General features: G+C 41.9%; 3 protein-coding genes, 1 long non-coding RNA gene and 1 pseudogene across 6 annotated transcripts in view; all 5 read right to left on the reverse strand.

Annotated features, from left to right (window-relative positions):
- Positions 1 to 4,727: 4,727 nt before the first annotated feature.
- On the reverse strand, positions 4,728 to 32,522 carry LOC117539110 (annotated as a pseudogene).
- On the reverse strand, positions 15,498 to 20,174 carry LOC117539112. Of its 3 annotated transcripts, none has more exons than XR_004567942.1 (3): positions 20,117 to 20,174; positions 16,635 to 16,754; positions 15,498 to 15,595 (listed from the first exon to the last, which is right to left on the reverse strand). It is a non-coding gene; the product is annotated as an uncharacterized LOC117539112 (long non-coding RNA). The 3 variants fall into 3 exon arrangements; XR_004567941.1 differs by lacking the exon at positions 20,117 to 20,174 and adding an exon at positions 15,960 to 16,123 and having other exon boundaries at positions 16,635 to 17,109; XR_004567943.1 differs by lacking the exons at positions 15,498 to 15,595; positions 20,117 to 20,174 and adding exons at positions 15,790 to 15,868; positions 15,960 to 16,123 and having other exon boundaries at positions 16,635 to 17,109.
- Positions 32,523 to 33,293: 771 nt separating the features above from the next.
- Positions 33,294 to 44,835, reverse strand: LOC117539108 (general transcription factor IIH subunit 4-like). The gene is made up of 14 exons (XM_034205139.1): positions 44,722 to 44,835; positions 44,320 to 44,438; positions 44,128 to 44,232; positions 43,130 to 43,261; positions 42,840 to 43,025; positions 42,226 to 42,334; positions 41,353 to 41,421; positions 41,184 to 41,267; positions 40,303 to 40,450; positions 36,172 to 36,302; positions 36,016 to 36,063; positions 35,583 to 35,661; positions 34,822 to 34,883; positions 33,294 to 33,538 (listed from the first exon to the last, which is right to left on the reverse strand). Exons 2-14 carry the CDS (start codon positions 44,433 to 44,435, stop codon positions 33,428 to 33,430), a joined length of 1,380 nt encoding a protein of 459 aa, XP_034061030.1. The 5' UTR covers positions 44,436 to 44,438; positions 44,722 to 44,835; the 3' UTR covers positions 33,294 to 33,427.
- A 6,456-nt stretch (positions 44,836 to 51,291) lies between these two features.
- Positions 51,292 to 55,443, reverse strand: polr1h (RNA polymerase I subunit H). Its single transcript, XM_034205130.1, has 5 exons — positions 55,150 to 55,443; positions 54,665 to 54,800; positions 52,070 to 52,173; positions 51,831 to 51,940; positions 51,292 to 51,747 (listed from the first exon to the last, which is right to left on the reverse strand). Exons 1-5 carry the CDS (start codon positions 55,312 to 55,314, stop codon positions 51,723 to 51,725), a joined length of 540 nt encoding a protein of 179 aa, XP_034061021.1. The 5' UTR covers positions 55,315 to 55,443; the 3' UTR covers positions 51,292 to 51,722.
- Positions 55,444 to 58,354: 2,911 nt separating this feature from the next.
- Positions 58,355 to 72,089, reverse strand: part of mgat1b (alpha-1,3-mannosyl-glycoprotein 2-beta-N-acetylglucosaminyltransferase b) — a 23,008-nt gene continuing 9,273 nt past the window's right edge. Inside the window, exon 3 of the mRNA XM_034205143.1 lies at positions 58,355 to 60,992. Within this exon, the coding sequence (XP_034061034.1) occupies positions 60,291 to 60,992 (702 nt within the window). The 3' untranslated portion in view covers positions 58,355 to 60,290. The remainder of the gene's footprint in view (positions 60,993 to 72,089) is intronic.

Here is a 72,089-nt window from a genome sequence, read left to right on the forward strand (position 1 = left end):
CTGAAGCTTGGGGATGTTTTACGAACAACGCGACCAACAACCAATCACATGAATGTCCCGCCCCGGACATACAAAGCAAAGCATTCATGCTACATCCATGCTGGCTAAATATACTGTCTATGCTTGCTAGCTGTCCATTCAAACGAAGTACACTGGATATAAACTCCCCAAACAGGCGAACACCTACCAGTTTCACCCCTGTCTCTGCCACCTCCCCCCATGCCTGGCTCCTCCGGTTTGTATCCCTGTATGTAAAGAGGGACTGGTCATATAGTACCGCCACGATCATTTTCTCCTCAATTTTTTTGACATATGGGAAATAACTGCGGTCTGGCTCTCCCAACATACACGCGGTTTGATTGGCTAGCGCTTGTAATGTCAGATTTGCATACGCGGGATTTGATTGGCTGACGCCTCCGTCGAGGCGGCAAAAGTAGAACATTGCTCTACTTTTGCAGCGAGCACCACGAGAGAAGCTACGCTTTGCTCCCACAATGCAGTTCGGCGAATCGTGACGTCACCCCATTCAAAGTGAATGGGCAGAAGCGTTGAAGCGGCAACGCACGCCGCCGTGTGTAGGGGCCGTTAGTGCTAGCATTATCCACGTCTTTAGGCGGCTCTTCTGATGATGAAATACTAGTAGCAGCTTCACTTGTAGCTTCGGTGCTGCTAGCCTCTTTCTTCTTGTGAATTATATTCTTTTTAGAAAAGAAGTCAAGCAAAAAATGTTTGCCTGCCATTATAGAGCTTTTTTGTTAGCGTTCTTGAAGGAAGAGCAGCTGCCCGTAAAATCGGCGAGCTGGGTCCGTGGGTGTGTCACTGACACACCCCCCAATGCTCGCCACGGGGTCACGAGCGTGATGACGAATCATAATTTTTTAAGGAATTTTTATTTTTTTTAATTATAATTAGGCCTACTGTGAAATGTATTATGTTTTTGTTTGTTTTTGTACGGCGTACCCCCACGTCCAACGCCCACTACACCACGTATGTATGTATGTATGTATGTATGTATGTATGTATGTATGTATGTATGTATGCCTTTGTTACCCTCGAGTCGAGACTGGATTACTGGCAATGCGCTGTATGTGGGTACGGACCAGGCCCTCAATTAGACGCCTCCAGCTAGTTCAGGATGCAGCTGCACGTCTTCTCACTGGGCCATAAAAAGCGGTGACCATATCACCCCCCAATTCTGGCTTCAGTTGCACTGGCTTCCAGTTCGATTCAGAATAGACTACTTTTATTTGTTTTGTATTTGTAAAGCCCTAAATGGGCTGGCTCCTGCCTATATAGCCGAACTCCTCCATCGCTACACCCCAGGCAGAGCCTTAAGGTCGGCTGATCAGCTGCTGTTGATAGTGCCTAAGACCAGGCTTAAAACCCGAGGGAATCGAGCTTTCGCAGCGGCTGGCCCTAGGCTCTGGAATACTTTGCCCCTCCATGTGAGGTCGGCCCAGACCCTGGGTTTTTTAAATCAACACTTAAAACTCACTTTTTCTCTCTGGCTTTTGTTTAATTATTTATTCATTTATTTAGTTCTTTATTTTAATAACATAACATAGGATTTCATAAAGTATTTTTAAAATAGTTTTACATTATTCGAATATAGGAATAGTAGATAGGATTACTTAAAATATAGTACCTTATATTTCATCTTTTTTCCCTTTAGACCCTTGCGGTTTATTCTTAAAACCCTTACCCACCCCCCATTTTCCCTCTGCTGTCTATGGCCTTGTAGAGGGTAACGGGGTACAGAGTCGCTTAGATAAGCGGGGGAGTGCATCTGACGAAGAGATAGGTTGTTGTGCTCCCTATCTCTGTTTCTTATCCTATATCTAATGAGAACTGCTCGGGTCTTGATAGATTGAGTGGGGAAGTTCATGAGATCTTTCTAGAGGGTTATCAAGAATAACTTTTATCCAATGACCTTTTCCCTCTCTGTCTGTGTCTGTGTATATCTCTTGTTCCGATTACAACACAGCCAAATCTTTTTTCTTGTTTTGTATCTATATCTAACGCCGGGATCCGGAGTCGAGGCTGATCCTCTTGCTGTAGTCCTGTGTCTTGGATCCTCTATCCTGAGTTTCTGGATTAAGGCGTGACTTCGGGTCGTGGCTAAACCTGTCTCTCTGCGGTCCTGCCTTGGGTCTCGGTCATGCGCTGCTTCCCTGATGGCTTTCCACAGGATTGTAGCTGACAGTCCTCGTGGATTCATCTTCTTATTACAGACACATGCATTTCCTAACATTCGGTCTATATGCTGTAAAATGTATTATCTTCTTCGATTTACACACGGCATCTATTGCACGTCTGTCCGTCCTGGGAGAGGGATCCCTCCTCTGTTGCTCTCCCTGAGGTTTCTCCCATGTTTTCCCTTTAAACTGTGGGTTTTCCTCTGGAAGTTTTTCGTTGTACGATGTGAGGGTCTAAGGATAGAGGTGTCGTTTTCTCATACTGATATTCTGAACAATCTGTGCTGTTGTATTTGCTGTAAAGTGTCTCTACTGTAGGCTATTTTTATTATATGTACAGCACTTTGGCTTGACCAAAAATCGTTTATAAATGTGCTATATAAATAAAACTTGATTTGATATCTATGTATGATACCCCATAATAGGCTTAGATGACTTGAGATCTGCATCGTTATCAAACATGTCTAATATGTATTTAACCAATATACAAGCAAAAAAACAACCTTTGGTTTTAGGGGGAGTCACGTGAGGAAGTACAGAAATATCACATTTCCTGAAAAAACATGTGACTAACCTGAAGACAATGAATACACAATAATCATGCCGTTACAGCCTGAATTTACATACAACTTTTAATAAAAATAATTACAGACCACTACAGTTGAATTCATCTGTTAACTAGTTTCACTAAACGAATAACTCGTCATCAATCCAACTCTAGGATTCATTATTAGCTAAATCATGTTTGGCATGTTTGAACCATATAAGGACTCATAGGCACTTTCAATCAAATAAATCACCAACTTATCATTTGCTATTAGACACAACCTATGGCTATCTGTGCAACACCTAGTCTCTTAGATACCTAGAATACATAGAATACTTTGAGAGGTAAGGCCTCCAGTTCCATGGCAGTAAACTGGAAGAAATTGATGTTAGAAAGTTGTATCACTCTTATAATGAAGTGATAGAATTGGAATCTCAAAAAGGAAATAGCTATTTCAAAGTTCCAGAGTGAAGAATTGAAGATGACAGAAACAGTATTTTATAATTCTAACTATGTTTCCATTAGTGCATAATCCCCTGTCACTAAGAATGGTTGTGTGTTCATTATCTACATAGTTTTGTATTCAGATTGACACACACTTCCAATGCAATGTGTAACAGTACATTGATTTATAGATGTTTCATGCAAATATCTTACAACATGCTTCATAAATGGAAAGCGTGTCAGTTACATCGTAAAGTAAAATATTTAAGCAGTTTGCTCGGACCAAACCAGATCAATATGACCAACAAAAAAAACTATATTTTAAGGCCAAATTAAAACCAGTCAGTATGAATTAATCTGTTAAAATAATCACTTATAATTAATATCTGTGAAGCCCGACAATACCTCCCAACATACTGCACTGTGTTTATGACCTCATCAGTAAATATCTAGTCAATATATACAGCGGAGGCTGCTCAATACGGGCAATGCAAATGTCGTATTTGGGCCATATTATTTTAAATACAAATACTTATCTATTAATAGAAGATAAGGCTTTATGTTTGTATTCCATTTGTAGGGTTATCCAGATGATGCTTTATAGTAACTTATTGTATTCCTTCTGTTTTTGATATAGTTGTGATCAACATTACTCCCGAATTTGATTGCCGAGACAGATTAAGAAACACGAGCAGACAGTAGGGAAACAAAGCCCCCCCCCCCCCCCAACATCTTTGGAAGAGAATACAGGTGAAAGTAGCATGCAGACCTGCAAACTGAAGGTGAATTAGGTGACAGTTGGGAATCAAAACCCATTTAGGAACCCACCCACCCCCCCCTGCTCACACCACACTGCAGAGGTATGTGTCAGACGCACTATAAGAACAAATGGTCAAGGTAGCTGGGATATGCTAAGCCAATGAGTGTATAGGTATATGGTATTGAAGGTGCATGTTGAAATGTCACTTTGATAAAAGCCTCAACTAGATGACATGACATGTATTGTATTGTATGTAATCTACAAAAATATATGGAGAGTTGCCAGTCGCCATTAGTTATTTCAGGTGATATCAACCCTTTGATCCCAGTTAGGGGGTTTAGGTAACCTTCATTACATCCCATCTGATTGTTCGTGTTTTCAATGTTCCCAGGTGTCATTACAGTTTTTTAAAACTGATAGAAATGATGACCAAAAGCTACAACAAACATCTAGTTATGACACACTGGATTTACCGTTCAAACAAGAGGCACATTTATCCATCCCTAAAGTAAAAACCAGCTGAAACATAGAGCAGCCTTTTTAAATGCACTGTAGGGACCAAACGCATGTATTAAGCATGTCAGTGTTTCTACAACGATTAGGTAGTTGTCCTCAGCCTGCTGTTTGTTTCATGCACTTTTGTTTCACATTTCTGTATGAGGAGCAACAGACTGGATCAGTGTGAGGGTGGGGGGGTGGGTAGAGATGTATGGGTGCTGTCTCCACCCTCTAATGTCCTCTCTGATCCTCACTATGAGCTCGTCATGATGCCCCTCTCTCATCATACACTGATGCTCCTGCTGTGCTGCTTGATGAGGCTGTCCTGCTTCACTTGCCCACGGCCTCCTTCTCCGACTGCTGTGGCCCCCCTGTCTCTGCCCCCCCTGTCTCTGCCACCCCGCTGAACCGTGTTCCTCATTACGCGTCCTGTCTCGCTACCCCCCACTCCCCCCCCGGCACGCTCACCCGGGCGTCACTCATGTACCCCCGGTGCTCCACAGAGTCACATCTTCTCACAGGGTCCGAGGCGATGGTCTGGCAAGGGCTGATGACGGACATGCATCTGAGGGTGGCCTGCCCCCCCCCTTGCCGCTCCTCTGGCCCCAGCCACTTCTCTCTGTGCCTCTCCACCCCACAGAACGGGTTTTCTCCCCGTCGGGTGCCACCAAGCGTGCTCTCCATTCCCCCCCCACCAGACCATGACCTCGGCCTCGGCCCCCACAGGAGAGGCTGCGGTCCCCCGCACCCCGCCAGCCGGCCCCTCTGAGCGTGGATCTGCTCGCTGGATCTGCTCCAGGTTCCGCAGGGCCACAGAGTAACGGGACTTCACTTTCGCCACGCGCTGCTCCAGCTCTACTACTCTGGCCTTGTGTTCCTGAAAAAAAGGTGAACAGCAAGTTAGCAAGACACAGTCACACTTCTCTATTCTCAATTTTACTTTTATTTAAAGTCTGACTCCAGGCACGCTCTCAAGTATGGAAAAATACTCTGCTGTGTGTTATATGTTCTTTAACATGGGTTTTTTTGTTGCACTTTATGTCATTACACAGTACAGGTACTATGTAAGCAAATGGTTTCTCTGCATTTGACCCATCCTAGTCCTTAGGAGCAGTGGGCTGCCATCGTGTGTTCCAAGTTAGCAGCACTTTGATTTGTTTCTGTCTCTGTCTCAGTTAGTACGATACGATACGATACGATATTACTTTATTGTCAGATCAAGTCCTGAAATTTGACTTGCGTCACAGCAGCTCCATGTCCAACATCAACAGACAAATATGCATACACAAATACATGAAACACAAACATTTAACATAACAGCACAATCAGTGAGAGAAAAACATGCTCAAAGAGCCTTCAGCGTGCATTTGGTCTGGGATTTAGCTCTGTATTTACTGTGAGGACAGACTGATGCACAAAGGAGTGCTTCAGTCTGACTTTAGTGTTTGTCTCATTCTTGTTTTTGTTGGCTTTAACTACCTCTTGTGCATACTGACATTTTAATAATTTTTATTTAGCTTTTTAGACCTGTATTTTAAAATTGGTCTGCTGCGCTTTTATAAAACGTTTTAAAAGCTTTTAAAAGTGTTGTGGGCTGTTGGGTCATTTTGTGCCGGTGCCTCGCTGCGACTGGATTGTTTTGCTCTCTGCCTGAGCTGCCGCTCTTTTGGACTCTGGATTGCTGTCTGTCCTGGCCGTGCTGTCGGGGGCTGATCGACCTGAGCTGCTGATCGACCTGAGCTGCTGATCGACCTGAGCTGCTGAGCGACCTGAGCTGCTGATCGACCTGAGCTGCTGATCGACCTGAGCTGCTGATCGACCTGAGCTGCTGATCGACCTGAGCTGCGGATCCTGAATTGGGTGTGTTGCCAGCAACAATGTTGCCTAAAGCTACCCTTGTATTCGCTTGTTTACTCTATAACAACATTAAAATGTAATGAAATATACTTACATTTAAATAATAATGGTTTGATTATTAAATAATAACTTACAGTTCTTATTTGTGTTGCTTTGTGGATAAAACCCAAAGACATTTTAGGATATAAATACTGGTCAGATATCCACCAGATATTTTTAGGGGATTTTTGTCTCTCTTGGAGAAATTAAATTGCAACATCAATACAAAAGTTAATCTGAAACAAACTCAATACCATAATGAAATTAATCCACAAGTTATGATTGTTATTATAACTTAATGTTATACCTGGAAACACAAATACACAACCGAAAATAATACATTTAATATGCTCGTCTCTTGTCCTGGGTGGCAGATTACGTCACTTCCGTCGCCTAACCCAGGAGGGGATCTAGCCGCTGCTGCACTAGCTAACGCTACATTAGCAAAACAAATGCTATTATATATATATATATAATATAATACATTTTATTTTTTTTGCAAAAGGGTGCAGCGGGGCTTCAAACCCCTCCACTGGTTTCAACCAAGCACTAAATTCAATGTTTTCCAACCAAATTTAACTTACACTTCCCCATATTTGTTTGTAAATAGATTCGAAGATATCTTAAGTTTCTGACTGCTGCTAGCTTGGTTGCTAGGTTACTAGCTGGGTGTTCTCCGATAAGGGGCCGGGGGAAACAAAGTTAGTGATTACTGGTTCCATGTTGATTTATTTCAATACAAAATTGTTGGGGGGAACTGAAGGCTATTACGTATTGGTTACTTTGCATCCCGGACATTTCCCCCCAAAACACATTTAGACGTGATCGCAACACAGAAGTACCTTTCAAATCCGATCATTTTTAAGACCTTCTAAATCATATTTAAGACCTTTCTTATTTTTTGGGTCATATTTAAGACCTTTTTAAGGCCTTAAATTCATATTATCAAATGTAAGACTTTTTAAGACCCCGCGGGAACCCTGAACAACACAATATAAGAAACACTTCAAAGGGACTGGAAACATTTCCACTCTTTCTCTCTTATTGAGAAATGTTGGGTTGGTGATAGGAAACAACAGCTTACAAATAACCGCTGTGTCAAGCAATTGAACAGCTGAGGATGCCACAAGCCTTAACAGCTAGTAAGATAGAACTATATATGAAAAACAAATAAACATCAGCAGGAAACCCTCAAAGCTCTCCACAATCTGCTAGCCCATATTTTGGTTCCAATCTCTCAACTTGAACCTCACAAAGTTTTATTGGAAAATGGAAGCAACTGGAAGTATCTGCAAAGCTGCGGGCAAAATGTTTAGATTTTCAGAATTCAAATGAAAGTCAGTGAAGGTTGAATGCTTTCACCAGCAGTTTCTAATGCCTCAGATCCACAAATGTGTGCATGTTAAGATAATGATATCCCCTGTGACACATTTTGCAGACTCTGCAGCTAGAACTAGCCACAGGTAAAGTACATCAGCAAAAAAAGCTGCTGAGTCATGTGCAGTCCCAACTGATTCATGGTCAGAAAGGAACATGATCAGCTGCTGGCTTACCATATGAACACATGGTGTGTGTGTGTGTGGGTGTGTGGTGTGTGTGTGGTGTGTGTGTGTGTGTGTGTGTGTGTGTGTGTGTGTGTGTGTGTGTGTGTGGTGTGTGTGGTGTGTGTGTGTGTGTGTGTGTGATGTTGTAACACATGATAAATGCTCATGGCTGCTACATACCTCCAAAATGTGGTTGAACTGAGCCTTGAGTTCAAAGTAAGGCTTGGATTTGACGATGACCTTCTTCAGGGCTTTCTGCAGAGTCTGGACCCGGGCCCTCGGCATCCTGGCAGAGCTGCGTGACGCGCTGGTGCTCCCGCTCGCTGCGGAGCCGCTCCTCCTCCGCCTCGTTCACCTGAGGAACAGAAGATATGATATTTATGTAAATGTCCCCTTGTGTGGGGCGATTAAAGATTATTCTAATGACTGAGAGCAGGAACACGGCGGGATGACACAAACCCCCACATTACCTTGTGTAGCCCTGCCCCTTTACCCACTTCCGGTTCAAACACAGTGTTGGTCCTTCCGGTTTAGCGCTAGCAGCATTGTAAACAATTCATTTTATTCAAGATCATTTACAGCTACACTGCGGTGATCGGATGGTTTCACAGCATCAATCCTGTTAGTGGCTGTGAGGGTGACATATCAAAATGGCCCAAAATCTCATATGAGGGCATTTTTCATAATCTGTCGTGTCTTGTGGGTGTCGAAGACCCCTGCTATGAGGAGCTACGAAGAGTATCAAATCACATCAGCCGGTCAGACTGCAGACTAAAGCTCATGTGGACAGTATATAAGTTAACCTAGAGATAGTCTTGTAGTCAAGACCACCTTATCTGAGAGCAAGACATGACCAAGACCGGAGTGAAACAAGACCAAGACAAGACTTTAAGAGGTCGAGACCAAGTCAAGACCAAGACTTTAAGAGGTCGAGACCAAGTCAAGACCAAGACTTTAAGAGATCGAGACCAAGTCAAGACCAAGACTTTAAGAGGTCAAGACCAAGTCAAGACCAAGACTTTAAGAGGTCGAGACCAAGTCAAGACCAAGACTTTAAGAGATAGAGACCTAGTTAAGACCAAGACTTTAAGAGGTCGAGCCAAGTCAAGACCAAGACTTTAAGAGGTCGAGACCAAGTCAAGACCAAGACTTTAAGAGGTCGAGAACCAAGTCAAGACCTTAAGAGGTTGAGTCCAAGTCAAGACCAAGACCAAGGCAGGGCAAGACCGAGTCAAGACTGGAAACCAGACTACTGTGAATCCAACCCTACATGATACACTTACAATACCATGTGTAAGATAGGCATAGTCAATTTGAATCTGCAAGATCCACATCATCATCATCATCATCATCATCATCATAAAAAGACACACATACGTAAGATATAAATTCAACTTCATCATATTTTTTCAAAGAGTTATCCTTTTCATATAAAAACAATAAAATAGTAAAAACATAATATAGAAACATCCTATATACATTTTACACACACACATGCTTGTCTTTATTGCATTATGGGGGTACCTGACCAGACCATCCCTTTGGGATCTGTTCGGGAATAATTAGCTTAGGTATTCAACCTTCGACACAGTTCATAATTTTCTCCTCTCACTGTCCTCTTTTCCCGTGGCATATGTCTACGGCCTTGGGTATTGCTGCCATCTCTCTTAAGGAGGAGCAGCTTGGGCGCATTGTTTGTTGCCAGTCTATGACAGAGCACAAGCCGCCAATGAAGTCATTTACTGTTCAGGGACGAAGGTTCCCTGGCGCGCATTCTTTTCTATGGACGAGAGCTCTAGTTAGATTCAGGGTCCATATTTGTTTAGTCTCACTGATAAAGAATGTTGAGTTATTACACTCCGAACTAGATAAAACCTTGAGCTACAGAATAGTTCTTCAGAATTGGTTTGGCAACCGCTGTGTTAACATCGTGACACACCACCTGTCTTGTCAACTCTCTGCCGTAACTATCCCAATAAACCATCTGTGTTTGCCATCAAAGCTCCAACTCTCCTCGTGTCTCTCTGAGTCCTGACTCTCCATTGCTTCAGAAGTTTCCCGTACAGGATCCACCTTTCTGAAGGTTGTACAGCACTGTAAAAAAAATCAGGCAGAATCCTGAAGTGGACTCAAACAAAGATTTAACTTTAAATGATCAATCAGAGAAAGTAGAGGTCACTGACCGCGGACTATAAACCGTTTCATGGGGTCTTGTCAGGTATGAGTTACAGGAGGGGTCCATATATACACGCTGTCTGGCTTTTAGTCATGAGTGGGCTCCAAAAATATACTGTCTGGTTTAAAACTCAGTGGGGTCACTTTGCACACTGTATTACTTGACTTACTTAAGGTAACAATTTAACACATTTGACTGTCAAAGTGAGGGCTATCAGGATGCAGAATGATTTTCACCTTTAGTGTCAACATGTAGCTTCTGTTAAGTGACACAATTATATTAAATTCCAATGTACTGATAGCATTTTAATTCATATTTAAACTATTATAGTAATGTTTTTATTAGTCTATTCACCCACTGTGACACTGGCACGTATACAGTGTCAGTGTCCCCACATTGCCCCAGATATATCCCCATCTTTAGTGAAACTTTTCCACTATCCCTCGTTCAGACATTGGGTTCCTTCGTCAGGGATGTCTGGACTCGTGAATGAGACTCACAGTACATTTACTGAAATTGTATCAGTTTCCTTCTTTTTAAATAAAGAGGGGTTTGTGTTCTAAGTGTTAATTATTGAAGCCATATAAGTGATGCTTATAAGGCTATTCTACTTAAATAGTAATTGTAATTTCCATTTAAAGCAATACAATGTTATTATAGAGCTTTCCAGTAATACATGGAGATTGTCGTTATTAGACTTTTAATTTTCAAAAGAAGAACTGTATTCAGTGTACACAAAAAGGTATCACCATTTAAGAACGGCATTATTATATGACAGAGGTCCCAAAAAGGACTTAACAAACAACTTGTGGCTGATTTAAATGAGGGTCTAAGGTCACTGGAAGAATTTAACCTTCAAAACTTTTATGTTAGACATGAAGGGAGATTACTTTAAAGAGCCTGTGACACGGGTTTCCCCCATCATCCAAACCCATCAATTTGAGTAAATATTGTCCCCTTGAAAACCGTTACTGAACTGATTTGGGATATTTGTACTTTGATAACCATTAATCTGCCCTTCAATGTTGACCATTTTCTGGATCTTCTCGGGGATTCTTCAAGTCCCGCCAAATGATGTGTGACGTCATTGCGGGCACAGCGCTCCAGCTGCACCGTTCAGGATCCCAGCATCTGCATGTAAACACGATGGCGCACACAGCAGCAAGCGATGACAGCGATGACAGTTTAATTTTGAACGTGTCTGAGAGCTCATATGAGGCTGAAGGATCGCTTTATGTTGTATCTGTTAGAAGTTTAGGAATTAGGTGCGTCAATATGGGCGATCATACGGTCATGTAGCCAGTGGTGGACTGGGACTAAAAATCATCCCGGGACTCTCGACCGGCCCACTTCGGTACCCGCTAGTAAATTATCAACGGGGGGGAGTGGGGGGATGTGCTAGTGACTTATCCGACCGGCCCACTTCGGTACCGGCCCATCGGGATTCGTCCCGATGGCCAGTCCGACACTGCGCCCAGCCCAGCCCACGTAAACTGTCAACGGGGGGAGCCTCGCTGCGGGGAAACGGTGGACCTAGTGTCCCGATCGGAGTGGGAATAATAATAATAATCATAATCCGTGCATTTATCCATTCATTTCCCCAACATTGTGGTAAAAAAAAACACACGTTTAATCCATGTTGGTGTACTACACACTACAAAAAGCATCGTTTGGTTTTCTCATCAGGAAATGCAGACCGGCTCAAAACAAACGATTTGTAATCCTCATCCTCACGATCATTTAATGTATCATATGTTCGCCGAATTGACATGAAAGCACTAATAAATGTAGTTTATATCCACTTGAGTTTACAACTACAAAAATAATCGATTTGTTTTTACATCACATCCGACGGGAAGGAAATTCAGCAGCTCTCACTACCGATTTGTAATCCTAATGTATCATCATCTTCACCACGATCATTTATGTTTTATGTTCGCCGAATTGACATGAAAGCACTGACAAATATGAATATACTGTAGTCAACTTCATTAAAACGTTATTAACGTGCCTAAACTCAGTAATTCACCATTTATACCCATGACAACACACTTTGTCCGTGTTTGGCTCTCGTCGCCGCACAGTGAAGCGTCCCGCATTGACGTCACTTCCGGCTTCCTCCCCCAAAACTTCAAATGAGTCGAAGGAATTTCCCCGCAATGTTCGAAATTATTGATATTTAACGGAACGGTATCGCACCTTCTTTTTAAACTGACGGTTCTCGAGATGACTAGTAGCCCAATATTTTCATTGCACAACAGTTGTTGGGAGGCTGTCACAGGCTCTTTAAGTAATGATATGGGATCCAAGGTAATGACACAATAAATGGTAGATAAAGACGAGGACACCAGATGTGGTATTTTGAGACATTGAAAGAAATAAGGAAATTGAAAGTGTGAAAAGGGACAAGATTAAATAAATTGTGTCAGGAGAAAAACAAGATAATATGAGAAACTAGAAGAGATTATAAGGTAGTTGAGATAAAAGGAAGATTACAAAAAAGAGATGAGATTTAAAAAGCATAGAGGCAAGAGAAGATAAGTTGAAGAGATAAGGCAGGAGGAAATTGTGAATAATTCAGATAAAAGAAAAGGAGATGAGGTGAGGTATTAAGAAGAGGACATCAATGAGGGGTGAAATAAGAAATAAAGTACGATCTATATATTTGTATAGTGGCTTGCAACAAACATTTAACTTTTGCAAGCACTACACTTGACAACAACTAATGGTGTCAACAGACAGTAATGATCACTTTACATTTTGCTCTTGAGAGCTGTGATCCGATTATTTATGTAAAACTTTATGGCCAACCAATGTCTTTGTTTGAGTGCTTCTCCTTCCATTTCAAGACACTTATCGCAGTCGCTTTTCCGCAGAAAGCGACATGTGTTAATGAAGGTCATCATGTGCTTCTCAACAGCTTGGATCTCCATCTTTTCCCACAGCTTTTCTTGAAAGGCTGCCGACCTGTATAAAAATGAAACAAATTAATTATTTTTGTGTTTTTCTGGAACTGCTATGGAAAAGTTATTTGAGATAAAAAGTTGATAAATAATAACACAAGTTCAATGGCATTAAAAATGATATAAAACGTGGCTGAAGGTTAGTCCATAGGTTAATCCAATGTGTCTGTGTCACAAAAAATTACTGATAATCCATAATTCATAGTTTTCATATTAGCTGCTAATGACAGCTTCCTGTTTTTGGGGTATTCTGGCTACGCGTCACTCTTACTCCTTATTTTGTAACATGTGTGTGTATGTGGAACTTCCCCTCGATTCTATTGGCTCTAAACGGTTAGAAAGAGATGTCAATCATCAAAATCGATCAAAGGGGGCCAGAGATAGGTCAAATCCACCCAAATGACCCCAGAAGTGGTTTTTTTTTGCTAAATCTCTCTAAAAAGGTCAAATGTCACTTGTTTTTGCATCAATCTTGATACAGGGTACTTATTATATGTCATAGTTTGGATTCCTAAAGCTTTTAGTCTACCATCCCATCATTCAAGGGTGGTTTTCACTATACAGTAAGTAATGTTTTTTTTTACTATGTTCAATCTGAATTTACTTTCAAATTAAAAAAATCTATATTGATTCTGACTCTTCTACATCCAACTCACAGGTTTATCATTGCTTTGAGAAAAAAGATTATTAATTTTCCCCTTTTAGAAGTGAAGATATGGTCATTTGTTCTGGGAATGTCATTTTCGATCCTGAGACCTGGAAAACAGGCTCGGGCCTTAACAGGTTAACTGTCAATGCTGCAAAGTCATACCTCCACTGTATGATTCTATCCCACATTGAATACTGTTTGACAAACTGGTCGTTTGCTTGAGCCACAAACCTGAAACCCAATAGAACAGCTGTACAAGAGAGCTATCAAGGTGTTGGACAGAAAGCCACATTCATACCACCACTGTACCATCCTTGATAAAACACAGTTTTGACCATTTTAAGTCTTTTAAAAGTATGTGTGTTTTTTTATTAAATGTTTACATGGACAGGCCCCCCCCCCCCCCCCCCCCCCCCCCCCCCCCCCCCCCCCCCCCCTTAGGGGAATTCATCCACAGAAAACACACTGGAACGCTGCACTAGGTCATAAACCCAGAGGGAGACTGTGAAGTCCACCGCAGACGGACCACTTTTGGACGCCATGTCCTCTAATTAAAGGCAGCTCTTTGTGGAACAGCCTCCCAACTGAGATACGGGATTGTCCCACTCTCAATAGCTTTAAAGGTCAACTCAAAGAATAGATGAGAAACAAACAGACGTGCAATCACCGCTAAATGCACTTTAAACACAGGGGTATCTCCTCCTGCACTTTAGGTAGCTCTTTTGTCTTCTCTTGCACTTTATATGTTGTAGCTGCTATATTGTACCTCCATGTTGTAAATACTTGTGTGCTGCTCTTGGCTCTTTTGCACTTTTGCATATCATGTATTTTGTTTTGCTATGTTTGGTCAAATGTAATTTCTTAAATGTTTTATGTGAGGGATCTGCGGGTGGAAATGAGCACAAAGCTACATCTTGCACTGTTACGCTTGACACATTTTTAATGTTTTAAGTGTTCATGTGCATTGTCCCTGCCAAATAAACCATGAAATTGAAATGAAATGTCACATCAGTAATTTAAGTCTTACAATTTAGTATTTATGATGCAATTATATTATTATTTCTATGAAGTAGCTCATGATACAAATCTAATTGAAATGATGGTAATTACGACAATCTGACTTGCCATAAGCTGATACAAAATGGTACAGTACAAAAGATCAGCATCATATCCCACAAACTTGAATGGGATATCATTTTTTTTTTTAAACATTTTAAATGTCTTGATGATTTAAAACGTATGAAAACGTTTCAATTATTCATTAGGATTTAAAACAAGAATTAAAAATGAATAGGAAATTATCTTTCTTTTAAATGTGTACTTTATCATCCAGTTACCATGGACCCCAAAAACAACAGCATCTCTGACATGTGTGTGTGAGACTACTCTGCTTAACGCCCCCTGACTGGACCCCATTTAATGAAGTCTGGCAGCATGAATTGACCTCTCACCAACAGTTGGTATGACTGGTACAAAGCAAACTGAGCTAACGTTAGAGCACACATGTCAAACATGATGTTTCCTTCAGTTTATGGTCAGAAAAACAGAAAGAAGTGCAGTTTAATGTGGCTCAAGTAACGTGGACCCCACAACAACAGCACCACTGACATGTGTGGTGTGAGAGTATTCTGCTAAAGGCCCCTGAATGGACCCCCATTTAATCAGAAAAATCTGACTGCGTTTGACACACATTCAGAGATACACTGATCTACAGAAAAGCCAATTGAACCATCAAATGCCAATACCAAATATCAATAAAGCAGGAAATGGATATATACTGAACTATTAGGGAAATGAAGTCAAGGGACAAATCCATTGAAGACGTACCTGTGTGTTGGAGATTGAAGATCTCTGAGGAGCTGGCTCACTCGTACTGGGGATCTCAGCCTCAGAAGACTCGGTGGCAGTAGCTTGCTCTCCAACCTGAAGAATAATTCAACATTATTAATGAGAAGACGGTGCATTTACCTGATTCAAAAGTTATCAGAGGTAGAAACAACTGTGTTAGTCTAAATGTGAGGAAAGAGAATAACTCCTAATCTAATATTTACTAACACACCCATAAGCAAATAAATCGTTGTCAAATCTATTAAAAATGTGTTCTCTGCCACGACCTTCTTCATTTTGCTGTGTTGATGTTTGTGGTCATCATTGACTAATCTTCCTAGACTGGAATCTTCTTGTGCTGCATCAACACTTAATAAATAAAAATAAACCACGTTTTACGTTCATAAAACAACAACTTACAACTCAATTTCAAATATGTATAATTGTATTTAGGACTTACCACCATGTTCATTCTTGCCAGTAGAAGTCAAACATAAAGACAGCACAGCTGACATGATATATATCCTCCTCCTCCTTTGTGATTCTTCAGAATGTATTCATTCCCTCTGTACTCCACCACAAAGTCTCCTTTTTGTAAATGAGCAGTGGCAAAGACCCCTTGACCTAACCACATTACAGGTTATTATTTAAATGATTAAATGTACAGTGATTCATCTTCTTGCCATGTTTTTTTGTATTAAAATTCACCAAAACTATATGATAATAATAGTTATTGGTTTCTGGTTTGGTTTATTACATTATCCTGGCACACTAGACCAGGCAAACAAATCAGTTTCCCATCAGGCCCTTCAATACAAAATGTATCTTTGAGCATGTTTTCTCTCACTGATTGTGCTGTTATGTTGAATGTTTGTTGTTTGTGTTTCATGTATTTGTGTCTGGATATGTGTCTATGTTGGTGTTGGACATGGAGCTGCTGTGACGCAAGTCACATTTCAGACTTGATATGACAAATAAAGTAATATCGTATCGTATATCGTATCAATAGTATGAGGATACAATTGATGCAACATTACTTTAATCAATGAACTCTAAGTACTAGTAAGGGTGTACTGTGGATCTGATCAACTTTGAACATAAAAACACAAATTGTACTGATGACAAAAATACATACCTTTAAAAGAGTTGATGTACATCACTTCCAATTTTGCAGTATTGTCAACTGTCTCGATCGCATGTTCGATCGCATCCGTGAGGGGGGGTTTCCTGCGTCTCAGTCCTGCCATTTTTCATCCTATAATAAAAAACAATGAAGCGTTAATGTGACCAGACACCACCATAATTCATGTATTAGACAACTACATCTAGGACACTGTGGGCAGGGTGATGCTGCTGGTTTCACTTTAGTACACTTGAGCCTTAATAGGTTCTAGCTCAGTTTTAAGCCTTAGTAAAATGAAATAGAAACCCATCCATGTCACTGAAACTAAACAGGGAAAAGAGGACAGCGTGGCTGAACACTGCCCCGGAAAAAACTTAACAGTAACATATTGTAAATACATTTAGCAACACGCTCTACCTTACTTAAGGTTCCAGTGTGATAACAAATGTAAACACTACTTAGATGTCAATAAGATAGATGGATAGAAAGATTTATCCAAACAGGGAAATCACAGTGTTGCAGTAGGAGTAGTTTTTTTTTAATATAAGTTCAAACATTTAAAGGAAAAACCATTATTATTTGATTGATTAACTCACTATTGACTAGTAATTGAAAGTCCCTGTGTCATTAAAGGTGGGGTATGTAATTTATTTCAGAAACACTTTTTGTTATATTCCATGGAATGCTCTTAACATCCCGATAGCAATGAATATATTAATGCTTTGACAAAAAATCCATAAAAAGTGGAAGCCGTAGTTCTGTAAAAAGCACGACCAATCATCTGAGCCGGCCCGGCTAAAGTAACTGGATGGCCTACCTGCCTGTCAGCCTTCCATCTGTGCACAAACTTATCTCGTGCTCTCATTGGTCATGTGCGCGTTCGTGTGTGTTGGAGGAGGGGCTCTGTAAGGAAGTGGCAGATTTTCTCCGGTTGTGTATTTTCAAATTCTAGCGCACTCCAGCTGGTTTCTCCAAAATCACCTACCCCACCTTTAAATGCTCTCTGGTCTAAAAATAACTTTCACTTCTAACTTCATGCACAATCTTTCCTACATGCTATTTTTGGATACATGATACATTTTAAACAAAGTTTAGAGAAAAAAAAGAAATCTTCCAGTCACATTTGTCACACAGCTGATAGATTGAAGCAGACTAAGCAGGTGTTTCAACGCTAGGTGCTGCTGATGATGTTAGCAAATTAGCTACGTTAGCTAACTAGCATAGACTTATAGCTAGTGTAGCACACTAGCTATAGATACAGATACTTGTAGATACCAGTGGCGGTGCTAGGGGGTGGCTACTTGGGCTCAAGCCCCGGATGTTTTCTGAAAAGCCCCGGATGTTTCACTTAAAACATTTTTTTTGTTGAAAACGTCTCGTGAGTAATGTACAGTACCGGAGTCCATCAGAGAGGCAGCCGCTGCGGGAGCCTGTGTACTGCGTAGCCTTCACTGCCCTGAAGAAGTGATCCTTCCTAGTGCCTGACGAGTTTTAAGCTAATAGCCTATAAAGTTATGGATATTAGAAAGGTCCTTTCATCGAAGCAGAAGCCACAAGCTGCAGCAGCAGCAGTATCAGCAGCTGACAACAATGTCATCACCAGCAGTGAAGAAATGGATGATGTTTCAGGTTTGTGAATCTAATGGTGATATCTGCACTCTGGCTGACTGAGTAAGAAGTGAAAAAGAGTGATGTAACGTTAATGTTATAGCTAGTAAACATGGAGTAACCACACTAAGTATACCCTTATATGTTAGTATGTATACAGAACATGACTAAAAATGATCCTAAAATGTAACGTTAACCCTTCATACCTCAGTCTACTTTTAAGACACTAAAAGAAGAAAACAGGATTAGAAGAAGGGAGTGAAGAACAGAGCTGTAAAAGACAGCAGAGGTGCCAGCCAGGATCACATGCAAGAGAATAAGATACATTTCATGTTTCTTATTTACATCTGAAGTTTATGAGGTGCCAGTCAGGATCACATGTACTGTAAGAGAATAGGATGCATTTTATTTTATTGTATTACATATTAATTATATGGTTAATCTTAATTTTGTTTTATATGTTCTTCTTTCAATGGATGTTCCTTGGATCAGTGATCTGAAGTGACTTCAACCAGCTGCTGACTCTATTTGAGTGAGTTAAGGCATTAGTTTGCTTCATTAAAGGGTGTTAATGAATAAGTTTTCTCCAGTGCCTTTTGTCCGCTTTAAGGTATTATTAAGGTAGGTTTAATTTTGCTCTCAAAGTGCACCAGATTGATGCTTTTAACTTCAATATTTTAAAAAAAAAATCTTCCCGGGGGAGCATGCCCCCGGACCCCCCTAAAGGATGATTGGTCTGCCTCCCACTTGTAAATGATTACCCCTGCTGCACCAACCCCCCCCCCCTTTTACTGAGTTACTTCATGTTGATTGCTACATTTTAAAGCATGTAAACACAGTTTCATAGTCTGAATGTAAGCTACCTGGTTAATGTTCAGTAAATATGTGCATTTAAAAGTAAAAAATATGTATAGTCATAACTTACCTTTTCATTAGCTGCCAGTGAAGTGCAAAATTAGATCAACATGGTTCTCTCCATTCTCTCCTCATATGGAGCGCCTGTTTTAAATAGTCAGCATATCCTGTAAAGGTGGTCATGCTATCACAATGAGAATTCCTCTCTCCGCCCACCAGGAATGTCCCAATATCTAAATCAAGGTGACCCAATCTGACCATGTCATTAAGACAAGGCTATTTATTAAGAATATTTAGATTTGTATTATTTTATATATATATATATAAAGGGATGCAAACTCATCAGGTATGAAAAAGGTGACAAGTACAATATCTGAGTACTTTTACTCAAGCACAAGATCTGAGTACTCTTAGAACATAATATTTTAGCATTTTGCTAACTGTTAGGTTGTCTATGGCGTTTTCAATGTTAAGTTAGCATTTATGCTAACGGTTAGCTTGTCTAAGCCCTTTTCAATGTAAAGTTAGCATATATGCTAACGTTTAGCTTATATTCGAAATATTCAAAAGTGCTCAATGCCCAATCTGCAGTGCGCATGTGCGAGATGGTCCGCCATATTGGACAACGCCGGACGGCAACCCAAGTAGAACAACATTGACACAGTGGCTTTTGGCAAAGCTCAAAAGGAAAACTCGAGAGAGACGTGACTTCACTATTATTTAACAACTCTTTTTATTGGGTTCTTTTATTTGGGGTTAAGTACATTGTCAGAATAAGTGAGAAATGAATGTAACTTCTGTTAGACAGCTATATGCCATACATTTTTGCATACATTCACAGTAAATATGTATTTAGCACACACACATACGGGTTTTGGGCCGAGGGCGACACCGTACTTCCGGTATCAACCATTTCACACGAGGTGCATACAGAATATCATAGTCGATTGCCTTAATCAATATAGTCAACTCTAAAATACCACATATATGCGTTGGCATGATAATATTATTGTGACAAGTGGGGTATTCACCTGGTGTTTCCAGAAGATAGACGTAGATGCAGCCAAAATCGACCGAAGGCCACTTTTGAGGGTCGTAATTCCATACATTGTACATCCAACAACCCACACAGCTCTAGTTTACGCTGGTAACGACCTAGAGCACACCCCTCAAGTCCAGAGATGTCATCCGAAGACATGCAGCGATTTCTTCGGTCGTTAATTCAGAAAAAATACCTAGTGCGCTCTGCCTGGCTACATAAGCTAGCTGTTTATATTAGCATTCCCAGGATTTTTGCACCTCCAGAAAAATGGCGTCTTTATAAAAAAATATATGGCGCGCGTTGCATTGTGGGTAGCTGTGACGTCACTGTGTGTGAAAGAATAGCTGCTCGATATATGCTATATTGATCCAATAAACTAACACAAACTAACTGTATCACTATAACATGATGATGATGATGATGATGATGATGATGATGGTGATAAATAATGCATCTAACGTTCCGCTGTTCATTATAATAAAAAAACAGCATTAAACAAACCATCATGCTCTTACTTTAAATCATGCGGAAATGTCGTCATCAGCGGGCCATCACGTGGTTTCCGAAAATAACCGAGTGACACGAGTAGATTTTAGAAGAGACCGGCAAGAAAATATGTCTCAGAATTCCGTGTGTGTAAAAAGACGATCCACAAGCAGAAATGTGAGATCCACGAGCAGAGATTTGAGATCCGCAAGCGCATTTTTGGTCGGCAAATACAAAATGGATTCACAAATGCCTGATCGAAAGTTGTCAATGTTAAAGAGATATTCACAGATCTTTTTTTTATTTGTGAAAATATTTAGCGTATTTGCAGATCCGTTTTACACTTGCACATTTATTTGTGAGATTGCAAATCTTTTAAATGCATTTGTGGATGGTGTTTTACATTTACAAATCACATATTTACACACAAATTATTTTTATGTTCACACAAATAATTATGAGACATATCTATGCCCATAGAGCTCCGCCGATTTCTCCTCCCTAACCCCCAGGTTGCGTTCCGATAATCCAAAAATCAGCTCCTACATTCTAACCCTATCGTCTATTCCTTGACCTCTGAGTGAAAGGTCACGGGGTTAAGGGATAGTGGATAGGAGAATTCAAAAGGACTTAGGAGAAGAGACTGCGGTACTTTAGAGAATCCGAATGCACTTTCACTATCCGACGTGTTTATGATGCGCCAGCGGACGTCATGAATGTGCGTCTGCTGCTGTGGGGTAACTATGGAAACTACAGTTTTCTATACAGCGGACTACAACATGGATGTTCAATAAGAACGAGGGACTACTGTAAACTCATCTAGAGACTCTGCACCGTGCTCTGATGCTGTTGCTTTATGCTTTATGAACGTGGACAACAGAGAAAAATATTCTTCATGACCAAAGTTGGAATTGAAATAAAAAAGGAAAGTGAAACTTATGCTCGTCACCCTCTCCCTCCGGTCCACATTAATACAAATGATCCAATACGTATGATTGATGAAAAGATCTTAAAATCAATACAGATGTATTTATTATAAACGTTAGTCCTTAACATCTATCACTGTGTATATCACCATTCAAACATCTTTTAAAAGTTGAACAAACCCCACACAGCTCAGTAAAGACTGTGAAATGTTGACTTTATTTGATCATTTCAGTAAAAACTAACGTTCATATTTCTCTCTTTGATTATAATACTGATGAACGTTCAGAACAAAGCACTTTGGCAACTTACCACATACGTTTTAAAATGCTTAATTAGCACTGTAACTTTCATGATATAATTTCTCCATCATAATCGTTTGTTGACTGTTGAGTGACGGCAAATGCTGCGGCTGCAAGGCATTGTGGGGCAGCATTTTCTCCTCTCCTTTCGGTAAGGGAGGTCCAGTGGTTCCTAAGCTAAAGGAGGTTATAAAGGAAGTTTGAAACCTCCTTTCCTATCATCTAGAGAATTGGAACGGCACTTAACATGGCTGCCACTGAGGGACTTCCGGGTCATTTCACTTGGTTAGGAAGGATAAGCTAAATGGACTATTGGAACGCAACCCCAGTTTCCACCGGGTCCGTCTGCGCCGCGCCGCGTTACGGCTGCGCAGCGGCGGTCGTAAGGATCGCGGCCACTCTAGTCAATGGGTGCTATTCCACCACACGCGCCGTGTTACGGCTCAGAAGCGGCTCGGCGCAGCGCTTCTCTAAAATTAGGATGAATCCTATTTTTGCCGTGGCGCAGCCGTAACTTAAGGTCGGGCAGGCAGCCCCCCCTCGCAGGAAGTGGAAAGGTGAGCATCCGGGCCAGGCCCATCCCCCACATTTACTAATTTAGCAGACCCACCTCCTTCATCACAACACCTCCACTACGATACGCACAATGGACGATGAGGTTTTCATCATGGAAGTGGAAAAACACACTATTTGATATGATGTAACCAATGCTTACTACAAGGACAACATCAGAAAGGACAAGGCCTGGTTTTTAGTCGCTGCAGTTTGTGGAGTGGAAGGTAACAACTACATACTAATGTTTTAAAGTTAATTAATACTTGTAGGTACAGTACAGAGCCATTCAATAAACACAATTTAAAAAGACACAAAAATAAAACATTTAACTACGTAGCCTACTTACTTTCTTGTAGAAGTACAAATGTCCAGGATGCCCGAATCAATAACAAAACTGCGAGCCTGCACGCACGACGCTACGCTTCTGAAACGCTTCTGGGACTCTTCTGGGACGCGTCCGGTGGGTTATGGCGCTAGAGGAGGTCGGACCAAAACCGCGGCGCAGCCGTGACGCGGCGCAGCGCGGCGCAGACGGACCCAGTGGAAACTGGGGGTGAGACGGCGGGACGCGGCAAGGCTGTGAGTCGGTGTGTGAGCACACACACAAACTCCCAGACAGGATGCGGGTGTGTTTGGGCTGGGTTTCGCTGTGTCTCGCTGTCTCGCAGACGGCCACTGGGCTCACAGGGAGGGGTGGGGGGGGGGGGGGCAGGAGCTCTAACAAGCCGTGTAGGACAGAGAGTGAACACACAGACTATACAGAGATGCTGTGAGAAACCAAAGTGAGTTTGGAACATTGAACAATGTACATCTATTCTAGTAGACCTCAACAATGGAATCATCAGCAGAAATGGCCGTGACATGGGAGCTTTAAGTACATTTACTTTCACTATTTTAAATGACTACTTATTATATTTAATTTCTTGTTATTATATTTAATTACTTGTATTTCATTTATTTAAATTACTACTTTTTTACATATCATATTTATGAATTATGTATTTTATTGTTATTACGTGTGCTTGCCTTTTTATTGTATAGCCTACTCTTTTTCAATGTGTCTGCTCTGGATCTTTGCAGTAAATGTACTTGCTGGTTTCTGATTCTCTTTTAAAGTACATCTGTAGATCTTTCTCACAGCCCTCTTTTTATTGTTCTCATAGAACACATGAACACTCCAGAGTGTGGGAGAGGTGGGGGGGGGTGTACCTTAGCGGTGGCGTGGTTTAGCATCTCCTGCCAGGTGGGGTCCAGCGTGTTCCTGTCCGCCTGCAGACCCTGCTCCGCCACATACACCATCTCTCTGGCTGCAGTGTGCATGGACACGGCCCGCTCATACCTCAGAGCGGCTTTCTGCGTCTCCTGCTGAGCCTGGGGGGGGGGGGGGGGGGGGGGGCACAGCAGCAGATAAACACCAGGCTGGGGGGTCACAGATTACATGGAACTGGATCTCCTCATAAGGGTACAAAAAAGGTTACTGTGTTCCCTTACAGTTACATAAAAAAACCAGATAACTGTAACATTTCTATAAATTGGGGATTACCATCAGCATTACAGTGTCAGTAAAACCTAAAAAGAGCATCTAGTGTTTGTTGTAAAGGATCAGATGTTCTCTCTTCTCTGTGAGCTGTACTGTTCTGTAGGATAATACTTTAAAGGAGACCTATCATGCTATATTTGAATAATATAGTGTAGGGCCAAACGTATATATTTAATTTTATACGTTTTTTTTCAAAATACCAAACAGATCATGCATTTTAGCCATGCCTCATTTCGCTCTATTTTGCTCTCCTCCACCCTGTCTTTGCATGCGCTGCAGCTGACCACGCCCCCCTGCAAAGGAGGGGGCGAGTTACGAGCGTCATGTTACCATGCTGTTACCATGCTGTTACCATGCTGTTACCATGCTGTTACCATGCCATGGCAACCTCTCATTCCCCTGATAGGTGGAGAGTTGGCCATATAGGCGGAGCTCCTCGTTTCTGACGTCAGACTATTTTCAAATCTGGATCAGTCTGGATCAGATCCGTTGCAGCCCCGTTTTTAGAGATTTGGGTATGGAGGAAAAGAGAGAGGGTTGTGTTTTCTGACACTTGGTGAGTTCCCTGACACACCGGGGACACATATTCATTTATAAAAGACGTACAAAAGTGCATTTTGCATGATAGGTCCCCTTTCAGTGTGAGTCTATACTTCTACTGCCTGAATCTGCTTCATGGTTTTCACTTTCTTTGTTCATTTGTTCTGTTTTTAATTCAGCAGGTGAACCTGTATGTTCATAAAATAGTGTGTGTGAGCTTAACTGTGTGTGTTAAAGTAAAACGGAGCATTTTCTGTCAGCTCAGGTTTTATTTCTGCTTTTTTAACCTGTAGTATGTGCTCAAGTGTTTCAGTGTTGGTGTACAGTATAGGCTGCTGCCTGAAGCTGCTTCATGAAAGGCAGCTTCTCATATCAATAAGATCATTTCTGATCTGGATATCATGGTTTCTTCTTTCCTAAGGTCACATTGTTTTGTTGTCTGACATAATACACATTAGTAAAACACATCTTATTGATATTTATTTTCTCTTGTATTTCTTTACATAACAATTTATATGGATGTAATCCGAAAGTAGCATAAAGTTACATTACTTTTTATTATATTTTTATTAAAATACTGATTACACCTTTTTCCAGGTAACTGCTGTAGTAATTGTGACAGAATATATTTGAGTAACTCTAACAGAGTGGAGCTGGTTCTTTCATCCTCAGGCTGGTAAAGGTGCAGCTAGTTTGAATGACTTTGTATACTGCAGGGCAGCTTGTGGATTTACTCCAGGTGGAACTAAAGTCTGATTTAACACTTGATTATATATCACATCATTCATCCAGATCTGTGAAGTAACTAAAGGGATTACATACATGTAGTGGAGTAGAAGTACAATAGTAATCTCTAAATTCTAGTGGGGTAAAATTACAAAGTAGCAAAACATTGAAATACTCAAGTAAATTACAAGTCGAAATTGTACCTAAGTACAGTACTTGAGCAAATGTACTTACAGTAGTGACTTCACACCACTGTGCTTAATACCTCCATGTCACTGAGGTGCATTGTTATTGAAGATCATTCATTCCACACATGCACCTCAGTGAGCGAGGCCTGCAGGAAGGAGCGTCAGTGTTAGCTTAAGGGAAGTTGTTAAAGGCAAGGGTACTCTAACCACACGGGAAGGTCTGCTGGACGGCTCTGCGTGAGAAACCAGCAGGAAGGCCCGCTGGATGGATGGAACCAAAAGAAAGTAAGGTCGCTGCTGAAAGATGAATGACTGCATCACTGTGGAGGAGGGATACAGAGTCTGGATGATAGGCTTCTCAAACACATTGTGGTGTAAGTGGAAATTGTGAGAGAAATGCAGGCAGCCATCCAATTATTGCTTTCAATTAGAAGTTTTACTCGCAATTTACAATAGTTTAATTACAGTTTCAAATGACTTGTCACAACACGAACAGCCACAGTCGATTATATTCCATTACAGACGACTCATTCACTGTCAGCCACGCTTACTGACAAAGAAACCAATTGTCTTCATATGCATTCCCATTATCCAGTGACTGTGTAATGTTAAGACAACATGCTAACTTTGTGGAGAAAAAGTCTCCAATATTAATGATATTTGATACGGAAGAGGATAAGAGCATGTGAAATGACTCCTGAGATCTTACCAATCTTTTTTTAGTTCTGAGATTAAATTCAGACTTTTGTTTTTCTGACTTTAATTTCAGAACTCCAAAAGAAAAAACACTATTGGCCAGATTTAATGTGACCCTAATCCTATTCTGTAGATAAATGATACATAATCACAAGATGTTCATGTAATTATGTGTGAATATATGTAATAAAGCAAATCAATATACCACCACACCATTACAGACTGTCAAACTTAAAGGTCCATGTCATGCTTTTCCGGTTATTACCCGTCCCCTTGTGTGTTATGAAGCTTTTTCTGCATGTAAACGGTCTGCAGAGTCACAAACCCTCAAAGTACATCCTGTAGCGAGTACAACTCTTTCTTCCTGGTCATAGTGACGTAACGGTCACAGTGACGTAACGGTCACAGTGACGTAACGGTCACAGTGACGTAACGGTCATAGTGACGTAACGGTCACAGTGACGTAACAGTCATAGTGACGTAACGGTCACAGTGACGTAACGGTCATAGTTACGTAACAGTCACAGTGACGTAACGGTCATAGTGACGTAACGGTCACAGTGACGTAACGGTCATAGTGACGTAACGGTCACAGTGACGTAACGGTCACAGTGACGTAACGGTCATAGTGACGTAACGGTCACAGTGACGTAACGGTCACAGTGACGTAACAGTCATAGTGACGTAACGGTCACAGTGACGTAACGGTCATAGTGACGTAACGGTCACAGTGACGTAACGGTCATAGTGACGTAACGGTCACAGTGACGTAACGGTCATAGTGACGTAACGGTCACAGTGACGTAACGGTCATAGTGACGTAACGGTCACAGTGACGTAACGGTCATAGTGACGTAACGGTCACAGTGACGTAACGGTCATAGTTACGTAACGGTCATAGTGACGTAACGAGCTCCTCACTCACTCAGCCTTATATTTTCTCAGCCGCAGCTCCGCGGATCTCCGCACTCACACACAGCCTGACTGTGAGTGTGTGTGTCTGTCTCGCAGACCCCATGCCAGAGTTCCCGTTAGCCGGTAATTACCGGACTATGACCGGTAAAATATTCTGAAGACCGGAAAATCTAAATCTCTCCGGTCAAATGTCCGGTCAAAATAATTTCCCCTTAGCGCAATAGTTGCGCAACTTGCGCCACTTATGTTATAGTTTTACTGTTGGGTCACTCATTACTGGATCTAAGAGCTGCATGAGACTGACGGGCTGTCAGGAGAGGGAGAGAGCGCTCCGTTTATTATTCCCGTGTTATTATAAATTACTGAACACTTTTGAATGATGTAGTTAATCTACTATAATTAGTTTGTTTAATATCGAATCATATCAATTTGTTTCAAAGCCCAATAAATAACAAAGAAGACCTTTGACCGGCACTTTTCAAATGTTGTCCGGAAGAATTCAACTTTAACGGACATGTTTGACCGGCGAAAAAAGATTCTAACGGGACCTCTGCCCCACGCAGCAACCAGGAAACGACCCCAGTAATCCAGCTCACACCCCTCGAGCCTAAAAGGGCGGAGCAGCGAGCCCCGCAACATCCCGCCAACACGGCACCCAGACCCCACGCAGCATTCTCATCTGTTTGTCATTACTGGTGTCATTTTCTGGTTGCTAACAAACGCCATTGTAACACATAATCACTGATGTTCCGCTGTAACGGTGGTGGACTCATCAGAACAGAGTGGGCGAGCTGACCAATCAGAGCACAGTGGGCTCACAGGGGGGGGGGGGGGGGGCAGGAGCTCCAACAAGCCGTGTAGGACAGAGAGTGAATACACATACTATACAGAGATGCTGTGAGAAACCAAAGTGAGTTTGGAATATTGAACAATGTAAATCTATTCTAGTAGACCTCAACTATGGAATTATGATCAGTAGAAATGGCCATGACATGGGACCTTTAACACAAAGTGTTATATATTTCCAACTTTGACTTGGTGAATCTAACAATATTTGCATGTGAAATGCTCCTTGTTCATGTTTACTTTTTAAAAATATATTCATTTTTTTATTCTAAACGTCTTTCGATACTTAATGACATACTGTGTTTAGGTTCTGGTGATTTGAATCAGCACCTCGGACAGCAACTGTGAAGGCTCATTTGTTGCCATTAGCCGCTTTCACACCAAGTACTTTACTGTACTTAGTACCCCCATGGAACTAAGTACAGATCGCGTTCACACCGGAATAAGTCCCTGAGGGAGGATTACTTTGTTATTTTGTGTTGCCATAAGTTATTCTCTCTCCGTTGGTGCGCGGGGCTAATGCTAATAATTAGGGCCGGGACTTTAACGCGTTAATTAAGATTAATTAATTACACAAAAATTAACGCGTTAAAAAAATTAACGCATTTTAATCGCACTTATTTTTGCACCGCGGAACGTTTCTCACTGGATGAGTTTCAGGCGTACCGATTATACTGGAGCACCAACTAACGTTCATGACTTCAGACAACAACAAACCACAGTGAAGTGGGAAATGTTGTTTTAAAAAACGGACGGATGGAAGCGTCGATAAGAGCACGGTTGTGTGCAAATTATGCAAAACGGAATTCGCATATCACCGCAGCACATCAAGCCTCAAGTATCACCTCAATGCAAAACATATAGCAGCTAGCGTGGAAGCTAGCGTGGACGTTAGCCTCTTTTATCGCGTTCACACCAAAAAGAGCTGGTACTAAAATTAGTTAATGAGAACCTTTTTACCCCCACGAAAGTCCCTGCTAGAGAGCAGAGAGCTGCTAGAGAGCAGGGACTTTCGTACGGCTCTCTTGTGAGAAAAGAGCTATATTTCTGATTGGCTGGGCGGATTGCAAACCACGCCCCGTAAAACTCCCAAAACGTTTTGTGAAGCCGCCATTTTATTATCCTCGCATTAGCATTATTAGTATTAGCCCAGCGCAGAAACGCAGAGAGACTAACTTATGGCAACACAAAATAAAACATGGGAGCGGTGGAGATGAGGAGGTGTCGGCGTTCTGGCGATTTACTCGGAAGGCTGCTGGGACTCCCAGCAGCTTCTACTGAAGCCAGTCCCCAACTCCGGGGACTTCCGGCCGGGGACTTTGGGCGGCAGTATACGCCGTGAAGTGATTTGCGGCCTGCCAGTAAACCCAAAGCAGAAGAAGAAGAAGTGACGTCAGCGGCTTCATTTGCCTAATCCAGCCCCAGGTTCAAAGAGTTCTCATGAACCTTTGTGGGAAAAGTACTGCGGTGTGAATGCGCCTAATGGTATACTAAAATCCATGTGAAAAAAAATTGCTTCTCACTGTTCTTAGGTCAAATATGTATATGCGATTAAAAATGCGATTAATTTCGATTAATTAATTACAAAACCTCTAATTAATTAGATTAATTTTTTTAATCGAGTCCCGGCCCTACTAATAATGCTAATGCCAGCAAATACAATGGCAGCTTCACAAAACTGTGCAGTGTTTTACGGGGCGTGGTTTGCAATTCGCCCAGCCAATCGAAATTGGTACTTTTTTCTCCCCAGGATAGTCCCACCTCTCTAGCAGGCACTCAAAATGGGGGTAAAAGTTCTCGGAACTAAGCTCTCTTTTTGGTGTGAACGCAAAATTCCAGGCACTATCGGAACTAAACGGGAAAAGTATGGGGAAAAGTACTCCGGTGTGAACGCGCCTATTGTGGTAAACTTAAAGGGGCCCTACTCTGCTCATGTTCAGGTTCGTAATCGGGAGGAGATACTCCCTCTGGAGGGAACACAGGGATTTCAGCTTTGCAGACCATTTAGAACACACTACAGGAAAGGAAACCAGAATAAACATAATATGGCCCCTTTATCACACCGTATAAACAGTATTTCCAACTCTGGATTAATACATGTAACAATATTTGTATATAGAAATTGGTCCTTGTGCACATTTAAAAAAAAAAAAATTAATTTAGGTTTTGGAATCTTCCTGTCATTCAATCCATAACTACGTGCTGTGTTTAGGTTCTAGTGCTGTGTTTTGTGTTCACGCCTAGACTACTGCAACTCCCTCCTGGCTGGTCTACCTGCATGTGCCATCCGACCGCTGCAGCTCATCCATAATGCAGCGGCTCGTCTGGTCTTCAACCTTCCTAAATGTTCCCACACCACGCCGCTCCTCCGCTCCCTTCACTGGCTTCCGGTAACTGCTAGAATCCACTTCAAGACAATGGTACTTGCTTAACATGCTGCGAATGGATCTGGCCCTTCCTACATCCAGGACATGGTTAAACCGTACACCCCAGCACGTGCACTACGCTCTGCATCAGCCAAACGACTCATTGCACCCTCGCTGCGAAGGGGACCCAAGTTCCCATCAGCAGAAACACGTGGGTTTGCTGTCCTGGCTCCAAGATGGTGGAATGAGCTCCCCATTGACATCAGGACAGCAGATAGCTTACACACCTTCCAGCGCAGACTGAAAACTCATCTCTTTCGACTCCACTTCGAGCGTTAGAACTATTAACAAAGCACTTATATACTAATAAAGGACTGGCTTATCTAAAGCCAGTTGAGTAGCACTTGAAATGTTTTTGCTCTATGAAGCCTAATGTACTTATATGATTCTGTTTTCTTCAAGGTTGTGTCTTCCTGGTCGAATGTACTTATTGTAAGTCGCTTTGGATAAAAGCGTCAGCTAAATGCAATGTAATGTAATAATGTAATGTAATGTAATAATGTAATAATGTAATGTAATAATGTAATGTAATAATGTAATGTAATAATGTAATGTAATAATGTAATGTAGTGCACATACAGTATCTCTACATTGAGATCAGCACCCTGGACAGCGACTGTGATGACACATTTTTTGCTGTTTTGATAGTTTCAAAAGGAAATGTGAAGAAAAGTGATAATATGTGCTGAGTTAGGACTAGTATTCAATTTAGAACTTGATTTAGGTTTATTAGATTTCAAAATGTATTCGATTTTTGAGTTTGTGTATAGGTGTTACTATAAAAAAGACAATTCAGTATATTTGTTGTCATGTCTGTTTCTTTTTCCTGTATGCATAGCAATTTGAGGTTTCAACTTGTACTACCTGTGTTGTGTACAGCTACCAATGTTACAAGTGTCCTTCTTGTCTATTGCAAGGTTAGTTGAAAAACAAAGTCCCCATGCGACTGTGCAATAAAGAAACAGACAGAGTGTCCTCGGGGTTCATTGAATACAGTATGGGCACATGCAGCTACCACACGCACCTCTTTGGCCAGTCTGCGGGCTTCATAGTAGGGCCGTGCTTTCTCGATACAGGCACCGAGCTGGGAGCCCTGAGCATTGAGCCTCCTGGCAGAATCAGTGAGGATCCTCCTGTAGCTGGACCTGGCCTCCTGCAGGGAGCACACACACAGACAACACACCACATGTCACATTCACTACAATAAACAGTCAATAAACAAACACTACACAAACAACTTCCTCACATCCAGCTGCAGCTCCAGCTTGTTGATCTCATCACTGGCTTGGTTAAGTTGCTCCAGCTCATCCTGGAACCAAAAGGGGAAATTAATATTAAAAACATATGTAAAAACAGTACAGAAAAGCTGGACAGATGTCATAAACTAAGCAATGATTAGGAGTTCAGTGTGGGCACAGAGAGGCTGTCCATGCTGGGTACCAGCCTGTGAGAGGAGCAGGCTGGTGCAGTGTGTGCCCATGTTTATTACGCTTCGCTTAGTTCATATGCAGAAGGTTAATGATATATAACTAGCTATTCTGTGAAAATAAAACTACAGTAGCCTATCTCTAATAGCTATGTCGGTAAAAATGATTACTGTGTAACATGCCTGAATTCTCGGGTCCAATTCCTCCTCCCCTCCGGTGTTTCTCTGGTGCTCCGGTTCGTTCTCACAGTCCGCTTCCATCTCCTCCGCAGGCTCTACCTCCGCTCCTCTCCGCCTCAACATGCCGCCTCTCGCCTCTTCCCCCGGGGTCTCCTCCCGAGGACCGGTCGGTTCAGGGAACCCCGAGCCGTTCGGGATTTCACGCGACGTCCCTGGCTCCATTTGCGGCCTGTGCCGGCTGCCGTTTAAATAGCGCTAGCCTCCTGGCTCCACACGGTGTTAGCGGTTAAGCCACTGGAAACATGCCATTTAAAAACTATTAATACTTTTAAAATTCAAATGTCACGCTGATCTTGATATATGAAATCCTTTACATGCTAATGCTAGCAAACACGTAGCCTGGCTGCTTTAGTATAGGAGCTCGTGAGACTAACAGTGACACCCCGCAATTATCTTCTTGGGGGCTCTTATTCCGTTTACCCCCTTACACAATTTGATATGTTTGTTTTCATGTGTGGCTGTTTTTATGTAGCCTACTAACTTATTTCGTAGATGTCAAATACAATTTAGTCTGTTGCCAGGGGGTCCCTGAACTGATTGCTGCCCCCCCCCCCCCCCCCCAATACTGACCATGATTGTTGAAATTTAAAGGGCTGTACTACATGATTCACAATACTTAATAATCTCAATATTTTTAAATAAAATAGAAAATAAAAAATGTCCTGCTTGCAACTACTTTACCACAAGATGATACGTTTCAAGCCAAGTTTCAAAGATAACCATTTTGTTTATGTGGTATTGTTTAAGCATTGCTATCTTTGCAAATCAATAAAATGTCATTCTTAAAGATCCTCCAAACTCACAATTGCCATACTATTCACTCAGTAGTTGCAGTGACATACTTCACAAAGCCAGCCGGCGGTCCCAATATTTTTTATTATTAACATTTCAGTGTGGCATTGCCTATTTATTTGTACCTGTTAACTCATAACTACATGTGTGACATCTTAAAATTAAAATAAATCACAACTGAAATATCAAATTCCTGATTTTCTTCTGAAACGTGTTCCTGAGTAAAGGTCCTAATTCAATTCTTTGTCTGAAACTCTACTTCTGCTGTCTTTGGGATGCCATGTGTCAAAGTGCTAGTGTAGTGTTTCATTATTATAAAACCAGAATGCTTAAAAATATTGCAAAGAAAACCACATTTTATATAACTGAATAATTGAAGAGAAAGCAAAATACAAATGACTAAATATGTTCCATAGAGGTCAAAGACTCCACTTGTTACTCGTTAAATCAAATGGGCAGAATATATCATTCATATTGATACATTGATTTTTGCAAAGGATATAAGGCAGTATTTTAACTTGGGTTATCTGCAAATGAGTTCTCAATAAGGAAATGAGCAGAGGATTTGAATCCACACTACATGGAAGTCAACATTTTATGAAACATACAAAATAAGTACATCATCTCCACTTTCCTCCAACAGTGCCAGAAATAAACAACTGCGATTCCAGACATCCTCGCGGTTTCACTTCCTGCTGCTACGTGTTGGACTTCTGTCTTTTCCAGAACCTCTTCACCTCGCTGTGTCCCTGTGGACTCACCACCAGCACCCTGTGAGCCACGTCCTGCCACACCAGGCATCCCATGCCCTGCAGAGGAACAGCAGCATTAACACCAACAGCATCAGCACATACACAGCTCATCCAACAGGTAACTACTGAAGGAGTGAATACATGTTGAGTGGGTTGAAGGGGTCAGGAGATGGAGGTATTGGAGCTATAGCAGTGACTGACTTTGTTGAAAGTGCACACCCGATGACCCTTTATGTGGAAAGGTTTCTAATGTATTATTTCAACACATAACAAATCACTTTTAGGTTAGTTGAAAGCAATAATATTAGTTAATTTAAACTTAATAGTAATGCTTTCAACTAACCTAATACAGTTATGTGAAATCTGATGACATTTATCAAAGTCAATGTTTCAGTGTTTCAGTGTAGAAGTGTAGAAGTGTAGAAGTGTAGAAGTGTAGAAGTGTAGAAGTGTAGAAGTGTAGAAGTGTAGAAGTGTAGTGTGGAGCGTTACTTTACAAATGTATTCTGTTACAATTACTAGTTACCTGTAAGAGAACGTAATCAGTAACCTAATATGAGCATTCAAATATAAAAGTCATTTGATGACTTTCAATATCAAATGTAATGCAAAGGTACAGTTTGCAGAGAAGGAATAACATCTGATCCTTTACAACAGACTCTATTTTGACTAACACTGTAATCCTGCTAGTAATCTCCGTGTTTAGAAATGTAACAGTAATCTGATTACATCTTTTGTTATGTAACTGTAACAGAATACAGTTACCTTTTTTTTTATCCTGAATACTTCACATTTCATTTGTTACTCCACAACCAACAGGCTAAACACAGTGAAGAGTGATGTTGTGATTACTGAGCCTGCTCTCAGGTGAGACTGTGCCAGCTGATGGAGTTTGCCTTAATCAATAAACAATCTTAATGAAATATTAAAAGCTTTCTGAACGTCTGAATACTCATCTCTTTTGCCCTATCGATTTATTTGTAGTGATGATGCCACATCTATGCCACAGCAATTACTCACTGATGTACAGTGTTAGGGCTGTTGTCCAAAACTAAGGCCTACAAGTAAGGATGAGTTTTCTCTAAAGCAGCCTATTATGCTTTTGGGTTTTCTCTTTCCTGGAGTGTGTTCTATATGTTGGTGTGCAAAGGCTCAAAGCCCTGTGTTTCTCCAAAGGGGGTTTCTCTCCCACACACTATATATCAGTGGTCTATAGTATTAACAAGGTGTACAGCAGAAGTTATCACTGAGAGCAGGACAGAAAAGAATGTCACTAAATCTAAACTGATTATTAAATCAATATTGTGCTCTTCAGTGTCAGATATGAGAGCGTAACTAACCTGAGCTCTGTCCCGCAGCACCTCGAAGTCCACCTGCGAGAGGAACTGGTTGTAGAGCACTCCTGACGGAGAGGCACAGGGGAGGAAAGAGGTTAAAGATCAGCACAAGGTCGACACTCATCATCTCTATACTGTGTACCACAGCTCAGTTACAGCTCCACTCTGTAGACGTCAGTCAGCTCACATGCACTTCTGTTGAACCCCATTTATCAAATATAGACCTTTTCTACAGGACAAAGGAACGTTTGACAATATCACTGAAGCTGCAAAGAGAGTCGATTCTCAAATCAAAGCCAAATAATGTTAGGCCCTTAACAACATACACAACTAAAGGCCATCCACTGATAAAAGCATGGTCACTAACCTGCCAATAGTACACATTGTAAAGCCTGATTCAAAGCGGTTCAATCGGGCTGGGCAGCCACGGCACCTATTCCTACGCTGTTCAAAACTGGGTTGAAAATACGTGCTGCATATCAAATCAAGCGCTCCCTTAACTAACAGCGATTGATATATTATGACTTTTTGGAGAGCCGTCATCCCGACGCAGCGACACGTAATCAAAACATTTGAATCATTCCTGTGATTTTTTCATACTGCCAAAAAAGTAACATTGCCAGGTTTTTTTCTAACACGGTGCAGCCTTCCTTTTTACGTTCCAAGGGTGGTAGCACAACACTGAGCTGAAGGCAAGGCTCTTTTTCATCAAAACCTTTAGAATCATTTCAGCCATAGTTGTGTAAGGAAGATGGTGAACTCACCCTCTGTGAACGTCAGGCGGTCTCTCTCCAGCTCCCACAGTCTGATCTGATCTGTGATGGTGGGGGGCAGCACCGGTGTCTGCAGCACAGGGGGGGGTGAACACACTGAGCCAATTGTATGGTGCTTCTGTACTGCTTTAACCTGTGTCCAGTTTCGTAATCGTATGTTTCATTTGAGTGTGGTTATATTAGCATTTCCTGTATGGTAGGACTCTATTTGGCTTGTTTCTGAGGATTAACTGGCTTTATGGTGACTTTGCAACATCTGTCTAAGGACTACAGATTTTTTTAAAAGCCTCTTGGTGCATTTACAGCAATGCTTATAAATGCGTCACTGTTCAATAAACTGGTCAATTAAATAAATGAAAGGCCAACCACTTAGTGTTATAATTATTAGAAAGAAGTGTGAGGAGAGCAGATTGGATGCATGTACCTGTTTGAGCATGACAGGGTGCGCTCTGGTCCGTAGGAAGTGGATAATCTGAAGAGAGAAAAGACTTCACATAAATCTGCAATCCCAGTCAAGATCCCCCTTGATTACCTGACCCCCCACATCTGTAGTAGACCATTGTGTGCAGTATGTGAGTACCTGTTGTGCTGTGATGCCGTTGGCGATGGCTTGCTGCACTGACTCCCTTGTTACCTGGGCAACCACGACGTTGGGGAAGCGATAGAGCATCTCGCTGAAGAGAGCCACCAGAGCGATCTGCAGCTCTGAGTCTGTAACAGTCACAGATCTGTTAGTCTGCACACTGCTCTGCGTTCTGATCAAACACACAGAGCAGGGAATACATGCTGGTACACTTTACATGTGTTGGTATGAGTGCTGTTCAACATTGGGCAATACAAGGCTATTGTTGTGTCTCTATATACGTCTGTACGTACATTTGCCTAAGGGCGCCCCAATGTGAAGTATGGCCAAATGCACTTTGATCACCCGGTGCACTAAAACTCTCAAAAGTTACTTTGCACTCTCAATAGCCATATTGGCTACACACTGCAAGTGGCCCTAACAGCTGCGACCGTTAACATGGTGTGATTGTGAACACAGCACCAAACTAATAAAGGTTTTTTCACTATTTACTAGACCGACTGGAGAACTGGGTGGGACTTTCGGAAACAGTTCTGAATTGGTTTGAATCCTACTTAAAGGACAGAAACAACTTTGTTTCTATAGGTAAATACACATCTGAGTTGACAAATATGACATGTGGGGTTCCTCAAGGCTCCATCTTGGGGCCTCTTCTCTTTAACATCTACATGCTACCACTGGCTCAGATAATGAAGAACAACAAAATAAGTTACCATAGCTATGCAGATGACACACAAATTTACGTAACAATTTCACCAGGAGACTATGCTCCAATTCAAACACTGAGTAAGTGCATTGAACAAATCAATGACTGGATGTGTCAGAACTTTCTCCAATTAAACAAAGATAAAACTGAGGTAATGGTTTTTGGAGCCAAGGCAGAACGTATACAAGTTAGCGCTGAGCTTCAGTGTGCAATGTTCAAAACAACAGATAAAGCCAGAAATCTAGGTGTAGTCATGGACTCTGACCTGAGTTTCAACAGTCACATTAAAACTGTTACTAAATCAGCCTACTATCACCTAAAGAATATATCTAGGATTAAAAGACTAATGTCACAGCAGGATTTGGAAAAACTTGTCCATGCTTTTATCTTCAGTAGACTGGACTACTGCAATGGTGTCTTCACAGGTCTCACTAAAAAATCTATTAGGAAGCTGCAGCTAATTCAGAACGCTGCTGCTCGAGTCCTCACTAACACTAAGAAAGTGGATCACATCACTCCAGTTCTGAAGTCTTTACACTGGCTTCCTGTGTGTCAAAGAATAGATTTCAAAATACTGCTGCTGGTTTATAAAGCACTGAATGGTTTAGGCCCAAAATACATTTCTGACCTCCTGCTAAATTATGAACCATCCAGATCTCTCAGGTCTTCAGGGACTGGTCAGCTTTCTGTCCCCAGAGTCAGAACTAAACATGGTAAAGCAGCGTTCAGCTATTATGCTCCAAATATCTGGAACAAACTCCCAGAAACCTGCAGGTCCGCTGCAACTCTGACTACTTTTAAATCCAGGCTGAAGACTTTTCTTTTTGTCGCTGCTTTTAATTGAACTATTCATATCTTAGACTGCACTGTAACTTTTATCCATGTACTTTTTTCTTTTAATGTTTAATTGACAGCACTGTAACTTTTATCCATGTATTTTTTCTTTTAATGTTTATTTTATTAGCTTTTCTTTTTAATGACTGATTTTAAATGCCATTTTCTTAATCTCTTTCATTTTTTGTAAAGCACTTTGAATTGCCTTGTGTTGAAAAGTGCTATATAAATAAACTTGCCTTGCCTTGCCTTGCCTTGCCTATTTTCCAAAAATACATTACTGGTGTTCAAATAAGGCTGTGTCATATTATTTGGTAAATTGAGCAGACTTTTTTTAATGATTTGGTAGTGCAAATATTAAACCTTTCTAACTAGCAAGCTAGCTCACAGCGTCAATCATCACTTCCTGTGAGGAAACTGAACACTTCACAGTTGAAATTCAAACACTGGCGCGAGTGTTCACAGTGTACAACATAACAGTGTACTAAGGGAAGTATTATAGCAGTGTCCCCCACATTAGCTTTATGCTAAGTCAGTGGTTCTCAAAGTGGGGGGCGCAGAGGCATGACAGGGGGGGGCGCGAGAGACCAGGAGGAAAAATGGTTATTAAAAAAAAAAAGAAATCATATTTTGAAAAATTATTGATTCGAAAATAATATGATACAGTACTATTACGTCTGGGTCTCTGTGTTTCATTAAAGCTCGGCTCTGTGTGTGTGTGTGTGTGTGTGTGGAACAAGCCATTTTGTGTACGTGCGCGAGCGAGAGAGAGAGATAGCGCACCGGTACCGGAGATCGTTGATGTTAGCTTCTGGTGCTAGCGAGCTACGCTAACGGATATAAGGAGTTTTTTCAACAACAAGGTGGAGGAGAGTCCTCTCCTGTGAGACTGAGAGACTCAGTGAGCTAAAGGACTCTCAGTGTTATCTCAGTGGGTCTCAAATGTTTTGGTCACCATTAATGTAAACAATTATTTCTGAGGCACACATTTATATGATCATTATAGTTATAAAAAAATAAGAGAATAAATGAAAAACAGGTATGAAATACTATATGACAGTAAAACAAGAATAAAGTTTAAAAGGGTGATTTGTAAAATATCCATAAAGAAAAAGTAAATCTGTTTCCAGTTCTGTTTCATATGGGTGTTGAGAGATGTATCCATAGATCTCTTCATGTTGCTCTCAAAGTGCACCAGATTGATGCTTTTAACTTCAATATTTAAAAATCTTCCCGGGGGAGCATGCCCCCGGACCCCCCTATGTGAGGTCCACACACCACCTATAAAAATAGCACTTGACCCCTGCTTACACCTATATGCCGTGAGCTGATTATCGAGCCTTCATGGTAACTGTCGCGGGTACGCTGTGTGTATGCGTGGGGAGTGTTGCAGGAGAACATTCCACTGTAGCGCTGGTGCATTAATGGGAAACCCTAAATGTTTGAGCACCCTCTATGAAACGTCAAGCTACCCCACAGCACCCCCAAAATAAATCTCTGGCGGCGCCACTGAGCCTGACTATTTGTGTTGGGGGGGCCCGACTTTTTTTTTTCTCCAAAGGGGGGGCCTGACAGAAAAAGTTTGAGAACCACTGTGCTAAGCTAACCATGTGCTGACTTCGGACCCTCAAACACACATATCAGAGTGATGTTCATCTGATGATCTCATTCTCAATAAGAATGCAACAGTTGAACCTTCTTTCACGTTGTATATCTTGATAGTTTTGTAGTCACTGGTTTTAATAATCTAACTGTGGTGCGGTTCACCTGTTTTTTGTAGTTATGTAGAACTACATCCAGCGGCTTCTCGTATTAATATATATATGAACCTCTCAGCCTTCTTAGGAGTGATTTCATATGAACCTTGTGTAGATGTAGTTGTTTGTGTTAACAGCAGTGGCGAACCGTCAGGGCCTTCAAGGTATGCAGAGAATACCCTGGAACACTCAGATAAAACAAACAAAAAATCGATTTAATTATATAAATAACATGAATAAATGAGAATGGTATCTGTGTTGTTGATCTGTAATATTACAGTGTTACGTTGATTTGTTTGTCCTTCTCGGACCATGCACTACGCATTTCAGTGGTTTTGTGTTAGAAAAGAAAGCAACCAATCAGATCTTGTTCTGGGTCTCTGGGTAGAATATCCTTCAACAAGGTATTCTACATCCTTGATAGAATGCCCTGGCCGTTGCACTGAATGAGAGCGTACGTTTGGACTGACAGTTTGATCAACCAATCATATATTGATTTGTAGCCAATGGGCGTATTCTTTCAGAGTTCCCCTCGGTTCCAGGGTCCTCTAGAAGGCCCCCTAGTTAACTGGCTCGAGACAGAGGATCTAGAACGAATGCCACGAAGCAATTCATGCCGTTTTATTGTTTTTAACGTTGAAATGACAAGTGCAACAGGTGGAGATGAAGTTGTTGCGGAACTGTTGTGAGTACCCTTTTCAAGAAGACAATTCTGTGAAAAGACGGACATTATAATGCCGCGGAGGGGGAGGGGGTGTGTGTGTCTAGTGATAGACACGGTTCGCCACTGGTTAACAGGCATCACAAACATCTTCCAGTGATCAGACATACCTGTGTATGCGTAGAGACGGTAATTGGTTTCTACGACGATGAAGCCTGCGTCTCCGGTCCCAGGCGTGGCCAGGGTGGAGGAGGTGGAGGTGACCCCTGCAGCCAGCGTGATGGCCAGTCTGGTGGGGTAGTACCGCCGCGACTTCCTCTGATAACCACACACAGAAGAATCACGTATGGTACACTAAACTGACACCGTATACACTAAGCGTGACTAAATGCAATATATCTAAACAAAACCACTCATTTCTAATTCTCTCAGTTTCATACACACATGACATTATCTTGGCAAATTATTGAATTTTGAGAGCATATTCATTGCAAATGGATACATCCAAAACATTAGTCAAATGGTGAAACCGATAACTAATTATTCCTGCTCACTGCTCACTGCTTTACTAAGTAATCGAAAGCTGACCGATGATTCGTTTCCCAAGCTAAGAATCCATGCCCGACCACCTTAGTAAACCTTATTGCTAACTGGGCCTGATTCAGCTGTCTGTTGAACACAGCGATCATATCTTACATTTACTGCAAGCCTCCTAGCTATGTGGAAATATGACGCCTTTAAATGTATATACATGTGTTCTAGTTGTATTACTGTATATTTATCCCATGGCACTTTTCATTTGCCACAGTCAGCTGATATTGCTATATACTGTATAATACACCAGAAAACAATACAATCTTTCATATTTGACCATGTTCAGTCTGAATGCAGTTAACTAATGATGCCCAATCCGACAACTGCTTATGTTTTTATAAATATTCTATGTACAGTATATTCTATCTGTAACAAAACCCAATTTGACCGCCTCCTCATGAGGATGAGTGAGATGAGACTGGGGGGTCTGACACAGTGGTAGTGGCTGCTCCCTCACCTTCCTCTGGAACACCAGTCCGAACTCCCTGAGGTGCTGCAGGAAGGTCAGTAGCGAGTCGCTCATGCCCTCCACCGAGTAATCCTGAGACACAGGAAACACACCGTCAGTGACAGGAAGCTCACAGTGAACAGCAGGAATATTAAAAGTGTCAGCATCAAACACTCACTCTGCCCAGAGTGGAGAAGCTGAGCTGGAACAAGAAGGACAGGATCTCCACCAGCTCCATGCCTCGGGACTGCAACACACCACAGGGTCACACAGGGGCAGATCATAACCAGCATGGACGAATAAACCCTGGACAACCAACACTGACAGAGATTGGAAGTACTGGAATATCTCAAATACTAATTCAACTTAATGTACATTTTCACAGTCATACTTCTTTCCACCTGAATACGGTCACTGAAGCCCAACACTTCCTGCAGATATTTGACTTAAAGGACATATGTTCCTTTATTTTCTTTAATAATTGTAGTCTGATAACTTACTTTGTAAAATATATATTTTTATTGAAGGTTTTTGGAAGAAATCAAACTTTGTAACTTGTTGAAATGCTTACTGTTTCAAACCCCCACTCACAAAGTCAAACTGAAATGATACACACAACTTACTTTGTTAAATACATTCCTTAACATACAGGTTTAAATGCTGTTCCAAAAACTCCACTCTGCCAGAAATACAATTTGGTTGTAAAAGGTAATAACAACGTTACTTATCTATTCATTTTCCTGAAAGTAGTGAGGTTTGAAAACATGGGTTTTCTTTTCTCTACACAAAGGACTAAGATGAATGGATCTGAAGCTGTTTAAATGGTCCTCAGTCAGTGGTTTATCCATTAGGCAGTTCAGCCCACTTTGTTTGCATTTCTTTCAAATTCATTCGTTATTTCTTTGCTCTAATTCTTCATTCTTCAGGCTTATAAAAGGCCATTAAGCAGAGTCTGGTAGCAAGATGTGATCCTTGATGGTACATGAGTGATAACCACTGGTTGAAGTAGTTAAAGGGAACCAGGTCAGAGTATCAGAGGACACACAGGTACCTGGGCAGTGTTCAGGTACTGGAGGGTGAAGTACCACAGCTGAGAGGCGGTGTCCAGCAGGAGGAACTGGAACCCAGCGGAGGTGATGTAGGGCGCCTCGCCGGCCTCACTGACACACACACACACACACACACACACACACACACACACACACACACACACACACACACACACACACACACACACACACACATTCACACCACACAACACACACACACACACACACAACACACATCACATCACACACACACACACTACACAACACACACACACACACACAACACACACACACACACACCCACCACACACCACACACACACACACACACACACACACACACACACACACACACAGATAATGTTAGGTGTGAAATTTACCCTGCCTGCACGCTGTTAAAACCCCAGTCATAATTTAGTTTGAATGAACATGTGTTCCTGAAATAACAGTGTTTGACAGGCAGAGCCGCTTTAAAAGTAGTGTATCAGTACTTGATATGCAGCCAACACTATACATCATGAATATTGAAGTAAAAAGAAAGCTGACAATATACTTTATATACAATTATATATTAACACATGGAATAGACAAACATTTTTGACTTGAATCAGTTGCACCTCTTCATGAGGCCGGCCTGTACGAGCAGCAGGGCGATGTCCTGGCTGACGGCGGCCCCGGGGGAGCCCACCATGAACTGCAGGATGACCTCCCAGCGCTCCATGGCGTAGCGGTCCAGACTCAGGATGTCCCGCGCGTGGCGGTCCGGACCCAGAGAGCTGCCCTCATCCGCCCACGCTTTGCCCCTGCAGGACACAGCAGGGGAACCCCACACTGAGTTATTTCTGAGAGTACTGCAGGTCAGTCTAATGTCTGTTTGGCTTAATAATACAATATTAAAAGCACCTACCCGCCCAGCAGAGCGATCCTCAGGTTGTCTTTGAACACTGGATTTAAAATATATCCCTGCAGACCCCCCTGCAGCTGCTGACTGTGCCACAGGCGGAGTCCTGCCAACACCGACACACACTCATCGTGATCCCTGCAGGAAAGGAGACACACACACGCACACACACACACACACGCACAATGAGCTGAACTGGTTTTTAGTCCACAGTGTGCCTCCAACTGAAGAGGTGATTTAAAAAGCTGCTAACCCTACAGGGGTTGGCACACAAAGTAACAGTGAGTGGTTCTGGATTGTTCTGCTCTGAAGTTGTCTTATATCAGAAGCTGTTGTCACATCAAAGAGTCCTTAAGATTCACACAGTGAGGAGTAGATTGTACATTTGAGTCAAATGTAGTACTGACCTAGGGTCTGTACTCTTTCAAACAGTCTGAATTGAGGTAGAAGAATCAGTATCATGGGGGAAGTTTGATTGTTGTACCTCTAAGTCATCCTGACTAGTAAAACTCCATCCAATCCCACTTTATAAGCTGCTAGAGGTGTGTTAAAGATAAGGGTACCACTTTACAATAAGACTACCCTTATAAAGGGTTTACCAATAGTTTGTAATTCATGTATTCATTAGGTTGTGAACACTTTATAAATCATGAATAAGCTTTTATAAGACATGAGATAAACAGGGCGACTGTGACTGGTTGCTTGCCAAATAGTGAGCCCACATGTATCTGTACTGCTAAACCTTATATTGGCTACCTATTACTTCATCTTCTTCATCAGCCAGCATCCTTGGTATCTGTTGTTCACTCAGTTGATTCTCGCTAAGTAGCCAATATAAGGCTTAGTCATCTTGCCAAATAGTGAGCCTGTGTTGATGTATGAAAACTATGTTAGAACTGGTTCATAAATGGTTCATAAAGTGTTTACAACCTAATTATAAACCCTTTATGAATCCTTTATAAGGGTAGTCTTATTGTAAAGTGGTACCAAGATAAGTAACTTACTTCTGACTGTCTATTTTCACCCATAACGCCAGAGCTGCCTGTGGGAGGGGCTGATCCAGGAACAGCATGCGCATCACATAGTTCTTGGCCAGAGAGGGGAGTTCCCTGTGAAGATCAGACACAACATGAAGGGGTCACACACACATGAAGGGGTCACATGTCCACATCAGTACATCAGCTGCCGCCTCCTACCTGTACACAGCCAGGCATGTGGCCGGGTGGTCGTACAGTCTGTCCAGGACCTCCGGGCTCAGCTCCCTCAGGTACTCATGCAGGTTCTTACACTGCAGCTGGACCCGCAGCTTCATTATCTAACAGAGAGCGGGGTCCTTAAACGCGTGGTTTTGTTTAGCCCTTAGCGTACATAGGGATCGAACTACATGTGACAGAGGAGTTATTATTCTATCAATACACCCTTTGATTCAGTACACGTAGGCATATGTTTACGCATGTTTTATTTAAGTGTGGCAGTTTGTTAACAGCTCATTCTGAAATGTTACATTCATGACACTCGCTCACAAATAAAGCTACTACTGTTGAAAACAGCCCTGACATAAGCCTCGTTATTATATGGATGTAAAATTAATTAATTACCGTGCAGACGGATATCAATTATCAACGAATACCTGACAATAAAGTGCATTTACTGAACTAAATAACTGCATTGTTGTCACTCGGCATTTCTTCGCTGTGTGGCCATGTTTCCGGATATATTCTTCTTCGGCTATTTCTAAGGTCATAGGGCGCAGTCTCGCCACCTGCTGGACTGAGTGGACATAGCAGAGATAGGAATGTATGAATTCTCAATTAAAAAAAAGGGACAAAACGCCATTCATCATGTGAGATTCATTCCACCAATATGTTCTCTATAGTCCGATAGAACAACACACATGATCAAAACATAAACAGATGTACAGAAGTTAAATGTTACATCTGCACATGCACATCTGTCTAACACTAACCAGTCAAATACTTTAGAACTGTTTCACCTGATGTTTAACTGTGCCATGGTTAGTTTGGAGTGCTGTGTTATACTGATGGTGTTTCCTGCATGACAGTTGTAGCCTATTAGAGAAGACAGCATTTGTTTTAGCTTTGTGTGCCTACAAATATTAAAACTCCCTTTATTGTTTTCCCTTAAAAGCACTGTTGATTTAACATTCCTTTTAATTAAAGAATTAAACACGTCCGCAACCGAGACCCAAGACGAGTAGATCCCCAGGGTCTATCAGTCATGTTGCAAATTAGGGAAAAATATGTAGTCAAACATTTGGGGGGGGGGGGGAATCAACAATTTAGGGAGGCTTGGAAAATGTATTAAAACAAAATAACTTTTTACAGGTTAATGCAGTGGTTCTCAAAGTGGGGGGCGCGCCTACCCCAGGGGGGCGCAGAGGCATGACAGGGGGGGCGCGAGAGACCAGGAGGAAAAATGGTAATTAAAAAATAAATTTAAAAAAAAAGATTAAAAAAAAGAAAAAATCATATTTTGAACAATTATTGATTCGAAAATAATATGATACAGTACAGTACTATTACGTCTGGGTCTCTGTGTTTCATTAAAGCTCCGCTCTGTGTGTGTGTGGAACGAGCCATTTTGTGTGTGTGCGTGAGAGAGAGAGAGCGCACCGGTACCGGAGATCGTTGTTGTTAGCTTCTGGTGCTAGCGAGCTACGCTAACGGATATAAGGAGTTTTTTCAACAACAAAGTGGAGGAGAGTCCTGAGAGACTTAGTGAGCTAAAGGACTCTCTCAGTGTTATCTCAGTGGGTCTCAAACGTTTTGGTCACCATTAATGTAAACAATTATTTCCGAGGCACACGTTTATATGATCATTATAGTTATACAAAAATAAGAGAATAAATGAAAAACTATATGACAGTAAAACAAGAATAAAGTTTAAAAGGGTGATTTGTAAAATATCCATAAAGAAAAAGTCAATCTGTTTACAGTTCTGTTTCAAATGGGTGTTGAGAGAGGTATCCATCGATCTCTTCATGTTGCTCTCAAAGTGCACCAGATTGATGCTTTTAACTTCAATATTTCAAAATAAATCGTCCCGGGGGAGCTTGCCCCCGGACCCCCCTATGTGAGGTCCACACACCACCTATAAAAATAGCACTTTACCCCTGCTTATACCTATATGCCGTGAGCTGATTATCGAGCCTTCATTGTAACTGTCGTGGGGACATTGTGTATGTGCGTGGGGAGTGTTGCAGTAATAATAATAATAATAATAACAAATTCGATTTATAAAGCACCTTTCATTGCTCACAGCAATCCCAAGGTGCTACAGGAGGCATAATAAAAACAAACAAAATAAACAAAAGTTTAATCAAAAGCTTTAAAGTAGAAAGTTCCACTGTAGCAACCGGTACATTAATGGGAAACCCTAAATGTTTGAGCACCCTCTATGAAACGTCAAGCTACCCCACAGCACCCCAAAAATAAATCTCTGGCGCCGTCACTGAGCCTGACTATTTGTGTTGGGGGGGGGCCCGACCTTTTTTTTTCTCCAAAGGGGGGGCCTGACAGAAAATAGTTTGAGAACCACTGGGTTAATGTAAGGAACAGCCATGATGTTTAACTACCACCCAGCCCTTCAGCTTCACTAAATAATGATCTGTTTTTCGAAACCCCAAACAGATCACTGGAGCATTACCCATAATCCCCTCTGTTTCAGCCCTGTTTCCAAAGTGCTGATTCTCTGTCTGTTACTTTAGATGAAAATAAGGAGCCCCTCCCCACGCCCCTCGAAGAGGGGACACATGTTGATGTAGAAGAGACATGAAGAAGAGGGGACACATGTTGATGTAGAAGAGACATGAAGAAGAGGGGACACATGTTGATGTAGAAGAGACATGAAGAAGAGGGGACAAATGTTGATGTAGAAGAGACATGCAGAAGAGGGGACACGTGTTGATGTAGAAGAGACATGAAGAAGAGAGGACACGTGTTGATGTAGAAGAGACATGAAGAAGAGGGGACACGTGTTGATGTAGAAGAGACATGAAGCAGAGGGGACACATGTTGATGTAGAAGAGACATGAAGAAGAGGGGACACGTGTTGATGGAGAAGAGACATGGAGAAGAGGGGACACGTGTTGATGTAGAAGAGACATGAAGAAGAGGGGACACGTGTTGATGTAGAAGAGACATGAAAAAGAGGGGACACGTGTTGATGTAGAAGAGACATGAAGAAGAGGGGACACATGTTGATGTAGAAGAGACATGAGGAAGAGGGGACACATGTTGATGTAGAGAGACATGAAGAAGAGGGGACACATGTTGATGTTAGATAGAATGTTAGAAGAGGACATGAAGAAGATGGGGAAACGTGTTGATGTAGAAGAGACATGAAAGAAGAGGGGACACGTGTTGATGTAGAAGAGACATGAAGAAGAGGGGACACGTGTTGATGTAGAAGAGACATGAAGAAGAGGGACACTTGTTGATGTAGAGAGACATGAAGAAGATGGGGACCAGTGTTGATGTAGAAGAGACATGAAGAGAAGAGGGGAGCACGTGTTGATGTAGAAGAGACATGAAGAAGAGGGGACACGTGTTGATGTAGAAGAGACATGAAGAAGAGGGGACACGTGTTGATGTAGAAGAGACATGAAGAAGAGGGGCAACACGTGTTGATGTAGAAGTGACATGAAGAAGAGGGACACGTGTTGATGTAGAAGAGACATGAAGAAGAGGGGAGACACATGTTGATGTAGAAGAGACATGAAGAAGAGGGGACACATTTGATGTAGAAGAGACTGGAAGAAGAGGGGACACGTGTTGATGTAGAAGAGACATGAAGAAGAAGAAGGAACACGTGTTGATGTAGAAAGAGACATGAAGAAGAGGGGACACGTGTTGATGTAGAAGAGACATGAAGAAGAGGGGACACGTGTTGATGTAGAAGAGACATGAAGAAGAGGGGACATGTGTTGATGTAGAAGAGACATGAAGAAGAGGGGACACATGTTGATGTAGAAGAGACATGAAGAAGAGGGGACACATGTTGATGTAGAAGAGACATGAAGAAGAGGGGACACATGTTGATGTAGAAGAGACATGAAGAGAGGGGACACATGTTGATGTAGAAGAGACATGAAGAGAGAGGGGACACATGTTGATGTAGAAGAGACATGAAGAAGAGGGGACACATGTTGATGTAGAAGAGACATGAAGAAGAGGGGACACATGTTGATGTAGAAGAGACATGAAGAAGAGACAGAAGAGGGGACACATGTTGATGTAGAAGAGACATGAAGAAGAGGGGACACGTGTTGATGTAGAAGAGACATGAAGAAGAGGGGACACGTGTTGATGTAGAAGAGACATGAAGAAGAGGGGACACGTGTTGATGTAGAAGAGACATGAGAAGAGGGGACACGTGTTGATGTAGAAGAGACATGAAGAAGAGGGGACACGTGTTGATGTAGAGAGACATGAAGAAGAGGGGACACATGTTGATGTAGAAGAGACGTGAAGAAGAGGGGACACATGTTGATGTAGAAGAGACATGAAGAAGAGGGGACACATGTTGATGTAGAAGAGACGTGAAGAAGAGGAGACACATGTTGATGTAGAAGAGACATGAAGAAGAGGGGACACATGTTGATGTCGAAGAGACATGAAGAAGAGGGGACACATGTTGATGTAGAAGAGACATGAAGAAGAGGGGACACATGTTGATGTAGAAGAGACATGAAGAAGAGGGGACACATGTTGATGTAGAAGAGACATGAAGAAGAGGGGACACGTGTTGATGTAGAAGAGACATGAAGAAGAGGGGACACATGTTGATGAAGAAGAGACATGAAGAAGAGGGGACACATGTTGATGTAGAAGAGACATGAAGAAGAGGGGACACATGTTGATGTAGAAGAGACATGAAGAAGAGAGGGGACACATGTTGATGTAGAAGAGACACATGAAGAAGAGGGGACACATGTTGATGTAGAAGAGACATGAAGAAGAGGGGACACATGTTGATGTAGAAGAGACATGAAGAAGAGGGGACACATGTTGATGTAGAAGAGACATGAAGAAGAGGGGACACATGTTGATGTAGAAGAGACATGAAGAAGAGGGGACACATGTTGATGTAGAAGAGACATGAAGAAGAGGGGACACATGTTGATAGAAGAGACATGAAGAAGAGGGGACACATGTTGATGTAGAAGAGACATGAAGAAGAGAGGGGACACATGTTGATGTAGAAGAGACATGAAGAAGAGGGGACACATGTTGATGTAGAAGAGACATGAAGAAGAGGGGACACATGTTGATGTAGAAGAGACATGAGAAGAGGGGACACATGTTGATGTAGAAGAGACCTGAAGAAGAGGGGACACATGTGATGTAGACGGAGACATGAAGAAGAGGGGACACATGTTGATAGTAGAAGAGCATGAGAAGGAAGGGGGCCACGTGTTGATGTTAGAAAGACATCGAAGAAGAGGGGACCACATGTTGATGTAGAAGAGGACATGAGAAGAGGGGACACGTGTTGATGTAGAAGAGACATGAAGAAGATGGGGACACATGTTGATGTAGAAGAGACATGAAGAAGAGGGGACACGTGTTGATGTAGAAGAGACATGAAGAAGAGGGGACACGTGTTGATGTAGAAGAGGACATGAAGAAGAGGGGACACGTGTTGATGTAGAAGAGACATGAAGAAGAGGGGACACATTGTTGATGTAGAAGAGACATGGAAGAAGCGGGGACACGTGTTGAGTGTAGAAGAGACATGAAGAAGAGGGACACATGTTGATGTGTATGTAGAAGAGACATGAAGAAGAGGGGACACTGTTGATGTAGAAGAGACATGAAGAGAGAGGGGACACGTGTTGATGTAGAAGAGACATGAAGAAGAGGGGACACGGTGTTGATGTAGAAGAGACATGAAGAAGAGGGGACAGTGTGATGTAGAAGAGACATGAGAAGAGGGGACACATGTTGATGTAGAAGAGACATGAAGAAGAGGGGACACGTGTTGATGTAGAAGAGACATGAAGAAGAGGGACACGTGTTTGATGTAGAAGAGACATGAAGAAGAGGGGACACATGTTGATGTAGAAGTAGAAATGAAGAAGAAGAGGGGACACATGTTGATGTAGAAGAGACGAATGAAGAAGAGGGACACATGTTGATGTAGAAGAGACATGAAGAAGAGGGGACACATGTTGATGTAGAGAAGAGACATGAAGAAGAGGGGACACATGTTGATGTAGAAGAGACATGAAGAAGAGGGGACACATGTTGATGTAGAAGAGACATGAAGAAGAGGGGACACATGTTGATGTAGAAGAGACATGAAGAAGAGGGGACACGTGTTGATGTAGAAGAGACATGAAGAAGAGGGGACACATGTTGATGAAGAAGAGACATGAAGAAGCGGGACACCATGTTGATGTAGAAGAGACATGAACAGGGATTTTTTGAAGAGGGGACACATGTTGATGTAGAAGAGACATGAAGAAGAGGGGACACATGTTGATGTAGAAGAGACATGAAGAAGAGGGGACCACATGTTGATGTAGAAGAGACATGAAGAAGAGGGGACACATGTTGATGTAGAAGAGACATGAAGAAGAGGGGACACATGTTGATGTAGAAGAGACATGAAGAAGAGGGGACACATGTTGATGTAGAAGAGACATGAAGAAGAGGATTTGGCACAAATAGGTGACTTTTAAAAAATAATTCATTTTCTAAAGAAATGTTTACATAAAATAGAAATGAGCACCTTGAGTCAACTGATATGAAATCAGTTGGTCACATGACGCTGCCTTTGGTTGATGAAGCTGAGCTCTGAAGCACTTAGCCTGTAGCTCTTGAACTTTGCTGTCTTTTGGCTAACTACAGATTCTCCCACATCCTGATGTTTGTGAAATATCATCATTATTTTAAACATTTAAGTCCATGGAGGCCCACTCCGTCGCATATTTCAAATGTCAAAGGAGGCCATAAAAATGTAGTACTTTCACCTCATTGGGATGACATGTATAGTCTATGAGTATAGCTGTGTAATGCATTCACCTTTAATGCAGAAGTGCTTTCTAGATCACATTAAGTCCCATTGGATGTTGCTATCAGCCAGTACATTAAGGTCAATGAGTTTTAATATATTTATCAAGTCATACAAAAAACATCAACACATTCCTTTGAATATATTTTATTCTGGAAGTTCTCATAGATTAAGCATGTCCAGGGGATATGGTATAAATGTTAATATTTTACCCCTTAAAAATGTGATAAAGTTTCATTTCTGAACATAAAGATTGTTTGATGCTCAAAAGGCAAACAAAACCCAACTTGAGTGAACGTATCTCATTCATTAAAGTTCTGTCTGGGCCTAGGAAGCTGCAGTCAAACAAGACAAATCTTCACCAGGAGAAGATCATCAATGAGCTCCAGTAGTTCTGTGAAACTGTGGTAAACTAACAAGTGGTCCCTGAGTCAAGATTATTTTTTGTCAAATGTCATTCAAAATGCTAAGACTTCAAGAAGAGTGACAGCATTATTAGATAAACAGGTGGAGGGCCGTTGTCATGTGCAATCCCTCTGAAGCACAGAGAGCGGACTTCTCCTCAGGAGTCCTCCTTCTCTTGATATCTGAAAGATTCAAATGAAAAGGATCAGCAGGAGATCCCACAGCAGCAGCTTTCATTTACAGGGATGAGTACATGTCACATTACCTGCAGTTTATACAGGTGAAGAAGACGGTCTGCCCTTCGTCTGCAGACCTCATCTGCCTGGTGTGGTACACCATGCCCTCCTTGTTGCAGCGGGAGCAGCGCCTGTCGATCTGTGAGGGGACGGAGAGCCGTTAGCACAGAGATGATCACCACACAGAGGAGAGAGAGAGTGTGTGTGTGTGTGTGTGTGTGTGTGTGTGTGCGTGCGTGCGTGTGTGTGTGTGTGTGTGTGTTCTCACCACGGCTCCCTTCAGCTCCGAGCTGCCCTCGTCCTCCAGAGTCAGCGTGGACTGCTCCACAGGGTTAAAGACCACCGAGGAGCGGATCTCCAGCCCAGAGAACTCTGCATGTGAAGGGATGATCAGTGGAAACATGTGCCATTAAACACCAACTATGTACGTTATGTAAGGTTCGTTATATGTGCGATTTTTCAAAGCTGTTCTAAATGATAAAAATGAATATTCAAAGGTGTTTTCGGACAGAGAAAAACTAATGTTAGTTTTCCACAGCTGATCCTCTCCACTCCTTATCAGAGGTCTGTTGGCGAAAATTAACAGACCTCTGGAATGTCCAAATGAACCAATCAGAATAGAGTATTCAATTAAGACGTGATTAGGGTTGGGTATCGTTTGAATTTCCACGATTCTGATTCCGATTCTACTTTTCGATTCCGGTTCTTAACGGTTCTCAATTCCGATTCTTTGAGGGGCAGGGTAAAAAAATGATACATGCTTCTTCCACCAAAAAAATTACATTTACTCGAGAAACTTTGACACAGGTTAGTTTACAGTAATATTCACATTAATCAGTCTGTTTATATTCACTGCTATGTAACTGTAACCTGAGAACCACTGAAGCTACAACAGTGCAACAGTCCAACTTTTAAAGGAAACCCATTTAAAAACAGTTCTTGTTGAGAAAAACAAGCATATCTGCCTTCTCAGGCATACTGGGAAGAAATGTTTGAACATTTTAAAGTAAAATGCTTCAATCTGGTGCACTTTAAGCAGGATTACTAGAGACTAGATCTAGGGGGTACAACTCTAAACACCCATATGAAAAAGATCGGTTTACATTTTAATAATTAAATAAGTATGTGAACATAACCAATAACCTACCATAGCCAATAACAAATACATGTAACGTGTTTTATTTTTGTTGTTCATTCATATCTTATTTTACTATTTTATTTATGCATATTTTTTTATCTCTCCAGTTTAAAACGATATGTCTGGTTTACTGTCCTATAGTATACATTGGAATGATTTCAAACCTGTTTTATCCCAATAATTATAAAGGAGTGCCTTGGAAATATGTGTTTACATAAATTGTGATCAAAACGTTTGAGACCCACTGAGATAACTTAGACTAAAGTGAACTATCTAAACACTCAGAGTCCTTTACCTCACTGAGCTGTAGTTATCAGCCTCTCAGTCTGACTGGAGAGGACTCTCCCTCCACATTATTGTAGAAACATCTTCTTCTTCCGTTAGAGCAGCTAGCACCAGATGCTAATAACAACAGCGCCCTCCCTTTCTCCCTCTCTTCCTCTCTCCCTCGCTCACTCGCACTTTGGCTGTGAGCTGCGGGCGCCAGATAAGCCAACATCCCCCATTGTCATAACTTACAGCGCCCATCGTACAGGGCAAATGAAACGTGTAACCGGGATGAAAAGGGTGTTACATTTACTTAATTATGAATGTTGTTACATCAAGGCCGAAAATTAGGATGAGCACCAACGGTCAAAACGTTTTTTTTTCCTCCCAGTACTGTCAGTGCGGTGCCTCCACAGATCTGGGGCCCTAGGCGAACATCTATTACGCCAGTGGGACGGGCCGGGTAGGTACAACCATAGATATAAACATATATATATATCTGGTTTATATATATCTATGGGTACAACGCTACATTTCCCACCCCTTCGCAGTCATACAGTAGCCAGTAGGTTACGGAGAGCGGCGAGAAACATTTCCTCAGGCATCGGAAAGCGGAACCGAAATTCCCATTTCTAAATGATGCCGTTGGAATCGAAATGTTGGAACCGGTTCCGAACCGGTTCTCGGTACCCAACCCTAGACGTGACAGACAAATAATAAATACCACTTCTTTGTTTTGCAGCAGCAAGTTTGGCAGCATTATAAAAAAATGTAATAGCTTGCATTTATAATGTCCAATCACAACCTTGTTACGCCACTGAAGCCATAGCCCCGCCCCTCCCCACCTCTGCTGCTCACTGCTGTAGCATGGTCAGTAGCAGATGTTGGTGCAAAATGTACAGCTCCTCTACCACAACCATCAGCAACAAGTGCACATGGAGAACTCCATGAACTACATGTTGCTAAATCCACTGCAGAGAATAAACGGAAGGGCAACCATGGCAACCATGCTCGGGGGTCTTCTTAGCCTAAAACATGCTCTTTGGTGGGTTATGCTTTTTCCAAATTTCAGGAGATGCTCGGACAGATCCCGAAAAAGATGGTAAATAAAATGCATGGGAATAACATACAATATAGGATGAGTGAATATTTGTGGTTCTGCCCTTCATGTTCTGTCACTGCTGCACAGTGATGTCCCTCATTGAGTCAGCCAAGCAGCAATTCTATCGTTCAGCCACTACAAAAAACTTGCTTCGACATCAGTTTTTCATGGTTTGCAGTTATTCTCAAGCCTTACTGGATTACGTGAAGTACATCAAATAATGAGAGGCCATGTCTTCCTGTTTACTCTCTTTCAAAACACATTCACCCACAGATACAGTCATAATGTGGGACTGACCCCCGGTGTGGGGGGTCTGTGCCTATGAGTTCTTTTGGGGCAGTGATCAGGGGGGGTACCTGCTACAGGGATGCAGAAGGAGCAGCGGGGGCAGCGCACCACGTCCTGGATCCCCGGCAGAGGGAGGACATTCCCACACTCTGGACAGAAGTTTGGATCACCTCCAAAACATGACATCTCTCTGAGGAGAAGGGACTGTGGGGGGGGGGGGGGGGGGGGGTCACAGCAGCACCAGGGTTAGCACCAGACCAAATGCAGCCATAATATAGACCTTTAAAATATATTAAGTTACAGTCTAGTCGTTGTTTAAACGAGATCTGTGCATTTATTTGAGAAACGTTATCAGGTTATAGTGAAGGGGCTAGCGTCTGTTTAATGGATGGTGTCACTCTTCTTAAGGTTGTTAAAGTCCTTCACACTCTGGGCTTCAAAATAAAAGTATTTATTGTAAGAACTTTAAGCACAAAATAGCACATCATCTCAGAGAGCACGTGACTTTAGCACTACCATTATGGATTGTTCAGATCATGGCTTAATGGCTTACCTGCTGAAGTGTAAGGGACGTCACCAGCCTCAGGTCACACGCAGTTTTAAGCGGTAGATGGATAATAACTGTCTGTGATGTTGATGTAAGCTGCTGTGTGTTTACATGGTTTACATTCAGCATGCGCCACACCGCGGGGTCCTTTAACTCATCGTCGCGTGACATGACGTCATATGTCTGCGCATATGTCAGCGCTTGTTTTCAAGTTTATTCAAATGGTCTCAGCTTTAAATGAGTGAGACTATGGATTCTGGAGGTAATCTCTTCTGAACAATTCTGCACCAGACATAACTTCAAACCCCCAAAATTAGATTTTATTAAACTACATAATGAATGTGTGTGACTCACCAAACTAAAGTGCCCTCATTATTTATTTAAAGGATACATTCTGGATCAAACATGCAATAATCATTTTATAAGGAAGTGTCTCACTGAAAAAGTATTTCCTGGTAGACAAAACAGAAATGAGATCCCACACAAATTCGACAATAAGCCAATAACTATGATCTAACATTTCCTTTAGCACCAACAACAAAAGAAACACACTTCAAAATGATGAACAACATTTATCCCTCTAAGGAATTGGTTAGAATAAGTTTAAACATTGAAGATCATAACATGCTCAATATGTGAAAATGATGTTGAAATTACGGACCAAGTCTTTTTCTCGTTTTATATTGTACCCAACAGAAGTTCTGGTTTGATATTCATAAATGGAGAAAAATGATCAACTCTGCTGTAATGTAATTGTATGTCTTACCAAATGTTTCATTGACAATCTTGAATCGAATCCCAAAGTCATCCCCTAGATTGGTTGTTTTCTTAAGTGAGTTTCAGTGGTAGCCGACTTGAAATCCTTACAAATGCAAAAAAGGGTAAAAAAGCTCAACGTGTATTCAATCTTCTGAAGGAATCCCCTAAAGATCCAAATGACTGAAACGGAACAATTCTTTCCCCATTGTTTTAGATTTGTGTCTTGCTTGTTTTATTTGTTCTTTCTTTTTTGTGACGCACGTGAGTTTCTAGTGTATTTTAATAATTTGACATTACAAAGAATAAATGTTCAAATTACACAAAATTAATTGCATATGCTCTGCCCCTTTTCCTGTCTTAATAATAACGTTTCCTTTAGAATTCTGCATATACACATATCCTGCAAAAACAACAGATAATTCAAAACCTAAAATTGAATATGCTTGTATGTGAATCAAGAGGGAAAACACATTTTTAGTTTGTTCTATTACTGCAGGAGATATCTGTTGTGCACCCTCGGCACAGATAACAGGGTGTTTATTCCACGTAATTCCTGGTTCCCAAGAAGACGGGGGAATGCAGACCCATTCTAGATCTCCGCAGCCTGACTCAGCACATTGCCTGCAAAACAATCCATATGTTAACTGTAAAACAGTTATTGGACCTAGTGCAGCCGGGCGATTGGTTCACAACCATCGACCTGAAGGACGCTTGCCTTACTTTCATGTCGAAATTGCTCCAAAGCACAGAAAGTATTTGCGTTTCGCCTTCCAGGGTGTAGCCTACGAGTACAACAGACTGCCGTTCGGCTACTCCCTGTCCCCACGCACGTTCAGCAAATGTGTGGCCACAGCCGCTTCGCGGACATGGCATGAGGGTGTTCTTTTATCTGGGCGACCTCATAGTCATGGCCAGGTCCAGGGAACGGGCAATGTTCCACACAGCCCAATTGATCAATACCTAACCAAGTTGGGTTTTGTGGTCAATTGGAAGAAGAGCAGTCCCATACCTCACCAGCAGGTGCAGTATCTGGGGATGGTGCTCGATGCAGGCAGGCTACGCCCCACCATGTCAGAGAGCAGATAGGCATCCCTGCTTCAGGCAGTTTGCAGGCTGCGACAGGGGGCAACGGTGACAGCTTTGACCATCATGCAGACTCTGGGTCTCATGGCGGCTGCTCACCTCGTGGTACCGCTGGGGTTGCTGCATATGCGCCGCCTGCAGAGGTGGTTTACCGGCCTTCGTTTAGATCCCAAGAGGCACAAACGACGTCTGGTGACCATTCCCCCCTCAGTAGAGAGCAACCTCCGATTCTGGGGGTCCCCAGAGAATCTGCGGAGGGGGGCTCCACTGGGGCGAGTGACCTCCTACAGTACGTCACGGTGTTCACAGGCACATCCGTGACAGGATGGGGGGGACCTGCCTAGGGAGAGCTATAGGTGGTCGCTGGTCTCTGACAGAGACCCAGCAACCTCCTGGAGCTGCAGGCAGTAATGTTGGTCCTCCAGCATTTCAAACCCTTACTACAGGGCAAACATGTGCTGGTGAGGAGCAACAACTATACCACAGTGGCGTACATCAACAGGCAGGGCGGAGTCCGCTCCGCCGCCTTGTTGACCACAGCGGAGAAACTGTGGTTATGGGCTTCAGAGATTGTGTTGTCTCTGAGAGCCCTCCACGTCCCGGGCCGGGACTGGAGAACAGGGGGGCCGACCTCATGTCAAGAGGCGGGCCCCTGCCAGGCGAGTGGGTGCTTCACCCGGAGGTGGTGAAGCAGGTCTGGGCCAAGTTCGGGAGAGCAGAGGTGGATCTGTTCGCCAACCGGCGCAACAGCCATTGTACCCTGGTTTTCCATGGCCCTGAGCGACGACCCGCCCTTGGGGGTGGACGCGTTTGCACACGAGCCATGGCCAAGAAAGCTGCTCTGCGCCTTTCCACCGCTGCGTCTCATTCTCCCTCTCCCTCTAAGACGAGAGCATCTGTCAGTCATCCTAGTGGCCCCAGGTCGCCGTGGAGCGTCGTGGTTTGCAGAGTTGACACCGATGATGGTGGGCCAGCCCTGGGCGATTCCTCAGTTCTGGGGGGCGATGTCTCAGTAGGAAGCAGGTGCAATAGGGGCGTTACCACTCTGGGCCAACCTCTCCAGACTTGGCTCCTGAGCATGTATTTTGGACCTATGGGTGTAATTCTAAATGAATCCAGAATGAAGAACTGAATGTTAATCCTATAGCAGGAGAGGCTTTTGTGTCTCCTCTAAACCCAACATTACAAAGCAAGACACCATGATGATCCATTGCTGCCATTATTTTTGTTCTTATGTAATTTATTTGTTCTACTTCCATATGTGCAAACCATCATGAGTCCCTTCAAATAAAAAAGGCAAGCTGCTATTATTAAAACTTCTGTTCAAAATGGACACACAAAGATGAATAAATAACTCCTTCAGCGTATGGGCAGATATCAAAATAGTTGATTTTATTTGTACTGTATTAAAGTTATAAACACAGGCAGTGGTTTTACACATCACCATTCAGTCATGGGAGCCATCAGGTGGAGAACCTCCCAACGCGTCACAGTAGAGATACTCCTCTCTCCACAGCCTTCATGGAGCACAAATCAAACCTGTCAACAATCAGTGGTTCTGTAACAAACCTTTGTTTGGATGTCATGTGATTACAGCTGACACTGGGTCAGGGCTGCAGGGGGGTCATCAGGAAATCAGTGACATGTACATATCATTTGCGCTTTTGCAAACTTGTTAAAAGTTCAAGAACGTTAAATATCTTGAAAAATATCCTTACTATTACAATTTCTTCCTTCATATTGACTATTTCCTTCAACACATTTAGACACTCCCTTGTAGAAAGTGAAATGCAGATTCTCTTTAGAAGTGAATTCTCTCCAGCCATCACATGGATGGGCCTTTAAACTGAGCTATTCAGAACATGAAATACATCATACATTAAGACTTGACTCTGTGGTCCCGCCTACTTCATATCAACTCAGCCAATGAGCTTCCACCTACCTGTTTACCCAGGACTCTTTATTAATTATTATCAAGTCATTATGATTAATGTTTGTTTCAACCTATATTTGTCTACTCCTATCTTCCTGTAAACTGTTCTTGGAACAGTGTGTAGGTACATTGAGAGCACTCTAAACCCGGAGACATGTCCTTGTATAATTACCCACAATGCACTGGGCCAGAAAAAGCTTATTCTGATGAGCAGCTCATGAAATGTGTCACACAAAGAATGATATACAGTCTCGGTCGATGGTCGTGGCTTCTTTTGTTTTTCCAACCCAGTTTAGATTGAAACACGGCCACTCCCACATGATCAAAGAATCAACGCAGCGTCATTGATCAAATGTAGCACCCCATATCCATTTTTTACCCAAGCTAGAATAGAACTGATACGACTTGTTCAGATGGGGACGGCGATGTTCATGTCATGTGAAGTTGAAGTGTTTAAATCTAAACTTGGTTGGAAAAACAATAGATGCTTGTAGCTTTGCTAATCCATCAACAGGGGGGTGTAAAGTAACAAAACACTTTTTTGTATTCCACCAAGAGAGGTCTCGTTCATTCAAATACTAATAACAATACTAACACCGTGAAGTCAACCACTGGAGGATGGACTTCTAAGCTACAGTTCAACACTACAGAGAGTGAAACAGAAATATGACATGGTTTGTACTGACTCCATGTTCGGTCTGATCAAATCATATTTCTACCTCCCACCTTACATCTGTTACTTTTAATATTCTCTAGCAGATTTGATGAGCTGCTCAGCATACTGATAGCAGTTTGGATACATTTCATTTGGAAAGTTGATGAAAGCTTCCTCCTCCTCTCTGTATGTTTGCTAATGAAGCCTTCCTAGCCCTAATGTGGCCCATCAGCACTTCATATGATGCCTTCAGCACAGGATATGGCGTTAAACGTTCATTTTAACAGCTTCTTTATAAACTTTGCTCAATTCTAAAAGGATCATTTTGCTTGTATTATCACCCACACTGAAACATGGCCTTTCTGTTGACAATTCAAATGACTTCCTGCTCCCAAATTCCCCAAACACCTGCATGTGATGTAAAGTCTACATTTGGCCGGTTTTTCATAGGAATAAAAAATACACCAAACAAATGGGCCCAGAAAGCAAGGCACGTTGCCAGCAGCTGTTATCAAACAGTGTTCAAGGTGGAATTCATTTTCCTCACACTCTCTGTGAAGTGTGTGTGGCCGTTGCACTTGCTGAATAAGCATCTCGTTTCCCTCACACACTGGTTCCTTCGTGAACCACTGCTCTGATATTCTTTGGTCTGAGAGGGTGTTCCTCTGATTAAGGCTGCCTCCCTCTTCATCACATAGTTCAGAGTGGATGAGTCCCTCAGCTCCAGCTCACGTCATACTGCGTCCAGCCCTCGGGGGGGGCCAGGAACACCCTGCGACCCCGGTACAGGAAGTTCACTACGCCCCTGTAACCTGTGCGAGGAACTCCAGATTTCAAGTCGTCCATCACTCCTAGATTTCGAGCAAAGACTTTGAAAGTGTCGCGGCTCGAGTACTGCACCCTGAAGGGCCCCGGGCCCCTCAGGGTACTCCCCTGCTGCAGCTCCTCCATCTTCACCAGGGGGGCGCTGTAGACCTCTTTTATAAGCCTTTCATCGTACTTCTCTTGAAGCAAATAAGACAAATCCTGTTTGGTAAAAGGCACAAACTCAGTGTTTAGCTTAATGTAGCGCAGGTACTGGTCGAAGAATTGACCTAAGCTGACGCCTTTGCGGCCGAAGGTGATGGTGCGGGAGATTTCGGGGCGGATGCAGGAGCGCTCCTTACGCTGCTCCGGCTGACGCATCCAGTCGTCCCAGAAGGCCGAGGGCCACTTGGGCTCCAGTTCGGTCCACATCTCTTTGAGCAGCATCCAGCCCAGCCCGGGGAAGAAGTCTGTCCTGTAGAGCAGCTCAGCTTTGGAGGGGTCCACCAGGGCGTCTCTGCCGTTATCGTTCCACGCAGAAACACACCACAGGGTGGGGTCGGCGTGCAGGATCGGGTACAGCGCTCGGAAATACTCAAAGAAGTCCGGAGCCACCTTAAGAGAGGAGAGGGAGGCACGGTGAGCTACAGTATCAGAAGCATCATTGAAGGGACAGTTCATTACTATCATTTAAAAACATTCCATTCAATTGTCTCAACTTACAACAGAACCGCTAGGCCATTAAAGAACAATTGGATTTATTTTCATAGTTTTGGCCATTCTTTCTATTAGTCTAAATAATATGATAGTCTCCAAATAAAGAGTAGAGCTCTGGGAACAGAGCAGCATGCACAAATACAGTAAGTACAGTAGGTCAAAGTTGAAGAGGGATGTGGTCTGTTTGACCGGGAGTTGTGTCTCCAACCAATCAGAGTACGACCGCTTGGGTTTCTTCACCACACATCCTCTCAGTGATGTCATCATGTCATGTCAGCTATTAACTCCAGTGTTTCCCCTACCATTGTCTTGGAGGGGCGCTGCGCCAGCCAACGGATCCCCGCGCCCCCCCTGAAATTCAAGGTGTTTTTAAAAAAAAATCCCCCCCCCCTCTCAGGCAGCACCCCCCCAAAGCAGTAAACCTAGGGGAAACACTGAACTCGCTGTGTATATTGTTGATTGACTGATATACAGTGGTGCAGTAATCAGTCCTAGAACCTCAAAGGTCATTGGTTAGAAGCCTAAAATAGGCTGAAGAGATTTTCATTTATTTTGTTCTACAACATAAAATACACCAATAATACCCCACTGGTGGTGAACTCAAAACAGTTTGGTCTAAACTTCAGAAACTTGTGATAAACTGGAATTGTTCCGTTTAAATGATGGATTGTTTTCAGCTCAAAGCCTTGAAAAATGACTTCTGGTGGACAAACAGCAGCACCCATGTGCCTGCTTAGTTCTCCTTAGGACTAAGGACACGATCCAAAGAGGAGGACACATTTGGTTCCACCTCCCTGTGTAAACAGTGCTAATCGGAACGAGTACTCTTATTTGTTTATGGTTCTCATCTTGATTACAATATAGGTTGAGTTAGTTATATTCACACACATTTCACTCAGGACGCTAACCCGCTGGATTACAAGACTCATTTAAGTACAGGAGAGATCAAAAAGTCTTTACTACATACATTTGTACGTATTTCTTTGGATCATTCTCTTATTGGTTACCTCTCCGGGCTTATTGAAATGATTGTGTCCACTTTGAAGTGGAGCTGCGAACAGTTCAAAGATATCTGAAATGCAAAACGGAGACTGCTGCTTTAAATATTTAACAATGCTTAAGAAACTTATTATTGTTAAATCTTAATCTGAAAAGAGACAAAGGCTGTCAAAAAGAGAATATAGAGAAAGTTAAATATGCCTCTCGGAAATGTAGTGGAGTAGATTTATAAATAAAACTAAAAATCTAAATATTTGAGTAAGAACAAGTATCCTTAATATTGTACTAAAGTACAGCACTTTGGTTGATGTCCTTTGTTATGGTCCATCACTGCAGCCTGTGCAACATGGAACACTGTCCATCTTTAAACCCTTACCTCAGAGAAGGAACACATTATTAGTCATTGCAACATCGCTGGTTCAAACAGCACGGGAACCTTGCTCAGTTGCACCCCCATCTCTCTCTCAGCCCTCATTTCCTTTCCCCTCCACTGCAGGCTATCAAAAAGACAAATGTGCCTGAAAAACACTATCACATGAATGTGTATTTGAACAAACGGTGGCTGCACATATGAAGTGAGTGGGTGCAGCAGGTTTGAAGAGGTCAAATGAACTTCAACTCACATTGAGATTAGCCAAAACAAACGGAGTTGGTGCCCGAGTTGTCAGGAGTCCAAAAAAGGAAGCCAGTGAAGAGCAGTCCCATAAGTGGAGCCAGATTTCCCTGCTCATTGGAAAGATAATTGCTGACTTTCAAGGCACTTCCTGCCTAGAACTGCTGCTTGATGTCAAAGTTACATTTCCTGTCCCATTTGTCCTGCTGCTGAGGCCCTTTTTTTACTAGGCAACGTTTTACTGTTTTTTTTTTAGTTTTTTAAAAAAAAATCTACCTATAGAAGCTGCTAGGAGTTTTAGCAACTTCTCTATTAAGTGTCAGCACATAAACCCAAACATCAGTTGAATATGCAACTCTGATGTAGAATAATTGATGAGTTTATTCCAAAACGCTGAAAACTGGTATCACATCATCATGTGAGGTTGACTTTGTGACCTGGAGAACATTTCAGCTGCAACATTAGCTTGTTGATAAGCTTGGGATATGAGATCTTTTTGTAGCCATTTGTGGTGAAGGCATCTGTGCTATTGTATGCATTATATTTGACCCAACATTTCTACAGGCATGGCAGAATATGGCCCTATTTTCACATGAATATTCCATTGTCTATGTTTATACCACGAGCTGCAAAATGACCGCCTAACCCCACTGTACAGGCGGGTACTTGTTTAGATATACCTGGGCAGGCTCTGTTTTGCCGTGGTATCCTGGCACCTGCGGGCCGCAGCGTAGTTTGGGGAGACGAAGACTGCTGCTCCGGGGGCGAGGGCGGCGAGTCAAGCGGGAGTAAGCTAGTGTCCACAACGGAGGGTCACGTGATGTCCCCATCTGACCTGTTGCTACGGTCTGCAGTAGATGCAGTGTTGCTGGCGTTTAGTGATGGTTGCTTTAACCATTCTCGTATAAATGATTATCCACAGATGTGTGTCACTGCTGTGAAAGCATATTGGAAATGATGCACGCGCAGCGGAGCAGGTCACGCGCACCTGACACAATTTGTTGTTTGTATTTTTCGCTCCGTTCTCTTTTTTTAATAGAGGGTGCATAACATTCAACTGCCCGAAGATCCCGACGCGAAGCCTGAAGGGTAAATACCAGGTTTACTAATCTACCCGCACAATTTGTCTGGTGTCGGAATGTCTCGCTATGTTAGTACATTCTTAAAAAACACCATTTCATGTCGGGTTAAAATGTGTTGTAACTGCGTTACTGAGCATTGTAACGGGTAATATATTACCCACATGTCATTAGTAATGCGTTACATTACTTCGTTACAGCAAAAAGTAATATATTACTGTAACTCCGTTACTTTTGTAACGCGTTACACCCAACACTGCCCTGCATACATACATATGATAAATGCTGTGCAATGGCCTTGTGACTACTATATGGATACTGGTGGGAGTGACGTTTTTCACAAAGTCTTAAAAGCTCCTGTTAGATTTTTCCCTAATGAATATTTGAGACACATGTGGGACCATAGGGAGCTGCTCCAGTCATCATTAACCCACATTTGTCTAGAAGCAACATGTAATTACACTTTCACAGTGGAAACTCTATCCAACCTCTTTAAAGCTGCAGAGCTACCAGGGGAATCACACACTCAAGCTGTGTGTGCAGGCACTGTTTAACCCCTCAGGCGTTTACTGTTGATTCATGTTATTGTTTCATTGTGCTAAAGGTCACAAAGTTGGCTTTTGTCTGGATCCAGTGGATATAATATGTGAAATACAATATTTCCATTTGATGAAATGGTGAGGACATAAAAGCATGGGGTCTTTTACTCAACATGATGCAGCTGCAGTGAATAATAGAATGGAGTGATTGTAAGTCGCTTTGGATAAAACGTCAGCTTAATAACATGGAATGGAACAAATTAACACATACTGTACTGTCAGTGTGTGGATACAAATGTTTTTATTAACTTTAAAGGTCACCTATCATGCTATTTTCAGGCAATAGCATAGGTCTCAGATATATAAAAATATATAAAAAACATGTCTATGAAGTGCTTTGCTCAAAATACCAAACAGATCACCCATTCTAGCCATGCCTCCAGTGGCGTAACTATCGACGGTGCAGCGGGGCCCAGAGCCGGCAAATTAATTTGTAATTTGTCTGTCCAATGACCTTGCTCCCTTTCATGTCATGTGATACCTTGTGTGACGAACGAACCGTTTAATCAACCTGTACTGGGTGTGATCCTAGATAACAAACTGTCAACTGCTGCTACAGATACACTCTTTACAACATCAAGGCAAGGCAAGTTTATTTATATAGCACTTTTCAACACAAGGCAATTCAAAGTGCTTTACAAAAAACGAAAGACATTAAGAAAATGGCATTTAAAATCAGTCATTAAAAAGAAAAGATAATAAAATAAACATTAAAAGAAAAAGTACATGGATAAAAGTTACAGTGCAGTTTAAGATATGAATAGTTCAATTAAAAGCAGCGACAAAAAGAAAAGTCTTCAGCCTGGATTTAAAAGTAGTCAGAGTTGCAGCGGACCTGCAGGTTTCTGGGAGTTTGTTCCAGATATTTGGAGCATAATAACTGAACGCTGCTTTACCATGTTTAGTTCTGACTCTGGGGACAGAAAGCTGACCAGTCCCTGAAGACCTGAGAGATCTGGATGGTTCATAATTTAGCAGGAGGTCAGTAATGTATTTTGGGCCTAAACCATTCAGTGCTTTATAAACCAGCAGCAGTATTTTGAAATCTATTCTTTGACACACAGGAAGCCAGTGTAAAGACTTCAGAACTGGAGTGATGTGATCCACTTTCCTAGTGTTAGTGAGGACTCGAGCAGCGGCGTTCTGAATCAGCTGCAGCTTTCTAATAGATTTTTTAGTGAGACCTGTGAAGACACCATTGCAGTAGTCGAGTCTACTGAAGATAAAAGCATGGACAAGTTTTTCCAAATCCTGCTGTGACATTAGTCTTTTAATCCTAGATATATTCTTTAGGTGATAGTAGGCTGATTTAGTAACTGTTTTAATGTGACTGTTGAAACTCAGGTCAGAGTCCATGACTACACCTAGATTTCTGGCTTTATCTGTTGTTTTGAACATTGCAGACTGAAGCTCAGCGCTAACTTTTATACGTTCTGCCTTGGCTCCAAAAACCATTACCTCAGTTTTATCTTTGGTTAATTGGAGAAAGTTCTGACACATCCAGTCATTGATTTGTTCAATGCACTTACTCAGTGTTTGAATTGGAGCATAGTCTCCTGGAGAAATTGTTACGTAAATGTGTGTGTCATCTGCATAGCTATGGTAACTTATTTTGTTGTTCTTCATTATCTGAGCCAGTGGTAGTATGTAGATGTTAAAGAGAAGAGGCCCCAAGATGGAGCCTTGAGGAACCCCACATGTCATATTTGTCAACTCAGATGTGTATTTACCTATAGAAATAAAGTTGTTTCTGTCCTTTAAGTAGGATTCAAACCAATTCAGAACTGTTTCCGAAAGTCCCACCCAGTTCTCCAGTCGGTCTAGTAATATGTTGTGGTCAACAGTGTCAAACGCAGCACTGAGATCTAATAATACTAACACTGAAGTTCTGCCACTGTCTGTGTTTAAGTGGATGTCATTGAAGACCTTTACAAGAGCAGTCTCAGTGCTGTGGTTTGGACGAAAGCCTGACTGGAACACATCGAAACAACTATTTAAATGCAAGAAATTACTCAACTGTTGAAAAACTACTTTTTCAATGATTTTACCTAGAAATGGGAGGTTTGATATGGGCCTGTAATTGTTCATTACTGAAGCATCTAGATTATTATTTTTTAAGAGCGGTTTAATGACTGCAGTTTTCAGGGCCTGTGGAAAAATAACTGAGTGAAGAGATTTGTTTACTATATGAAGTAGATCTGAGGCCATGCAAGGCAAAACATCTTTGAAAAATCCTGTTGGAATAATATCAAGGCAGCAAGAGGAGGATTTCAGAAGTTGAATAATGTCCTCAGGAAGATACGTCCCCAGCTGACCCAGAAAACAACGCAGGTTCTGGTCCAGGCTCTCGTCATCTCACGCCTAGACTACTGCAACTCCCTCCTGGCTGGTCTACCTGCATGTGCCATCCGACCTCTGCAGCTCATCCAGAATGCAGTGGCTCGTCTGGTCTTCAACTTTCCTAAATTCTCCCACACCACGCCGCTCCTCCGCTCACTTCACTGGCTTCCAGTAACTGCTAGAATCTACTTCAAGACAATGGTACTTGCGTACCATGCTGCGAATGGATCTGGCCCTTCGTACATCCAGGACATGGTTAAACCGTACACCCCAGCGCGTGCACTACGCTCTGCATCAGCCAAACAGCTCGCTGCACCCTCGCTGCGAGGGGGACCCAAGTTCCCATCAGCAAAAACACGTGGGTTTGCTATCCTGGCTCCAAGATGGTGGAATGAGCTCCCCATTGAAATCAGGACAGCAGAAAGCTTACACATCTTCCGGCGCAGACTGAAAGTGCCCCCCTAACACTGACCCCCCTGTGGCCCCCCTAACAATGAAAAGTTTTTCTGGTACTCGGTTTGCCAAACACCGCAGGATTTTGTTGCTGTAATGTGAGATTGTGCAGACACCCTTATGTAAAGTAGAGATGTAACTGTTCATTGCCTTTATTTTTATATAAATATGGTGTTAGTGAAAACATTGCACTATAACTTAAGCTGAAGCTAACAGTAATAACTTGCTCCTGTGGGTATTGTCCACAGTGACCATTGCATGTATATAAAAAATATGTGTAATGTGTATTTGTAAAGCGCTTTGAGCATCTGGAAAAGCGCTATAATAAATGTAAGGAATTATTATTATTATTATAATTATAACTATAAGATCTATCTGAAATAAATAAGTGTACTGAAACAAATAACAATAACTAGAGATGTCCCGATCCGATCACGTGATCGGGGATCGGAGCCGATCACGTGATTTTTAAAAGATCGGAATCGGGAGAAAGAGATCGGGGATCGGGAATCCTTAAAATTATTTTATTTAATGTTACAAAACAAAAATGACCATGTTCACGTCTTAAAGTCATCCTAAGGCCTTATTTTTTGTTTAAAATTACACAACATCATGTATGTGTTGCTTCTTTTGGGCTTGTTTTCAGACCTGGTTGCTTATTCCTCTCAAAGCTGGCAACGGAGTGGGCGCAGTGTCTAATAGTAGCAGTAAACTAACGAGAGGCTACGTTTAGCTGGTGACTCGGGAGTCGGGACAGAGCAAATGTCAGGAGTTTGGAAGTATTATAAAATTGAAAGCGAAGGCAGTGTAACAGCCAGATGCAATGTTTGCAAGAAGGAGGTTCCGCGTGGTGGAAAGAATAGAGCTACGTTCAACACGACCAATCTGATACGGTTGTTTGTTTTTTCATGTTTTCCCCCGTTTTTTTTTCAAATTGAATTTATTGAAATCTCCAATATCAACGTAAGAGCTTGTGCCTCTTCGGGGGGTGCTAACACTTAACCATCAACGTTATCGTTTACTTTCTCCGTCTTTATATATAACGTCTTTTCTCCGTTAACCTCCGTCACGTTGTTTCCAAAGCAACAACAACTTCCTGTCAACAGCGCTACCTTTCCTTCAAAATAAAAGCATGTCCACAAATAGGAAGCCAAGACAAATTACACTTAAGACACATACAACTGCAACGAAAGTAACAAACACAATGCGATATCCTTTTCAATTTCAAAGAACACAAATTGGGTTACATTAACAAATAACTATAAAACAACAATACTGTAGAATAATAAAAATAAGTGGTTTGCTGCTGATTACTATTGAATTGTGTTACTCCAGTAAGATGGAAATATAATACTTTGTTTATTCATTTTATGTTAAGCTGCTGTTGTTCATTGCATTATTACTAGACTAGTTAGTCTTAAGGCTAGAATTCTGCACTAAGCCACATTTTTATTTTTATTTTATTATTTGTGACTGAATGTGAACTTGTGAAGCTAGTCAAGCTACCTCTTTCCAGTAGAGTTATTTTTGTTTTGTTACTGCACTATCTGCACTCAATTTGTTTACATGGTTATTTTGTGGTGGACCACTGATAAGCTTTATTTTGTTTTGATCCAATGCTGCACAACTGAACTGATCCAATGCTGCTGTGAAAAAAAGAAGCTATATCCATGTTGGATAGAATGGATAGTTGGGTACTGCCATTTCAATAAAAAAAATAACCTTAAGGGACAACTTGCATGCTTTTTTCCTTCTTTTTTTTCTTAATGCATTGCATAAAGATCGGATCGGGAAAAATCGGTATCAGCAGATTGTCAAAATCAAATGATCGGAATCGGATCAGGAGCAAAAAAAGGTGATAGGGACATCCCTACCAATAACTGTATTGCATTGTTTTCTTATGCGCAATTACTTCATACTGTCTAGTTCTCTTTTTCGTCCTGCATTTATTGTGCCCCCCTCATAAAATAACTGGCCCCCCAGTGGCCCCCCCAGTCAAATTGGTCTAGAACCGCCACTGCTCTTAGCGACTGTAACTCCACAGTTGCCTACACTCTTTTCCGGTTTGCTAACGGTAGCTACTTTAGCTTGATAGCTAGCCATGGCTCTTTCCCCACCCTCGGGTGCTATTTCCTGCTCTACCTGTCTCATGTTTGGTTACTTCCCTACCTCCTTTACTGGTACCGATACATGTGTTAAATGTAGTATAGTTGTTAGGTTGGAGGCGGGAATCATAGCCATAGAAGCCCGGCTCCGCATCTTAGAAAGTAACTCAGCTACAGTAAAGCCCATGTTAGCCGGTGCGGACCGGCAAAAGTTAGCTCCTCTTAGCCGTCCCCCGGCAACTCCCGAGCAGCAGGGAGACTGGGTGACTGTTCAGAAGGGGCATAAAGCGAAACCTGCAGGTCCCCACCAACCCGTTCACGTATCTAACAGATATTCCCCACTCAGTGAGACACCCGCTGAGAAGCCAACTCTGGTTATTGGTAGCTCTATTATGAGACAAGTGAATTTAGAGACCGAAGCCTCCACAGTCACATGCATTCCGGGGGCCAGAGCGGGCGACGTTGAGGCGCATCTTAAACTGCTGGCTAAAAATAAACGTAAATACAGCAGGATTGTTATTCACGTCGGTGGTAATGATGTTCGTTTACGCCAATCAGAAAGCACCAAACTTAATGTGGAGTCGGTGTGTAGTTATGCTAAAACAATGTCGGACACCGTAATCTTCTCTGGTCCCCTCCCCAATATGATCAATGATGACATGTATAGCCGCATGTCATCATTTCAGCGCTGGTTGTCTTGGTGGTGCCCAGCAAACAATGTGGGCTTCGTAAATAATTGGACAGCCTTCTGGGGAAAACCTGGTCTGATTAAGAGAGACGGCATTCATCCTACTTTGGATGCTGCAGATCTCATTTCGGCAAACATTTCAGGGCTTTGTGGACTTAATCCATGACAAACTGGAGTTGAGACCAGGAGGCGGAGTCGCAGTCTTACACGCTTCTCTGCGCTCTCTCCTAGGCAGTCATCCATAGGAATCCCGAACCCAATAAAATACCCAATATTAACGGTGTGTGTGTCTGCCCAAGGACAATTTAAGGTAAAACCTAATAGAGGTGTCATACATAATAACCTAATAAAAGTAAATGTAACAACTACTACAGTGCAACAAAACAGGAATATTAAATGTGGTCTCTTAAACATAAGATCTCTAGCATCTAAAGCAATATTGGTAAATGATTTAATATCAGATTATAATATTGATATATGCTGTCTCACTGAAACTTGGTTGAGACATGAAGAATATGTCAGCATTAATGAGGCCACTCCACCCAGCCATATCAATACTCATATTGCCCGAGGCACGGGCCGAGGAGGTGGAGTTGCAGCAATCTTTGACTGAAGTTTACTTATCAATACTAAACCAAAATTAAATTATACCTCCTTTGAAAGTCTCGTTTTTAGTCTTACGCATCCGACCTGGAAAACTTTGCAGCCAATCTTATTTGTTACAGTGTACCGTGCACCAGGTCCTTATTCAGAATTCTCTGAGTTTTTATCAACTTTGGTTCTTAAAACAGATAAAGTAATTATCGTAGGTGACTTTATTATTCATGTTGACGATGATAAAAATAGCCTTACTGTTGCATTTAACTCTATATTAGATTCTGTTGGTTTTTGTTAGAGTGTAAATAAACCAACCCACTGCTATAATCACACTCTCGACCTTGTTCTGACTTATGGTATTGAAATTGAGCAACTATTAGTCAAACCGCATAATCCTGCTTTATCCGACCATTTCTTAGTAACTTTTGAAGTACTATTACGAGACTACAAAGCATTAGTCAAAAGCTCTTGCAGCAGAAACCTATCTGTTAGTGCTATAGCCAAATTTAAGGAAGAGATTCCACCAATACTTAACTCGATAGCATGTCTGCATGTAAGGGAGGAAACTTATACAAAATGTACACCACACCAAATTGATCATGTTGTTGATAGTGCTCCAGATGCGCTGCGAATAAAATTAGACTCTGTTGCTCCTTTGAAAAAGAAGAAAATAAAACAACATAGATTAGCTCCATGGCATAATGCCGAAACCCGCAAAATAAAGCAAAAGTCGAGACAACTTGAAAGGATATGGCGTTCCACTAAACTTGAAGAATCTCGTTTAATTTGGCATATTACTCTCAATGAATATAAGAAAGCACTGTGTAAAGCGAGAGCAGCCTACTACTCTTCATTAATAGATGAGAATAAGAATAATGCAAGATTTCTTTTCAGCACTGTAGCCAGGCTGACAGAGAGCCATAGCTCGATTGAGCCTTCTATTCCCATAGCACTCAGTAGTAATGATTTTATGTGCTTTTTTAACGATAAAATTGTTACTCTTAGAAACAAAATTAATGACCTCTTGCCTTTGACCAGTATAGTGTTATCAACAGCTCCCGGAAACGTAAGTTCTAATATTACACTAGATAGTAAACTAGAATGCTTTTCAGCCATAAACCTTGAACAATTAAATTCAATGATTCTCTCTTCTAAACCATCAACGTGTATGTTAGACCCAATTCCAACTAAGCTGTTGAAGGAAGTTTTTCCATTAATTAGCACTTCTTTATTAAATATTATGAATATGTCTTTATTATCAGGCTATGTTCCACAATCATTCAAAGTAGCAGTGATAAAACCGCTTCTTAAAAAGCACAACCTCGATCCAGAGGTTTTAGCCAATTATAGACCTATTTCTAATCTTCCGTTCCTCTCTCAAATTCTTGTCGCAAAACAGCTGTGTGATTACTTAAAAAACAATGATTTATTTGAAGATTTTCAGTCTGGCTTTAGAACACATCATAGCACAGAGACAGCTCTGGTTAAAGTCACAAATGACATTCTAATAGCCTCAGACAAG

Source organism: Gymnodraco acuticeps, unplaced genomic scaffold (assembly GCF_902827175.1).
Source record: "Gymnodraco acuticeps unplaced genomic scaffold, fGymAcu1.1, whole genome shotgun sequence".
Lineage (NCBI taxonomy): Eukaryota > Metazoa > Chordata > Actinopteri > Perciformes > Bathydraconidae > Gymnodraco > Gymnodraco acuticeps.

Coding starts and splice junctions, on each gene's coding strand:
- polr1h (XM_034205130.1), bottom strand. CDS start 55,314: ATGTCACGCGACGATGAGTTAAAGGACCCCGCGGTGTGGCGCATGCTG. Junction 54,801..55,149: donor CGTCCCTTACACTTCAGCAG/GTAAGCCATTAA, acceptor CCCCCCCCACAG/TCCCTTCTCCTCAGAGAGAT. Junction 51,941..52,069: donor CGGAGCTGAAGGGAGCCGTG/GTGAGAACACAC, acceptor GTCCCCTCACAG/ATCGACAGGCGCTGCTCCCG.
- LOC117539108 (XM_034205139.1), bottom strand. CDS start 44,435: ATGAAGCTGCGGGTCCAGCTGCAGTGTAAGAACCTGCATGAGTACCTG. Junction 42,335..42,839: donor CAGGCCGGCCTCATGAAGAG/GTGCAACTGATT, acceptor TGTGTGTGTCAG/TGAGGCCGGCGAGGCGCCCT. Junction 36,064..36,171: donor ACGGCATCACAGCACAACAG/GTACTCACATAC, acceptor TTCTCTCTTCAG/ATTATCCACTTCCTACGGAC.